Source organism: Mesoplodon mirus (assembly GCF_964341445.2).
Source record: "Mesoplodon mirus genome assembly, chromosome: 18".
In the NCBI taxonomy this organism is placed as follows: domain Eukaryota; kingdom Metazoa; phylum Chordata; class Mammalia; order Artiodactyla; family Ziphiidae; genus Mesoplodon; species Mesoplodon mirus.
In genome coordinates this window covers 36,685,074-36,747,749 of record NC_138994.1, presented here as the reverse complement: position 1 = coordinate 36,747,749, position 62,676 = coordinate 36,685,074, and the positions used below count along the sequence as shown (strand labels likewise).

At 41.4% G+C, this 62,676-nt stretch overlaps 1 protein-coding gene across 1 annotated transcript; it reads right to left on the bottom strand.

Moving 5' to 3' along the window:
* Positions 1-19,455: 19,455 nt before the first annotated feature.
* On the bottom strand, positions 19,456-57,256 carry LOC309793398 (RAD52 motif-containing protein 1-like; the record flags this gene model as incomplete). The annotated part of the gene is made up of 6 exons (XM_082603870.1): positions 19,456-19,710; positions 21,172-21,257; positions 22,908-23,006; positions 23,957-24,125; positions 24,502-24,624; positions 57,251-57,256. The coding sequence occupies 6 exons, from the start codon at positions 57,254-57,256 to the stop codon at positions 19,609-19,611; spliced, it is 585 nt and encodes a 194-aa protein (XP_082459996.1). The 3' UTR covers positions 19,456-19,608.
* Positions 57,257-62,676: the final 5,420 nt, after the last annotated feature.

The window sequence follows — 62,676 nt, the reverse complement described above, 5'->3', positions numbered from 1 at the left end:
CTCCTGAAGACGAAACAGCCTCTCGTGGAGGGGAATTTATGAGACTCCTCACGACAGAGAACGGAGGGCTTGCAAGCATCATTCTATCAAGTGAACTTTTCTTTCTGAACTTTCGACTCCCTTTTTTTTTTTTTTTTTTTTTTTGCGGTACACAGGCCTCTCACCGTTGTGGCCTCTCCCGTCGCGGAGCACAGGCTCCAGACGCGCAGGCTCAGCGGCCATGGCTCATGGGCCCAGCCGCTCCACGGCATGTGGGATCTTCCCGGACCAGGACACGAACCCGTGTCTCCTGCATCGGCAGGCAGACTCCCAACCACTGTGCCACCAGGGAAGCCCCTCGACTCCTTTTAACTTTGGGTTTTCTGTGGACCCGATGAGACCTAATTTTATGGAAGATGTATTTTTTTTCCAGAATGTGAGATTAATTCGAAGTCCTTAATATTTCTAACTCTTGCCTTTGCATCTTCGAAAACATGAATAGCGTTGGATAAGTCTTTTGATTGGCTTTTAACCTCAGATGGGGATTTTGGCGGGATGGAGGCACAAGGCCTGCCCTTGAAGTACGGTTTCAGGGAAGAGGAGCCTGCGGCCTTGTGTTCCTTTAGGAATGAAGACTCTGCATTGGAGGACTTTCCCACCAGCTTCCTGGGCCTCTGCACCACGAGAAGCTGTTTCAGCTTTCTAGGGGATGGCCTCCTGAGCTTTCGTTCTTTGGCAGTGCTCGCCACAGATGGCTGGGCATTCTGTTCCCTCCTGACGCTCTCATCTCCCACTGCTTTGAGGTGCATTTTCTGTATGCCCCTTGAGGACCTTGTTCACTCTCAGCAGCTTTTCCTCTGTACTCTCAATCTTTGCTAGGCTGTCTTTCTGTGGTTGGGCAGTTTCTAATTTCTTTTGAAAGATGTAGCGTGTAAACATGGCACTTAAAAGGTTGGAACGCATACACGTGGCAGGTTTTTCTTCCTTTTTAACCTCATCAATTTTTTCTTGAGTTTCTGCATCTAACAAATTTTCCACAAAATGGAGTTCCCTCAATTTGTTTTTATTAGTTGAATTGTTGGGTACAGGTTTAACAGAAAGGCTCCTTGTATTGTTTTTCAAAAGGCCCAGCGGCATATGTCCATCTCGTTTATTTGAAAAAAGAAGTTGAATGAATGGTAATAATGTTGATTCCACATCTCCTAGATTTCCCTCTGAGATATAAGGCAGTATGTAATTTAGTGTACTGATAATATCACTTTTATTATGAAAGTCCAGCTGCTCATTCATGAAGCCTGACAAGCTGACAGCACTGTTATGTGAGGACATCCTCTCTGACTCAATAGTCAGCTCGGTGCTGTTGTTCTTCTGCTGGGCTTGTAACACCTGCATCAACGATCCTCCTGCATTCTCTATAGATGTTTCTTCATCTGTCAAAAGAGAAGGGACTGTTTTTCATCACTGAAGACTGATGGGACAGCCTTTTGTCAGTCCACAGCCAAAGAAATGAGGAATCAGTCAAAGTTTGAGTGCCACTTAGGAGAAAAAGAAACCCACACTTAAGCCTATGACTGGCAACAACAAAATGTGAAAAAGGTCTCTCTTGAAAAAGGGGCTATCTACTCAGAAAATTCTGTAGCGTGAAACATAGGAACTATATTCAGGATTACTCCACTGGTTCCCAGGGGCCAGTACTCAAGAAAAGCCAAGGCTGGAAGACAAATATTCCCCTAATCAGCTGGACTCTCTGCAGACCTACTGTGACTCCTCACATTCATATACCCCATCCTGTCCTGCCTCAGAGGCACAGGAGTGTGAGGCTTCCTCTCTCCACCTCTTCAGTGTGCTTGTGTTCTTGCTGCTATCACAGATCTCCACGACAACCACCGCCGCTAACAGGTCGTCATCTGGACATGTCCTTCTCCAACTACCCACTGAGTCCTTTGTTTAGTCCCTGCTTCTATATATCCCAGTCCCCATAACAGAAGGCTCTATACAGAAAAAAAACACTATGTCCGCCCTGGCTCTTTGCTAAAATTTGGGCAGGGATCTCGGGTATAAGTTAAGAGATTTGCCAGATTGTATGCCCATGTGGAATGTTCAACAAATCAATGGAATAATACTTGAGGCCCTAAAATGTAGACGGGAAAAAGCAACTTCTGTCGGATGGCTACTTTGCTTTCAATTCATTTTACTTCTAATATTTCCAGCTCTACTTGGGGAACCATCCAAATCTTCTGACTGTGTGAAGGTAATGTGTACCATTGTGTAGCTGGGCTTGTCTTCCAAAAGGATTGAAAGTATTTTTGGTGAGGGTCAAAGGAGGAGGGAAGGGTCATGAGAAAGGAGGAGCAGAGGCTAGCTGAGAGCCCCAAACTGGGGACAGGAGATCGGGGCACTAGGGTCATAGCACTTAACACCTCTGATCTTGTTTTTCCTCACCGGTAAAAGGAGAGTAAAAATGCCTTTTCTGCCCACTTCTGGGGGAGAAGGGAGTAATATAATTAGTAAAAAAAAATGTTTGGGGGAGTTCCCAGGTGGTCTAGTGGTTAGGACCCGGCACTTTCCCTGCTGTGGCCCGGGTTCAATCCCTCGTGGGGGAACTAAGATCCCACCAGCTTTGTGGCCAAAGGAAAAAAAAAAAAACTGTGTTGAAAAATCAGCCATTTTGTCTTTATATAAGTGGCAAAGTGTTATTATTTATGATGTGCTCTAGATCACTGAAAGAGACCTGTATTCAAGCTACCTGGGCATGAAAGCACATTTTGGAAGTCATCAAGTTAGTGCCCATAAATCTAATATATAGAAAAATAGTTGAAAGCCCCTGAGTGTTTTGTGGATAGAAAAACTTGCGATTCAGAGCAAGTTCAGAGCTGGACAGTCAAAGAAATAACTAGCTCTCCCATGCATTAGAAGGGCTTGGTAGCAGCTTCTGCTTATGGAACCAGAAACTCTCAGGCTCCAGATAGGACCTAAAACAGCATCACTTGTACTCTTTATAAAATTGCAGAAACAAACAAAATAAACAAAACTATATTTACACCTGTCTTATAAGACAAAGGGTACTTGAGACCTAATGTATATAAAATCAGTTTACAAACTGTGATGTACTATGTGAATAAGTTCTCATTTGCACAGAGGGCAGCATAGGATATGTGGCCATTAATGTGAATTCCCTTCCCCCTTCCATTCCTTTCTCTGGTTCCTTTACATATGCAGATCAGTTACATTATGAAGCTAATAATGTAACTGAGCTATTCTTAGCTTAATAATGTAACCAAGAATCTGATTTTTAGCAAGGGGGTAATTCTTAGAAATTTAGGGAGCTGGAACTCTGAATGAATGTATTAAAATAATGTAATTACATCATTAGTTTTAAAATGTATCATCCTTGATTAAAAATAAAAAATTAAGTTAAAAATTAAAAATGTATTATCCCGCAATTGAGACTCACCACAACGTGTGACGTCCCTCAGGCGTTCACTGTCACAACGCAGCTTGACTGTCTCACAGACAACCTCAATAGTATTTTTAAATTGGCAGAGGCAGCAGGCCCTCCGGCTGGGTAAGATCCTATAAATGGAAACACAGGTCATTAAATTCGTGGTAAAAGAGTTACCTGAGTAGGTAGAAGAGGTAGGCCAAGGCCACCACAGACCAGTGCAAAAAGGAGTTCTTGGGGCATATGGACTATAGAACTGGATAGGGGCCGGTTGGCCAATTGCTGCCCTTGACTGTTGGAAATAAATATCGAGGAGGAGAGAGGTGCCCAACAGAAGGATTAGGATGGCAGTAGGTATGATATGCCTAGAAAAAAGGGAATAGGGATTAGAATTGGGTGACATTGAACTGCAGTTTAATTCAGAAGTATCTCCTTCCGACCCGAAAGCCTCACTTTGGGTTGAGAGTACACAGGAAGAAGGCAGACTTCTAAGAAGAGTATGAATAAGACCGCACATTCTGGAGTCACTTTCTCAGTTCCTATTTGTGAGGAGTAATATATTAGAAATTATTCTAGTAATAAAAAAGCATCATGTGGCTAAACAATAACAGAGATCGCATTGACCAAATCTGGACAAAAGGAACATTCCAAAGAATAACATTATCATTATAATAAGGTATAACACAGTTAATTGAAAAAAAAGCACATGAGTTCATAATGATACTCCAAATGAAAAGTGGGGGAGCTCTTCTTTATGGAATAATGTCAGCTAATAAATGCAAAAGGAAGGATAGAATTAGGAAAGTGTTATTTTGCAACTATCAATGTAATAACCGATTCAGACAAGGATTATCATTGATGCACAGTTGGGTGAAGAGTTGTTTGAAAGTAGGATCTTCACTGATCCCAAGGATCACCCCACATATTATTTATCAATTACCAAGGGGAAAAATAACTTTACAATGGAGAGATATGGAATAGACCACCTTAATCAAGTGATCAAACTTAGCACTGGGCCACCTCAAGGGATGAAGTATGAAGAATACATCACCTATATAGTATTCTTCCCCAAAATGTTTACTTTGAATCTAATGAGGAAACAGACAAATACAGATTGTGGGGCAATTTACAAGACAACTGGCTTAGACTCTTCAAAAAAGCCAATGTCATAAAAGACCAAAAAAAGATAGTAGGGAAAAATTCTAGGTTAACCGAAACACAGACATGACATGCAATGCCTCATCTTTAATTGGATCCTGTATCAAAACAAAACAGACTTAAAGAATGTTATTGGCTTCTGGCCAAGATGAAGTACAAGGGCCAACTTAACCTCCCAGCTGAAACAAGGAAAAAATCAGATGGAACCTATGAAACAACAGTCTTCAAGAAACGGAACCTCAGGCAATACATTTCAGTGATTCCCGAGGAGATGGGAAATAAATGAAGTGATCCCTATAATTGCCCTTACTTCTCTGAGAGAGTATCCACGTCATGGTACAGGGAAGAGAAGTCCAGACAGAGACTAGTGGGCTCCCTGACAGACGAAATGGAGAGAAGAGTCTGGGAAAACCAAGGTAACTAGAGTTCACAAAGCAGAGTATCAGAGAGAAAAGAAGTGCACAGACAAAGAACTCTGGAGATATGCAGAGGGAGCTCTTGAGAATTCAACAAAGTATGGGTCAGTACATTTGTGTGAGGAATAACTTGATGCCAGGAAAAGAACCACATGAAAGGATTAATAAGAAGAACAACTGGATATCACACAGGGTTGTAGGAATAGTACCTGTTCCTACAAGTCAGACTGGAAAACCTCATGATACGCAGAAAGGACTTGTCTCAGTAGTTGCAAATGATGAGCTCCAGACTAAAGGCTACTTGGACTCCTACCCAACGAACCTTAAAAGCTAGACCTAAAAGAATAAAAGTGTTTTGAGTAACCTAATTTCACCCAAAACAAAGCCCAGGCATTTTACAGGAATAAAAATATACATAACACACAATAAACTAAAACTCACAATATCTGGGATCATATGAAAAATTGCATGCAAGCATGCAAAGAAGTAGGAAAATATGACCCATACTGAGGAGAAAAGGCAATCAATCAACAATAACCCATAATCGATACAGATGTTAGAATGGGCAGGAAAGAACTTTTAAAAAGTTATTATACATGAAGAAAAGTTATTATAACTGTATTTCATATGTTAAAACACCCAGACTAAACCCTGAAAATGTTAAGTACAGGCATGCAAAATGTAAAACAGACCTAAATTGAGCTTCTAGAGATTAAAAACAATGTCTAAATGAAAAAGATATTGCAGGAGGTTAAAGGCTAATTAGACACGGCAGAAGGTCAGTGAACATTAAGGCATAGCAACAGAAACTATCCAAAATGAAACAAAAGGAGTAACAAAACAACAACAAAATGAATAGAGCCTCAGTGACTTGTGCAACAACTTCAAGTGGCCTAATACATGTGTACTTAGAGTCCATGAAGGAGAGGAGAAATATAAAAATTTGAAGAAATAATAGCCAAAGATTTTCCAACTTGGTAAACACTATAAACCCACAAAGTCAAGAAGATCAATGAACTTTAAGCAGAAGAAACATGGACAGAACTACACCAAGGCACAGAAAATAATCGAATTGCTCTAAACCAGCAATAAAGAGAAGAATTTAAAAGGAGCCAGAGGAAAAAATTATACACTACGTACAGAGGAACAAAGATAACAATGACAGCAGAATTCTTGCTTGAAAAATCATAAACGAGAACTCAGTGGAATAACATCTTTAAAGTAGTGAATTGAATTCTATCAAGCTAGAATTTTATACCCACATCTGTCAAAAGAAAAGCAAAATAAAGACTATCTCAGACATACAGAAGCTGAAAGAATTCATTGCTAGTAGACTTTCACAATAAGAAATGTTAAAAGAAGTATTTTTAAGCAGAAGGAAAATGACACCAGATTGGAATATGGATCTACATAAAAGATTAAGAATACTGGATACATACAACAATGAAAACCCAATTCAACCAAAAATAAATAAACAAATTAAGAAAAGAAGGGAAAAATCATATAATCACTGCAATGGATGCAGGAAAAGAATGAAAACATCTAACATACATTCCTGATTAAAAAAAAAAAAACAGCCCTCAGTAGACTAGGAATGGAAGGAGACTTCCTCAACTTGATAAATGACTTCTACAAAAAACCTAACATCATACTTAATGGTGAAGGACAAAGTACTTTCTCACCAGGATCAGGAACAAGGCAAGGATATCTGCTCTCATTGCTTCTATTTGACCTTGCACTGAAGGTTCTAGCCAGTGCAATAGGGCAACAAAAAGAAAAGAGATATTCAGAATGCAAAGGAAGAAGTAAAACTATCTTTATTTGCAGATAACATGATTATGTAGAAAACCTGATAGAAGCTACGAAAATGCTACTGGAACTAATAAATGAGTTTATCAAGTTTGCAGGGTACAAGATCCACATACAAAAAGATGAATTTGTCTCAACAAACAATCAGAGATCAAAGTTTTAAAATGCTACTTATAAAAGAATCAAACATATAAAATACTTAGAATAAGTCTGACAAAAGACTTGCACCCTGAAAACTGTAAAATATTGCCGGGGGAAATTAAGAAAGACCTAAATAAATGGAGAGATATAAAGTATCCATGGATCAGAAGATTCAATATTGTTGAGACATCAATTCTCCCCAAATCGATTTATACATCAAAACCCCAGTAGGCTTTTCTATAGACATTGACAAGCTAATTCTAAAATTCATATGGAAATAAAATTTAGAATCACTAAAACAACTTTGAGAAAGAACAAAGTTGAAGAACTAACAGTAACTGATTTCAAGGATTATGAAGCTACACCTTCAAGACATTGTGATAGTAGTGTAAAGAGAGACAAAAAGACCAAAGGAACAGAATACAAAGTTCTGAAGTAGAGAGAGGGGGAGAACTGACTGTCAGGTTCAAAGGCATTTCAGTGGAGAAATGATAGTCTTTTCAACAAATGATGCTGGAACAACTGAATATCCAGGTGCAAAAAGGAAAAAAAAAGGAACTTCCATCTAAACCATATACAGAAATGAACTCAAATTGGTTCAAAGATCTAAATGTAAAACATAAAACTATAAAACATCTAGAACAAAACAGGTGAAAAATTTTATGACCTTGAGTTCGGCAAGATTTCTTAGATACAACACCAAAAGCATAATGCATAAAAGAAAAAAACAGATAAATTAGACACCATCGAAATTCAGAATTTCTGCCCTGCAAAAGACACTCCTGAGAGAACGAAAAGATGAGTCACAGAATGGGAGAAAATACCTAGCAACTTACCTATTGGATAAAGGACTAATTTCCAGAATATATAAAGAACTCTCAGAACTCCAGAAAAATATAAATAAAAGATTCAAAGATATACAGATGGAAAATAAGCATATGAAAAGATGTTTGACATGATTAATCATTAGGGATGCTACAGTGAGATACAACTACACACCTATTAAACTATCTAAAATTAAAAATACTGAGCATAGCAAATGTTGGCCACAACGTGAAGAAAATGCAGCTCGCATACACTGCTGGTAGAGATGTAAAATGATCAAACCACTATGGAAAATAGGTATTTTTAAAAAACTTAAACATACACTTACCAATGATGCAGCCATTCTACAGGCAGGCATTTACCCAGGAGAAATGGAAGTAAACATCCATACAAGACTTGTACACAAATAGTCATAGCAACTTTATCTGTAATAGACAAAGACTCAAACAACTCAAATGTCCATCAATGGTCAATACATAAATGGTGGTACATCCATATAAAGGAATGCTATTCAGCAATAAACAGAAATGAATTACTGATATATACAACAATATGGATGAAGATTAAAATAATTATGCTGAGTTAGAAGCCAGTTAGAAAAAAGTATACACTGTATGATTCCATTTATATAAAATTCTAGAAAATGCAAACAGAAAGCAGATCAATGGTTGCATGGCGATTGGGAAGTGCAAGGAACGATGGGAAGGATTACAAAGAGACATTAAGAAACTTTCTGAGGTGATGGACATTTTGATTTTCGTGATGTCTTCATGGTGTGTATGTATGTGAGTGTGTGAACACAGATTACTGCATGTCAATTGTACCTCAAAAAGCTGTTAAAAGAAATGATATTATATAAGAGAGACAATGGGGGAAATTTGAATAGCAACACTTTATTAGGTAATATTATTGTGTAAGAATTTAATGTCTTCAATATTGTGTATTAACAGTATTGTCGTTAAACAGGGAAATAATTTTTAATATCCAGAGAGGAGGGCATGTAGCTGACAAGAGAGGGATCGCAATTGTGGCTGATGCTGTGGGACGCTGAGGAAGATGAGGCTAGAGCAGTGACCAATGCGTGACGGCACGGTGAAGACAGTCATTTGTCAGGTGACCTGACAAAGACGGTTGGAACAGACTGCTAAATGCAGGGCCGTTTCTGCATACTAATCTCACGCAATCCCCTCAACTAGCCTTGTGGTAACAGAATGTTTCTATTAGCTTGCCATATGGGAGGGGGGATGGCACAGTTTAAGGTGCAGTACGTTGTGTAATAAACTGTCACAATAGGGTCCTACAGAAATAGTTTTTTAAACTGCAAAAAAATAAAACTTGACCCTTCCCTCACAACGTATATGAAAATTAACTCAAAATGAATCATAGACCTAAATGGAGCTATACAACGTCTGGAAGAATACGTAGGAGAAAATCTTTGTGATTTGGGGTTAGACAGTGGGGTCTCAGAGAAAGATTTCTTAGATTAAGACACAAAAAAGCAAAAACCATCTAAGAAAAATTGCTAAGGGACTTCCGTGGTGGTTAAGACTCCAAGTTCCCAATGCTGGGGGCCCGGGTTCGATCCCTGGTCAGGGAACTAGGTCCCACATGCATGCCTCAACTATGAGTTCGCATGCCAGATCTAAGAAGCCCATGAGCCGCAACTAAGGGGCCCATCTGCCGCAACTAAGACCCAGCACAACCAAATAAATAAATTAAATAAATATGAAAAATTAAGAAAAATTGCTAAATTAGAGTTCATCAAAAATTTAACACTTCTAGTTTTCAGAGACACTTTAATATAATGAAGATAAGTCACAATCTGGGAGAAGATATTTACTAAACACATATCTGAGAGCAAGGACTATTTCCATTGCTTTTTATATAAAGCACTGTTAAATCTCAATGCAAATATCCAATTAAAAAATGGATTTGAACAGACACTTCATTTAAAAGGATATTTGCACATGAATAGACACTCAACATCATCAGCTATTACAGAAATGCAAAATGTGGCAAAAACCACGAGATTCAACTACACACCTACTAGAAAGGCTAAATTTTTTTAAAAACAAATATAAGGATCAGGTGAAGAGGTAGAGCATCTGCAACTCTCATAGACTGCTTGTGGGAAAGCAACATGGCACAGGCACTTTAGAAAACAGTTCAGCAGTTTCTTAAAAAGTTCAATAGGCACTTAGCATATGATGAAGCAATCCCACCCTGAGGTATTTTACCCCAAAGAAATGAAAACATATGCTCACACAAGACATATGTTCACACACACATGTGAGTGTTTTCAGAGGCTTTGTTCATAATAGCCAAAAAACAAGAAGAAACTCAAATGTGCATCAAACGATGACTGCGTATCCACACAACTAGAATACTGCTCAGCGCTCAAAAGGAATGAGCTACTGACAGGTGCAACAAAACAGATGAATCTCCAAAGAGACTGGCTAAGTGAAAGAAGCCAAAAACAAAAAGCTACATACCACATGATTTCATTTATCAAATATTCTGGAAAAGGCAACATTATACGGACAAAAATCAGATTGGTGGTTGCCAGGGGCTGGTAGTGACAGGAGGATGGATTGACTACAGAGGGACAGGAGGGGTCTCTTGGGAGTGCAGAAGTTTTCTTGACCTCAAATGTGGTGGTGGCTACAGAACTATACGTTTGTCAAAACACATCACACTGTATATTTAAAAAGAGTGAAGTTTGTTAAATGAAAATTATACATAAATAAACCTGACTTAAGAAGATAATCAAACAAACCTAAAAATACAATTGAGTGAAAATCAATGTAAGAAAAATCAACTTACAGTGTTTCCAATTCAAGGGTCATCATGAGGATGCTTTCAATTGCTGTAAGTGACACTTGTGCTGTTCCCATGTCTCTGAAGGAGAAGCCCAAACATGCATGATATAAAACCCAAAGACAAAATTTCTAAACTGAAAAAGATACGTAACATGGGATTACTTCCACTTTGGCTTCTTACTTGCCATAGATGATAATTCCAAAGAGCTCTTTTGGAAGAAATTTAAATTTGCATCATCAAATTAATGACCTTGGTGCTGAACAGTACAATCATTTTCTATTAGCCTCACTTCTCATTTTCAATTGCATCTACCTCTTTTGATCACTCTTTTTTAAAAAAATAATGTACCCCTTATTCCTTTTTGCTTTCTTGGATAAATACTATTCCTATATGCATCTTCATGTTCCATACCTATATGTGTTCTTCAACACTGTTCTCATCCTCTGCTGGCTCTCTTACCCATATATATTCTTTCTTAATCCTTTTCTTTGCCAATAACTCTTATTTTCAATAACCCAGTTAAAATCTAAATTATGACTGTTTAGCCAAAGTACTCAATTTTTGACGAAAGTCAAAAGGAGCAGAAATTATCTCATGAGCCATGAAACTGTTACAATACTTACAAATAGTTTAATGCTGGCACTGTAAAAAGACAAGAATCTTCCACTGTTGGCAAAGGATTACGATTGAGAATTCTGAAAAATGGAATGGAATTAAAATTATCTGCATTTTCAATTACTTCCATGAAAGTTTATAGTCATTTTTTTTGCGTATGGAACTTGAAGGTTAAAAAAAATCATTTTCTGTCTTTACCTATAAATCTCCCTTAGAATCTGTAAAACACTCTTTCACTGGGAACTACCCAGGTCTCTAGATGATAAAGTGGAGAAGAGAAACAAACAAACAAACAATAAAATAGAAAAAAAGTGGCTAGCAAAGAAAAAATATGCCAAAGTACTTTTCACGTTAAAAACCCTCGAAGTGACTATGCTGGTAGGAAGCCCTTGCTCTGTAAAAAAGTACTATTTCTAGTGTCCTCCATAATTCAAGGTGTTTTTCTTTCATCTCTACAAAGTTTGAAAAATTTCATGATTTAAACTACCCAGCTAAAGACAAAAATAAGGCTAATTCCTTGGTTCTGGAGCCAAAGAAGAGAGAAATCCAAGAGGAACTGGTGAAAGCCATACTCCCATCACATAGTCCCGTGTGTATTCTGGTGCCATAGCCTTTGTTACTGTGTATGTAATCAACTGTTTACTTGTCACTCTCCTAGACTGTCAGCAACTTGAGAGCAGGGACCACACTTTATTGTCATTATTATTCCTCTGCCTGACATAGTGCCTAATAGTTACTAGGCACTTAATAAATGTTTGCTGAATAAATAAATAACATTTTGTTTATATATCAATAAAATAAACAAATTAATTTTGAGGAACAAAATTTTACTCCAAAATGTTGGAATAGATTTTCTTCATAGTTCTTTCTTTCTTTCTTTCTTTTCCCCTTAGTTCTTTAAAACAAATAAGGGGGAAAAAAAAAACAAAAAGAAACAGGAAGAAAGAAGAGAATATCTGACTTTAGGTTAACTCTACTCAAGAATTATTAGTGTACTTTTGCAGAATATTATAAAGATAATTATCAAAACTAATATCTTTTGGGTTGCCATGCATATGTGATCAGCATTTAACATTTCATCCTCACAGTAACCTTATGTGATATATATATTACACAATTGTACAAATGAGGAAACTGAGGCACAGAGAAGTTACATAACTTGTCTTAACTCATCAAGCTCGTAAGAAGCAGAGCTGGAGTTGGTACTCAGTTCTGACTCTAAAGCCTGTGTTTAACCTGAATGAAAAAAAAGGGTTGTTTTTTTTTTTGAAACATCTGTTACTTTAACCTTAATTTTGACAGCACTAAATATAGAAATACCTTTTCAAACTTCATCTACCCATCTGGGAAAGCCTCTATGAGAACTATATTTTCTCTTTTTATTTATTTATTTATTTCTCTTTTTATTTATTTTTTCCTTAATCATCTCTCGTGATAAATATTTAATTAGCCTATGGCCATTGAGACTTTATAGATTTTTTTTTAATTGCAGGAAAATCAGTAAAAATGATGGAGGAAGGACATCTGAAAATTCATCCCCGCATGGAAGCAACAATAACAGCAACAACAAAACTGGCAAAAATGGTCAGAATCAACGTCTTCTGAACTCTGGGAATTTAACCAACACGCTGGCAGCAAATGGGGGAGCAATTTATTCAAGGAAAACAAATTAATTTCTGTAAGAACAACGAGATCTGTGTTGCTTTAACTTGCCCTTGACCCTTGGTCTCCATGCCAGTGGTAGCCTTGAAAAACAGCCCACATCCCTGGTACCAGAACGAGCAGCATGGACTGGGAGGTCCTTCAAAGCCTCATCCCCAAAGAACTGTCATTGTTGTACATGTCTGGTGGTCCCCTGGAAGACCTCACTTGAAAGGCTTGCCTTTGACCTGACTGAGGGCTGTCTAGTGAGAAAAGCCTCTGCTCAGGTGGCATTTCTGGAAAACATTTTCAAGCAAATATTTTAACATGGCGGTGGCATGAGGCAATGGATAACAGTTTGGGGCAAAAAACAACCCAACCGCAAAGCTTTAAAAGAAAAGCTGAGGAATGAGATGTCCACAGACACTTTGCAATATTCCAATGTATTCCTGGGAAACTGGAAGGCCACAAGACATATTCCTGGGCATCTAGGAGAATAACTGTTAGCATTAATAAATGACTTCAGCAAGGTTGTAGGATATAAGATCAATATTATTTCTACACACCAGCAATGAGTAATCAAAAAATGGAATTTAGAAAACAATTCCATGTGGAACAGCATCAAAACAAATATAATACTTAGGGGAAAATTTTACCAAGTAAGTGCAAGATTCACACTGAAAAGTACAAAACTGTTGAAAGAAATTGAAGAAGATCTAAATAAATATAAAGACATGCTGGATTCATGGACTGGAAGATAATCTTATTAAAATTTCACTACTTCCCAAATCGACCTATGGTTCCATTGCAATTCCTATCAAAATCCCAGCTGACTTCTTTCCAGAAATTGCCAAGCTCTTTCTAAAATTCCTATGGCAATTCAAGGAAACAGAATAACCAAAACAATGTCGGTAAAGAACAAAGTGGGAGGACTCACACATCCTGGTTTCAAAACTCAGTTCAAAGCTACTGCAATCACAGTGTGGTACTGGAATAAGAACAGACATGTAAATCAATGGAACAGAATTGACAATATAGAAATAAACCCTCATATTTATGGTCTATTGATTTTCAACAAGGGTGCCAAAACAATTCTATGTGGAAAGAACAGTCTTTTCAAGTGATGCTGGGACAACTGTACATCCACACACAAAATAATGAAGCTTCACACCGTATATGAAAATTAACTCCAAATGGATCAAATATCCAAATGTCAGAGCTAAGGCTATAAAACTCTTAGAAGAAAACACAGGAGTAAATCTTTATGACCTTGCTTTAGACAACAGTTTCTTAGATATGATACCAGAAGCACAAACAACCAAAGGAAAAATAGATGAATTGGATTTTATAAAAACTAAAAAGTTTGTGCTTCAAAGGACACTATCAAGAAAGTGAATAAACCTATGGAATGGGAGAAAATACTACAGGTGGGAAGAATAAGATGCAGTGGGGAGAAGAAAAGTATAGTAGTTGCTAGGTGTGACAATCTCAAAATTTTGAACTATTACAAATAAAACAGCCACCCTGAACCACCCCAAAGGGCAGACCCAAGTTATTTTTGCTTTTAGTGTTTATGCCTTTCTAAATCTGAGAAGCTGCCAGGATTCTAGTACATAGCAAAAAGTGAGGACAACACCCTCAAGTGTGTAAGCTTTTGTGTGTACATAGCTATGTAAAGGAAACCAATGCTAGCTGACTGGGGGAGCATTAGGGCGGCTCTGTGACCGCAGCTCAATTTGCTTTCATAGTGTGGACACACCTCCCGCACTGATATTCTCAACAATGGGGTAAATAATTCAATAGGGATAAGGCTTTGATTTTCCTCTTATTCTCTCTTCGTGCTTATGTTCTTGGTACAATATTGATGTACCACGGACAAGCCAGCATGTGAATGTGCTCTGTCTGCTTAAGTTATATAGCCTTTCTACATTGTAGAGTCCTTCAGTTTCTAAAATCATGGAGCTTGTATTGTTAGATCCAATGAAGTGACTAAAAGAATTTTTAAAAATAAGCCATCAGTCTGGACGTGCATAGGTGAATGAAGGAGAAACACTTTACAGTCAGAGAAAAAAAGCATACTTAACATTTAGGATTATCAACCACTGCCGGTTTTCCATAGTATATTTCATTCCTGATTTTATCTGAAAGAGATATGATTACTACCACCATTGAAAAAGTGGTACTTTATTAATAAGCTCTTGGCTCATCTTTGAGGTAGATTTCGGATTTAAAATAGACTACCACACTGCTAACTACTTCACCTGATATTTCTCAGTAACATAGAGGCTTCATTCAAGAAACCTACTGACTTATAATTACCTGACACCCGGTGATGAATCAAGGATTTGTGCGGCCTGAACCTCATCTACTTTGGGAAATCCTATCTAATAAAAACATGCAAAGTTATAAATAGAAAAATCGCTAGGACCCCTCTCAAGACCTTGGAAGGGACCTATGCAAGTGAGGAGCCCTGAAGCCTAAGGTTCATTGAATTCATGATAAGTCCACCTCAGCTGGGGCCCTTTTCCAAACTTATTTAATGCAGGCAACTTATAAACACCCCAGTAATATGTCATTATAGGTAGTAAAATGATTTAACTCGAGGGTGGCATCTTCCCTTGGTGGCTTGCCTTTGGTAAGAGATGCAATAAAGTTTATATCTCACCATGGCAAATGTATCCTGAAGCAAATTAGCTTTGTCTATTAGAAAGACTTAGTCCAAAACAAAGACTTACTATACTGTGACAATCTTTTGAAAGTAACTGTGAATGAGTTTTCGGAGTACAGTACTAATTTATTTACAACACCAGATAGTTCTGATTCTTTCACTACCTTTTTCTGTCATTTAAGAGGAGCACAAATTCCAAAGGAACATGTTGGTGCCTCTTCCATTACAAATCTTTTCTAACCTACCACCCGTTTTCTACTTCATCACACCCCTCCCTCACCTTGTTACCCTGCTGCATAGATGCTAGAATGGCTCTCATATATGTTTTCCCATCGACATCCATATTTCTCCTTCCAGTATGAAAGCTTCTTGGGGACAAACTCCCTGCCCTATGCGTCTTTGTATCCCCAGCACTTAGTACAGTGTTCACAGACAGTGGGCATGGCACTCAGTGAATGTTTTGGAATGAATTCGTTAATTTTTAAACTGTGATTTATTTATTTATTTCCACAATGTATTGTCCTGTGTTGCCTACATAACTCTAGTGAAACTCTGCTTCTTATAAGGAACTCTTGGTGTTCTAGGATGTTTAGGAAAGTGGTGAGTTTAAGACGTTGTACTGACGCTACTAAAACCTCCTGGTGAAGGGACCTCACGAGCCTGCTCTCCGGTGTGCTAACAAAAGAAAAACCGACCCTTGGTGCTCTCTCCCCAAGGTAGGCGTCAGCAAACTAACAAGGGAAAGGAAGGAGGCCGCTAGAGATAGGCATCTGCAGGAATTGTTAATCCAGCTCCAGACACAGCCTCAACACCTTCATTAACCCAAAATGTGGGAACTGTGTGAAACTGGATTTCTGAACCACAAGACAGGTAGGAGAGTCTTTTCCAAAGCCAGGTGTAGAAGAGCTCTTTACCTTGAGTCTAAAATCGCCTTCGGGCCATTGAACGTACCCACTATCATTTCCTTGTGTCATGAGAAATAAGAGAAATTTTGAGCTGAAGGGGTGTAAAACCCACACTTCTTATTGAAGAGTAGTCAGCAAAGAAAATATATTGAATTAGGCCACAGCAAAGTCTTTTCTTTATATTTTTCACACTACAGCTGAACACAAACAACGTCTTTTTCCATACCTCAAAGGTTCCTATTGGCCACAGATAATTCACTTCAGCAATATATGCTTTTTTGAAAAATAATGTTCTGGGTGGCTGGGGAGAGCCCCGTGGTGGGTGTTCAGGAATTCTTTCTGCTTTACCATTTAAAAGAGCTAATGATGGTTGGGGAAGCACCCACACCCACTGAACCACACCCTGCTAAACTTAGTTCTCTGCAGCTCTGTGTTGCATACATTTTGAGCAGTTAGGAACTTTGCACATGAAAAGGAATCAAAGTGAAATTCAAAAGTGGAAGTGCCTGGACCATTCACATATTGGAGAGGCATCCGTGGGATTCCATGACAATGCTAATCTGAGTGTTTCGGTTCGGGGCCTTTAATTGACCATGCCAAAGATCAGTACTATGGAAAGCAGAGCCTTTCATATATATGAGTTAAACAAGTCTCTTGGCCTCTTTGTACCTTAGTTTCCTCATTTGAAAAAAAAAATAAATGGCTCTCAAGACATACTTTCCAGAATTCATACTGGGCTTACTTACACCCAGCTAACCAATAACTGCATGATTGTTTTTACACACAGTTGTTTACATGTATTCATCTTCTATTTCACTTACAACTTGTGTAAAAACTGCATTCCATGCCAGGCCTGAAACGTTCCAAAGCTCAGTTCTGGGAGTAAATTGCAACCAAGATTTCTACAAAAAAAGACACAAGCAAAAGAATTAGAAAAGTAGATACTCTTTCAGAACATTTATCCTTTGGCAATAATTCTAATTTATATATGATGAAACATAACATCACTACTCCCTCCATACACTAAAGAAATCTCACTGTGGGAGATATTATGATTTATACTTTCATGATTATATATGTGGTGCAGTAGATACAAAATACTAAATGCTCATTAAATACTTGTGTTAAGTCATCTTTATTTCTCTAGCTAGGCAGCACTATTGACACTTTGGGCTGGATAATTCTTTGCTGTGGGAGGCTCTCCTGTACACTGTTGGATGTTTAGTAGCATCTCTGGTCTCTGTCCACTAGATGCCAGTAGCATATACAGTTCTGACAAGCAAAACTGTCGCCAGACACTACCAAATGTCACCTGTGTGCAAAATCACCCTGGTTGAGAACCACTGCTCTTGATACTGGGTGATGTTGGATGCTCAGCATGATCCTGCTCTGTGCTGGAACTGTCACCTCGGGATACAATGGAGACTGAGCTACAACTTCCTTACGGAGCTCTGGAGGCTGAGATGGGGTCTTCTGCTGGACTGGAGAAGGTTCAACCTCTTTAGTGACCTGTGGATTTATGGGAAGTGCCAGAGCCAGAGATTTAACAGTGACATTGTACAAGTGTGACTGCTGAGCTTCATTTACCCCATGATGAACACATGGTCAAACTACAACCTCCTTAAGTGTCTCCAAGGGCCGGGCGAGGGCCTCCTGAGGACTTGAAGTTTCTAGTTCCTCAGGGGCCTCTGAAGGCTGAGATGGAGCCTCCTGCGGAAGTGGAGGTGGTTCTACCTCTTCAGTGGGCTCTGCATGCTGAGCCTGGGCCTCTGCCTGGGGTGAAAAAGATTCAACGTCCTCAGGGGTCTGTGGATGCTGAGCAGGGGCCTCTTGATGAGGTAAAGATTCAGCCTCCTCAGTGAGCTCTGGATGACGAGTTTGGGCCTCCTGCTGGGATTCAGACATTTCAGCTTCCTCATGGGGCTCTGGAGGTTCATCTGGGCTCCCCAGAAAATCCCTAGGTATGCTCTCCTCAGGATAAAAGGCCTCCATACTTGGATGTAAATAATCACCCTGCAACTGTTGTTCTAGACACTGAGTGTTTTTTTTCAAATTGGCCTATAGTTCCAACAACAACTTTGGCAAGCCGTCGATGCTGAACTAGATCTTTCTTCAGGTTTGGGGGTGAAACAATAAAGCTCATTGGTTTTGAGCTCTTACTACCTAGAGGTGGAACAAGTATTTCAAATGATTGGTGACCTTCAGCCTGATCTAGACCTATGTGTTTAGTCTTACTTTTGTGTCGAGGAGGCAGAACCAAGGGCTGATTCTGATCCCACTCTAGCACTGGAACCGCCTCTGGGAGCTTTTGATGTTGGATTTGCTCGTTATTCAGATACTGATGTGGAACAGCAAACTGATCTGGCCCTATAGGCAGCTCTACAACGGAATCCGTGTCCGGGTATGGAGCCTCAGTCTCACTCAACTCCTGATGAGGCAGGGCCAACATCTGGACTGGAGACGAGGACGTCAAGTAATTAAAGCCCCCGGCTTCTTCCAGGGGTGTAAGGGCAAGGGGCAATTTGGGAGGGCTGTCTGAGGTGTATGAAGACCAAGTCTCGGTCAGGCGCGGGGGTTAGGGGGTCACCTGGACGCGGCTCAGGGCCCACTCTGGAGGCTGAACTGCCTGGACTAGAAGCCACAGTCGTTGCCATGTGAGGAGGAGCCGTGGGGCGCAGCAGCGACACAGAGGCACAGCCAGGACATAACATGTGGCGGCTCCCAGGCACAGCGACCCAGGCCAGCGAGAAGCCAGAGCCACATCCTCCTTCAGAGCCGAACTGAACCGTTATGCCAGCGCTGCGACGTGAGGGTTCACCGTTAGCAACCGTTAGCAACCGCACGCCCCTCCCCCACCTAACGTCCCACCCGTTATTTATGACATCTGTAGTTACTCCACCTTTATTAGGCTCCCGCGGAGATCCAATGCACGCCACCAGAGTGAGCCTTTTTCCCAGAGTCCCCAGGGCACAAGCCACCCTTCCCCTTGCAAAGGAGACAATTACCTCCTGCCGGGCCCCCTTCCCAACCCCGCCCTGCCCTCCCAGGCCCCAAACAATGAGGCGGGATTTGGGCTGCAGACCCCAGTGGCCCCAAACTCCAGCAGCCCAGGGGTGGAGGGGGGTTGGGAAGGATGCAGAGCTTCCCGAGGAAACCACAGGATGTGGCATTCTGGGAAATTCAAAAGTGCTAGTCCAGTTCTGACAATCTGAACTCTTCCTCCTCGAAGCTGAAGTCTGAGAGACATTCTTCCTCCCTTTGGCTACAGGGCTGACAAGAAAAGTAGCTGACCTGCAAAATGAGCACCAGTCAGGGTGGCGGGAGGGGAACACACCTTACAATTATTCTAAATTGTTGCCATTTCCTCCAAACTCTCAGTATTCACGTCTCATTATTAATTCACCACTCTGTCATCAGAGGTTACCACTGAATCAGTGATGACTCCAGAACTTCTGTAGGAGGGGTTTGGGGCAGGTGAGCAATTCATTCTGGGAAAGAGTGTCTAAAACCAAGCGAATGGCCCTTTATATTAGCATGGGAAAACTTCCCCCATCCCACCTTGTCTCAACAGAACCATTAATCTAGAAAAAACTACTGTGTCACTTTTCAGAGGTCTACCCTGTGTGCAGACATGGAGAAGACACTTAGAATGTTAAAGTCAGCATGTGAAGTAGTTTTCTCCAAATACTGTAACTAGCACCCAGTTTACTTTCTTCACAGTCCTTTTCATAATCTATTTAATTTTAGTCCTTTTTAATTGTCTGGTACACCTGTAACACCTAAACTCCAAGAGAGAAGGAGCTTCATCTTATTTCCAGTGCCTGGCACATAATGGTTTCTCAATGGAACTGATTCCAAGATTGGCCTCATTTAGGAATGGATCTGTTGTTACAATCAGTTTTCCGAAATCTTTACTATCAATACGGAGTCCTTTCCTCTCACATTTCACAGGAAGCTAGACTTCTTAATGTCCAAACATGGATACGTTTGAAGTTTCCTTGACTGATTTCAATTGAATTAAAATAATTATTTTGTACAGGAAAAACTTTCAAAATTTCTACATTTTTCAGAACATAACCACCTTTTCTTTCTCTACTTTCTTCCCTTCAAAACAAACTTTGCAACGTTGGGGTGAGTTAAATAATCAGAAAACTAGCCCCAAAATAAGCTCTCAATGACATGAAACACATTTTTTGCTCCTTTTTAATAAAAATCCTATATACAGTACATTAATGTTTTCTTTTAGAAGTTACGTTGACAACTTAATCCCTAATTCGAGGCATCCATATAATTGGTTTACAGAAAGGTGCTTCGGCAAAATATTTAACACAAGATATATATGAGATGCTGAGATCTGGGTAATATACCTTACTTGAAAGGCATGAATAGTTTTAAAACACTGTAGCATAATCACACTTAAGGCCATAGTTACTTTGTTCCCAAATCCCTGCAATTCTATTTGAGGGGAGTTCTAAAGGGCCTGTGTCTTCTCCTGTGTCCACAACTGTAGACGTACACTGATGGCCCTCAATCCTGCTCTCCAAACTTCAAATAACGGGCCAGAGACAAGGCTCGGGACTTGGAAAAGTCCTAGAAATTCCCTGCCTCAAAAGCAGTTTCAGAGTTTCACATTTTCCTAAGGAAGACAGAGCTGAGTAGACATGCCAAAGTCTTCCAAATCCTGCTGCTTGTTTTGAATTATGGCTACACTGGCTGTGTACCCCTTGAGTTTGTATCTCCACATACACATACTTGAATTAAATCCTGTAGTTCCTCTTTGGTTCTAGCATCTGTGACCTCTTCACAGAGTCTATATGCCACGGCTGTTTTACCAATTTCTGAAATAAAGTTAACAAGGATCAATGCAGAAGTTTTCTTGCTCTAAAACTTCCTGTATACAATGGTAGCACCCAATAATTAGACATTCTTTTGATTTCTAAAAGCAGAAAATAAGAGCATTTTCCTAGAAGTTCCCTCATCTGACACTCCAGTTTTTATCATAATTAGTTGTGAAAAAATATATAAGAAGTATCAACTTTGGTTCAAAAACCTTTATGATCTTAGAAATAAGAACTAAGGAATAATGACATAGAAATTAAAAGCTGTGGAAACAAAAATGTTCAATCACAATACAATGAAATAGGAAGGCATTAGGTGGGGGTCAAAATGAGTTCAAACCTGGAGAGATACCACTGGACTATAATAGATACTTCATATTAGAAGCAAGGCCAGGGCCTACTCCTTGGGACCAAACTTCTACCAGATACAATGAACAAAGCTTTGGAGACAGAGACAGAGAGAGACAGCATTTGAACACTCTACTGGCAGAAACTAGCCCATGTACCTTTTGGACAATACAGCTTTCCTCAAGGCAAGCTAGAGCCACCAGGCTTTTTGGTCTAAGGAGTTTGGAGTACATATAAGGAATACCTTGGCATATTAGGGACAAACAACCCAGACATTTAGTTTCGTTCTTAAAGGTTGTTACCCAGAGTTGACAGCTGATGGAGATTCTGCCTGATGACCAGGGAAGTCAAACTTCACTGGAAGGACTGCCCAGGCTGGAAGGCCAAGACCAATCCAGGGTCAACTCTTACAAGCAAATAAGGTCTCTGACAACTTTGCTCGGATTTTCTCTAAGCCTGCAGGGCTGTGAAGCAGGGGAGCAATTCTGTTCCGGGAATCTACTCATCATAAAGTTTCCTTTGGGCACAGCCTGTGACATTCTCACCACTGTATAACTCGATAGGGAACACAATCAACACTATTCAACAGCATGACCACTTTCAAGGCTCACAAAAACGTAGCCAATTATTATATAAGAATCATATTCACCCAATATATCAGAAATGAAAACTGAAATTAAACTGATTTCAAAAACATCATCTGATAAACTCTTCAACAAGAAAAAAACGATAATAATAATAGTCAATATATTTTCTCTGCTTACTATGTTTCAGGCATAGTTCTAAGCTTTTTACATTCATCATCTCATTTACTCTTACAATAGCCTCCATTAGGTGATAAGCTGTATTACTAGTCCTATTTGCAGATAAAGAAATTGCAGCTTAGAGATATTAAATACCTTCCAATGCCTCTGGCTAGAAAAGCCTAAAATTGCAACAACAACGACAACAACAAAATCTAAGAGACGAAGTTAGGACTCAAACGCAGGTGCCCAAGGCTTATCATCACTGCACTATTCTGGAAGATAAGCAAGCAATTGGGGAAGAACGGGATCAAACGCTTTCTGTAGGAACTGTGGCAAGTCACTCTACATCTAAACACTGGGGACAATAATATTTGCTGTCATTTTTCTCATAAATGCCACAAAGAACAAATTTAAGACTGCTGCTGTGAAAGCACCTGGTGAATGAAAGAATATGTAATGTTTTCGCTAACCATTATTTTCATCCAATTAACTTTTCAAGTAACTTTACTTGCTCACTGAAACTGAAGTACTTCAAGGACAATCAAAAAGGTCTTACCTAAAGCCACAATCAGCAGTTTCTGGAAGGCATCTGTCATAGCCTTCTGAATAGCAAGCTTCTGGGTTACCTTCCTTTCCATAAGGAATGATAATGACCCTAAATCCAACCAAAACAGATGAATGTAAAATGCCTGTCTGCATAACTGATTTCTAGGTTATGTGTGTAAAAGTAAAAATGCATCTGTGATTCTTAGATCATTATCTTAGTGATTAAGGGCAGGCACAACACTGGGGTACGGGTGAATGTCTCTGTTGTAGGTATAGCCTGGCATGGCACATTTTGACTGCTATTCTGGAAGTTCCTAAAACACTCGATGGGAAATGCAAACCAAGAACGTGCACAAATCTCATACTATTCACAGATTTCAAATGGACAAGCTGAGGCTGCACTGCTACAGACCCTGCTCTCCTATGCGTAAAGGGCTGGATTCATACAGTGACATAGATTTGGCAGTAGTGCAGATGATCTGGCCTCTCCTCAACCATCACCCACTCAGGTGGATGGTGGAGCCTCCTCCACTCCATTCACTAACAGCTCTGCCTCTGAGTTAAAACCCTAAGCCCAAGTGCCATGGATTCTAGGAAAAAACTCAGTACCAATTGGAATCCCCTTTCTAGGGATCTACATTAACTTTTTCTGCTCAGGCCCTTCTATAGGAGGCAAAGGACTGAATATTTACACAAGGGTTTATTTCAATCTTTAGACAATGATTTTCTTGGGATAACTGAAGGCCAGAAGACATCTGTATTTGAAGGAATATTTTAGCACATAACAAATTATTAACAACAACCACAACAAAAACTAACTAATTTTCCTTCCTCCTAAGCTTCTTGGCAGGCGGTCAGTTCTCAAATTCTAAAGTTTAAGGTGCTGTCAGGTATTGCCTAAGATAAAAACCTATATTGTCAGGCAGAAAAAATCTGCCCAGGGCTTTAGTGGCTTAGAAAAGCGATGATGTGTCTGAAAAGGTGAGTTTCAGAAAGAAAGGAAAAAAGAGAAATCCCACTCCCTCACCTCCCCACACACAAACATACTGGAAAACAGACCTTCCTCCAACTTATGCAAAGGTTCCTCAGCCATGACAACTCCGGGACTCCTGCACTCATGGGAGGGCAACACCACCTCTAAAGCACAGAAGAACTTCAGGCTTTGCTTCTGAATTCGTGTCACAATAGCTTCATTTTCCCTTTCTTCAAGGTTAGAAAGATCCTGAAGCTGTTAGGATTATGAATTAAAGGCTAGGCTTCAAAATATCCTGTTGTTAGAAATAAAAACGAAACTCCAGCAATCCCAGGTAATAGTTTAGGTATGCAATAGCTTCAAAATCAAGTTGGGACTTGCAAATGAATGACTAGATATGGACAACTATTTTTTATCATATACCATACAAATACTGGCGAAAATTATGGACACCGCCATCCAAGTCATTGAGATTATCACTAATTCTAGGTGGCAGGCCAATGCTCACATACTTCCATGTGGAAGGCTCTCACATCTCCTCCCCATAGCCCTGTTCTATTCTTCTCTCTAAAGTCTAGGAGTTCAATGTTGAAAGGAGTCTGGTTAGTCAAAGAAAATCTACAGACTTCACTTTGATGATCCTTTTTGACCACCCATTGAAACCAAAGTAGTGATTTGCCAATTCTTGGCATCTGGAGCTGTTTAGGGCCAGCGTATTATGTTGAACCGCCTTATGTCTGGTGCCAAGACGAACCTAAAGACATAAAAGTCCTAAAAATATCACAATCCTACATAGAGACTTGTTTTGGATATACCTGAGATTTATCAATACCAATTTCCTAGAGTGGTTGTGAAGATTAAGTAGGACATTTTAAGCAATGAGCTCACAGTCAGCCCTAAATAAATGTTATTTATTATTTTTAAGTCAGTACTTTTCTGCATCATTTCCAGGGCCCCTGATTAACCGGAAGGTTCCCTGACCTCTGGTGGTGAAAGTGATGATGAAAGCAACCAAGGAAGCCCAGCAGAAGCCTATCATGGGGCTGGGGGTAAGCAAAGGAAGTGAACTGTTTTACTCGTCTCATCCTGTAGCTCCTGCTTGACAATATGACCTGAAGAGGAGGTAAGATGGACCTGCCACTGAATCAGGACCTTAATCTGTAGCACCCCCTCCCCAAGTTACTAACCCCTGTTAGAAGAGGGAATACCTATACCTCTATAAATGTAAATAAAGCAACCAAAAGAAGTAGGGGTTCATCTGCATGAACAAGCTTCTTGGAGAGTGCAAATATCGCCAGTCTTAACTCTCTAAATAACTTACATATTACTGTGGATTTTTTACATCACTAGTTCTTTCTTAAATATCTATTTCCACTTTGAACAGGGTGTAGTATATAAATATAGTCATAAAAATTCAAATAATACAAAGAAAGTCAAAGCATTGTTAATTCTTTATTGATTGGTTTGTGCATCTTCCTCTGTCACTAGTTTATGAGCTCCTTAAGTGCTTGAAGGAACCATAACAAGGAACCATTCTTTCCTTGTTACCAGAAGCAAGCATAGATCTTGGCATATAATAGAGGAGTGATGGTCTGTTGACTGAGTGAATGAACGAGTACATAAGAAAATGAAGTTACTTTCTCCAACTGAAGCTGCCTGCTGGGAAGGAGAAATGAAGACTAATTTTTAAATGTTGAGTGTCGCATGAGAGGCTAGGCCCTGTACGGTGAGCCATAATGGAGCTGTCCTGGACAATTAGGAAGCTTCAGAAGGGCTCTGAGCCCCTGGTAGTAGAGACAGTTGACATCTGGGATAACCTTGCCACAGTTCTTGCTGGCAAACATTTCCCTTCGTGCTACTGAGAAAAACTCAGATACATTAGGCCTTTCCTTCATTTTATTTTAAGATGTTATTCACTTTTCTGTGTTTATAAAAATACAGGGGGAAAAAGATAAGAATTATGTATAAATGCCAATGAATAAAGGAACACATAATTGGAACTTCCCTGCTGGTGCAGTGGTTCAGACTCTGTGCTCCCAATGCAGGGAGCCCGGGTTCGATCCCTGGTCAGGGAACTAGGTCTCACATGCATGCTGCAACTAAGAGTTCACATGCCACAGTTAAGGAACCTGCGAGCCGCAACTAAAGGAGCCTGCCTGCTGCAACTGGGGAGCCCTTGAGCCGCAACTAAGGAGCCAACCTGCTGCAACTAAGACCCGGTGCAACCAAATAAATAAATAATTAAAATTTACAAAGAACACATAATTAAAGGAGGTAATAATATCGGGGGTGTGGGTAGTAAACTAAGGCTCTGCATTAACAAAAGAAATCTAGGGCTTCCCTGGTGGCACGGTGTTTGAGAGTCCGCCTGCCGATGCAGGGGACACGGGTTTGTGTCCCGGTTCAGGGAGATCCCACATGCCGCAGAGTGGCTGGGCCCATGAGCCATGGCTGCTGTGCCTGCGCGTCCGGAGTCTGTGCTGCGCAACGGGAGAGGCCACAACAGTGAGAGGCCCGCGTACCGCAAAAAAAAAAAAAAAAACCAGAAGGTGCAAAACTGTTTCCTATCCCAGGCTCCTATCTTCCGTCTTACAATACTGTAACTGACACTTCAGAGAATCAAAGTCCACACCGTGTAGGATTTTTCCCACCAGTACAAAACACTGGCTCAAGGGCAAGTTCGAACTGGCTATTAATTCAGTTCAGCAAACATTTCCTGAGGCCAGGCCCTGTGTTAGCAGCACTAAACGCAAAGAGGAAGCATGCCATCACTGCTTTCAAGAAACTCAGACTCTAGCAAGACAGGCAAAGCACAAATGAAAAATAGCAAGAAATACCTTCCATCTGCCGAAAGGCATGAGCTGCCCTCAAAAGAACACAAGTTCACTGTGCAGAGATGATAGGGAGAGCACAGGGGAGTTTATCAGAGAGAATGCACAAGAAGTCACCAAGACAAGAAAAAGCACATGATACACTCCAGGTGTGTCAGAGAAAGTGGGAAAGGAGCTAAGAATGCCCTCCAATGCCACAAGAAGTGAGGGCTTTATTCCATAGCAATGGAGCATGATGGGAGGTGTTTAAATAAAGGAGGAACCTATCGGGCAGTGCAGTGGTTGGGACTCCGCGCTTCCTCCACGGCGGAAAGGGGCGGGGAGAGGGTTTGATCCCTAGTCGGGGAACTAAGATCCCGCAGGCGGCATGGTGTGGTCAAAAAAAAAAAAAAAAAAAAAAAAAGAAGGAACCTATCATGTAGAAGTCCTGTGAACAACTGGTGATAAGCAGGCATTGCCATTAATAACAGACCACTAAGCAGTCCAAGTAATAGAGATTGAGAATTCAAGCGCAGCCTCTCCTGAGCTATACCACTCATAATGCAGGGAGCAGCAATCCTGGGCAAAGAAGACCTAAGATCCTCTGACCTGACAGTCACAACATTGCTCCGGCGGACCACGCTTGCAGACCTCCCACCACCATCTCTGTTGGTTCCGAGACTGCTCTTCTTGCCTCTTCCCACCCTCGCTCACTCTCCCCACTTTCTACCTCACCAAACGGCCCCAAGGTACAGGTCTCCTCCATCCTTCCAAAGCTCAATTTATGCCACTTCGCTTTTAAGAAAGACCCACGTTAGCGCCTGTTTTCCCAACCAAAAGAAATCCAAAGAGGTATCTATTTTCACAAAAAAGGGGGGAAAATGAGAACAGTGCCCGGCACGTGTTGTGCAGCAGCCCGTACAGAGGCAATTCGCACTGTGCGCTGCAAAAGCGGGTGCAAGGGGCACCACCCAGCTCCTTCCTGGGAACCACACTCAGCACCTCAGCATCAAGCCACCATAGCTTTGAACTGTCACTGAGCTTCCGTACTTTAGCTCAATTTATTCTGTGCATCCGTTAGCAAGATGTGTCCTATGGTCACTGCTTCTTCGCTTTACGCCACTTCGGCTTATGAAAGGTTTCATGGGAACGCTCTGCTTTCAGTCATTGGGGGAAACCCATACTTATTGTCCTCCCGCCTCCCTCCAGCCTACGCATCCACTCTCGGCCTGGCCTTTCCAGCTTTGAAAAGACAACCTGGCTCCGCCCTCTACCGCCTATATACTGCAGTGAAAGATGAGGGGAGAAGCTGACAGGCAGACAAAAGGCAGCAGCAGTGAGTGAGGCCTGACGACAGACAACGGAAGAGTTCCAGGCCCCTTCAACTTTTGAGATGTTTGGTATAATAAACAATGTAGAAACACCTAAGGGATGGGATGAGAAAGAGCTCAAAATGGACTTCAGTATTTGTTAGCATTTGTTAAATATGGGTGGTACATACACGGGGTACAATGTAAGATTCTCCACTTTTCTCAGTATGAAATTTTTAATTAAAAATATACCAAAACACGGTTTTAAAAATTACAGGATATTTAAAATGTTTATACATTTGACAAGTTAATACAACACAAAAAATGAAATCTAATTGTGTAATTCACAAGGTAATCCAACAGATATTTAGAGTATTGTATCCTCAGGCATTACATGGCCTCCCTTTAAACTTCCTCAGCTCTCCCTCAGTGGGCTATAATTCCCAGTTTACTTTAAGGGAACTTCAATATTTAAGTTATGGTTGCTGTTTATGTCCCTTATACAAACATGCATTCATTTGGGGAAATCAATTATCAAACAAACATCAAAAGTAATCATTTCTACATTACTAATGTGACTTTGCCCGTTAGAGATCAGAATGGCATTACAAGGTCATCAGTCACTTATTCTATAGGCCAGAGTTGATGCTATTGACATTTTGGGCTGAACAATTCTTTGTTGCGGAAGGCTGTCCTGTGCTTCATAAATGTTTCAGCAGCATCCTGGCCTCTGACCACTAGGTGCCAGGAGCACGTCTCCTGACTTACGACAACTAAAGATGTCTGTCTCCAGACATCAGCAAATGTCCCCTGGGGGGCAAAATCATTCCTGGTTGACACCTACTGATATAAACAAGCATAGCGTGTTTGCTTGCCAAATAACAGCAACAGAAGATGGATAAATCCATGGATTCCAAAGGTCCTAGAATTAGCAAATCTTCTCTGTAAAACTCCTAGCCCACATCTAGAAAATATTACAAAAAGAAGCAAAATGAAAAGAAAAACTAACAACACATGAGCTAAAATCTTTACTAGGGACAGAACACAGCATAGTGATCCAAAGCACAGACTTGGAGCCAGAGGACTTACATTCAGAACTCACCAGCTGTCACTCACCAACTGTGTCACTCACCAGCTGTGTGACCTGGAGCAAATGACTTAGCCTCAAGTATCTCAACTTGCTCACCTCTAAAATGGCAAGGAGACAACTAATACCTACCTCCTATGGTTATTTATTTTCTCTTAAGAATTAAGCGAAATAATACGTGTAAAGTGCTTAAAAGAATGCCTGGCATACAGTGAGTGCTCAGTAAGTGTTAGCTATTGTTATTTCACTAAAATTCCATATTTTCAATTTATACAAAGTGGAAATCACTTTACAGATTTCAACATACAACACTCTAGTTTTAGAAAATAAAATATCATGCTATGTAACTACTTTATCTACTTGACAGAGGAATTATTTTCACCCATTTTCACCATCTCGGTAAAATAATAATGGTTATGATTATGCAATCATAAGAATGATTATGCTCTCCAATAGCCATTGGAGAAACAAGTGTACTTGTACATCACTGACAAACACAAGCTAACCCCTAAAACTGGCTCTGAGGGGAGATCACAAAGCCTACCATCAACATTAATCACCAAACATATTAGCCAGGGATATCTCAATAAAAGTAACACAGAAGTAGAGATTAGGGACAGAATTACTAACTCCGGGAGCTATGGGGGGAACTGACTTAATTTCAAGAGTTAATGTCTCTGATATGTAGGCTCAGGTGCCCACCTCAGCACTGGATATGAAGATGCCTACCACAATTAATCAGGTCCCAACAGTTCATTTCTAACTGCAGTCTCCCTGAACCTCACTGCGGGTACTTCTGTAGCGTAGCTCTCCATACAAGGCAGGTCTCTGGTAACTGCCTTCTCTGGTTCTTCAGAAAACAGCATGACCTGGCTACACATACTCCTGAAGAAGTTCAAGCGTCTTCTTGAAAAACATAAAATAGAAACTGCCAGCCGAAGTCAAAGTGAGACAATGTCTCAAGCCACACTAAAATGGACTATAAAAAATACAGAGATCTAGAAACTACCTCTAAACGACGCCAGCACCAGACACACCTCACCATGTAGCCAACACTCTTGGCCGGGATACACGGATACACCCGTGTCTACAGCATGCAACCCTGCCATGTAGCGGACAGACACTGACCAAGCTGGGTCTTGTACAGCCTCTGCCACGGGGACAGAAAGGCCCGGAGAAGGGCGCTGAGTCGCTTAAACCCACCAGTGTGGGAAGAAGCACCACGTCCACCCATTGAGAAGGCCACCCCTATTTGCCTTGACTCTTTCTCTTCCTGTTAAACATTATCCGACTTTCACCAAAAGAATACACAACACTAACTTTCTGCAAACTCCTGCCCCTGTGGGGAACGGCATTCCTGGAGACAAAAAAGCTGGAATCAGTAACCAAGGTTCTAATTCAAATCCGGTCTAATTCAAATCCATTAACCCCTGTGATCCGTTGCCGATCTACAAAAAGAGCCTAACAGCACATTAGTCGTTTGACCAGCCAGCGTCCAGCCCTTTTTCTGGTAATAAAAGCCCACAAAGTCCCTCAGAGTAGGTACCTCTCCCCGCCTCTCAGTCAGCGTGGCTCCGGTGGGCTCGACTCCGCCAAAGAGCCACGGGTGACACGTGACCAGAACTGGCCAATCCCAGTCTCACAGCCTCAAACAGAGATTGGCTCCAGGTCAGACATGTGACCCCATAAGAGCCAATGAGACATCATGAGACTTTTGCTGAGGCTTCTGGGAAAGAGACAGGCGCTCTTTCCGGCTGAATCTAAACGCTGACAGGCTACAGGGGGTGAATATGCTACAGCCAAGTTTCTAACATACAGTTCCGACAACTGAAGTCCATACAGGAAAAGGCAGAGTTGACTCGTGGGGAGAACCTGAGTCCTGATGACTTTACTTGAGCCCTGAATCCAGCTAGCTGTGCCTGACTTTGCAGTTAGGTGAGCCTAACTCAAATTTCTTTCCAGCTTAAGCCAATTTAGGTTGATATTTCAGGCAGCTGAAGCGAACTGATGTATACGTGTATATCTGATTAGTACCTCACAGGATGTGAAAAATGGAATGAACTGATAGCTGGCTTGTAAAACAGTGTATATATACATGATTATTAAAAACACTGGTCACAGGTATTGATTAATAATAACAAGTGCAAAGAGAAAAAAGTGGGCATGGGAGAGAAATGACTTAGTGTGATATGTGGTTATTCTGACTCTTGAAAATATTCCAAAACATTTGTTTAAACAATTTTATCATAAAGCTATTTCAGCAATAATAATAAGAATAATAACAAGAGCCATTTGCTGAATGCTTCCTGCGGGCCAGAGGCCGTTGAAATGACTATATTATGTAATCTGCTTGAGTCCTCATAATGACCTTACAAGGTGGATGTTATTATTATCATTCCCACTAACAGATAAGGAAACTGAAGCACAGACAAGTTAAGTTACTCACCCACAGTTACACTGTAAATAAAAGGCAGGATTCAAATGCAGACATTCTGATGCAGCTCGTGCTTTTAGCCATGACACTGAATCTGAACCTACACTCAGAGTTCTAATGCTGTTCCAGTGAAGCAGAAACTCAAACTCAGGCACTCCCCAAAGCATCAAATGGGAATGTAATATACCACTCTTTTAACCCTGGAAGAGTCTTAAGGACTAATTCCTACATAGTTCTGCATTATGAAAGTATACATATTTAACCACATTAGTGATCATCATTTTTTTAAAAAGTGTGAAAACCCTCACAAACCTCAACCAATTGCATCCTTTGGTTAAACAAAAGTCCTAGATGTTCCCAAGACTAAGAGGTATATTAATTAGTACTACCTTTCCAGAAAATAACATTTGCACCTTCCACAAAGTCAATTTTATGAGGACATTCCCATCACTAAGTTACTTTTCACCACTTTTATAGAACAGAAACTTATTTTAAAATCTACCCATCTTAGTATAATATAAAAAAGAAAACAATTTATGACTGGACTTTCTCAAAATTAAACCTTTTTCCTCTTTGGAAGACACTATTATGTTAGAAGGATACGAAGCCAAGCTAAAGACTGAGAAAAAACCAACGGCAAATCACATACCTGAAAAAGGATTTGCATCCAAATATATAAAGAATTCTCAAAACTCAACAGTAAAAAAACAACCCAATTAAAAGCTAGGCAAAAGATTTCAATGGCACTCCACCAAGAGGATCTAATGATGGCAAATAAGCACATGAAAAGATGTCCAATGGCATTAGTCATCAGAGAAATGCAAATTAAAACCATGATAAGATACTACCACATACCTATTAGAATGGCTAAATTAAAATCACTGATAGTGTCAGTGATGTGGAATAGGTGGAATTCTCGTACATTGCTAGTGGGAGAGTATAAAATGGTACAGACACTCTGGAAAAAGGGTTGACAGTTTCTTATAAAGTTAAAAATATACTCACTATACCATCCAGCAATCCCCTCTCCCCAGAGACAGCTACCCTAGAGATAGAGAAATGAAAACTATGTTTGCACAAAAGTCTGTACACAAATGTTTACAGCAGCTCTATTCCTAAATGTTAAAAATTGGAAACAACGCAAATGTCCTTTAATGAGTGACAATGGAAAACTACTGAGTAATAAAAAGGAATAAACTTTCAATACATGCAATAACTTAGATGAATCTCAAAGACAGAGTAAAAGAACCCAGTCTCAAAAGCTTACATGTATGATTCCATGTATAGGGCATTCTCAAAAAGGCAAAACTATAGGGATGGAGAAAAGGTCAGTGGTTGCAGAGGTTATAGGATGGGGACAGTTAACTATAAAAGGATAGCATCAGGGAATTCTGGGGGGTGATAATATTATTCTGTATTCTGATTGTAGTGATGGTTGCACAAACTACACGTGTTAAATTAACAGGATAAAAGAAAAAAGTTAGTTTTACTGTATGATAATTTTAAGAATAAAATTTTAAAATTATGTTTAAATATGAATCTCAATGTCACAATGGACACGGTTTTTAAAAACTGGAAAGAAATAAAGAAGGATAAGTTTGTTAATAAAAGGTAAACCTGGGCTTCCCTGGTGGCGCAGTGGTTGAGAGTCTGCCTGCCGATGGGGGGGACACGGGTTCGAGACCTGGAATGGGAGGATCCCACATGCCACGGGGCAACTGGGCCCGTGAGCCACAACTACTGAGCATGCGCATCTAGAGCCTGTGCTCCGCAACGAGAGGGGCCACGGCAGTGAGAGGCCCACGCACCATGATGAGGAGTGGCCCCCGCTCGCCACAACTAGAGAAGGCCCTTGCACAGAAACGAAGACCCAACACAGACAAAAATAAATAAAAAATAAATAAAAATAAATACATTTAAAAGGAGAACCTATACATTTCCCTTTCTGCAAATGTAGGTTTTCGAGGCAAGAGTAGAGCCTCAGAAAGAATGTCTGCAAACAGAACAATCACTAGTTCACTAAGTACAAAATGTAGGATACTTTTGAAGAATCCCATCACAGCTAGATAATTGGTCCAGGACCAAAAGTAAATACTGGAAGAAAAATGAAATCAACAGTGTTCCACAGAGGTGGTAGGCAGACTGGCCTGGACTAAGACATCTTCAGTAATAGATAATAAGGGTGTTGATTTGTAAGCATCATTCTCGTCCCACTGTGGACTTCCTTCTGCGACAGTATAAGGATACCACCAGATCATCTTGAAATCAAGTCATGAAATGTACTTTTATGTTTTTAAAAATCCATTCTTGTCCTTAAATTAACTTTTCTTATTAGTTTAGTCATGGTCCTCTATTACTTCTAAAACATTAAATCTTATTTGATTAGAGACAGACTTCAAAAAATAAAAATAAACTGTGATCAAATAGCAGGAACAAAGAGTAGTAACTAAAATTTCTTCAATCTAAACTGAAGATGATTTCTGTATCTCTGTCTTTTACATTTGTCTCCATTAAGGGAAAAAAATGATGTACCTCATAATTAACTTGGCTGGAATGAATCAGACTGCATTTGCAAAGGTTTCAGAAGACCAATGAGCTGTGCTAAACAGTACCACTATCCACCTGAGCAGAAATTACTATCCATAAGTTTCTTTACATAACTAACGAAACAAAAATTTAAACAAAAGAAGAACTACTAGAAAAATATTAGAGATTCATTTTTTAAGTCAATAATTTGCCTCACACATTATTATTTTCCCTGTGGAAACCCAATTATTACCCTGAAAACAAGACCACGTTAGAAAGTAAATGCATTGTGACAAAAGAAAGAAAAGGCAGATTGATACATTATTAAAATAACTCACACGCCATACCCTGAGGAGTAAGGAAGCCATGGCAGAGCAGGCCCCCTTCTCCTCAAAGGACAGCACAGCTGTGGGGAAGACACTGCAGCTAGCACAAGCCTGTCACACTTCCTCAGGGAGGAAGCAAGTTACACACCACTCTAGAGAGGGCGCCCATAAACTGACGGCCACGCTCATTACCCAACGTCCAGGCCACCCACAGGCTGACTGCAACCCAACTTTCCCACCATTCCCACACAGGCCCCAGGAACCGTCAGGCCTCTGAGGCTCTGCCAATGCCCTTCCCTCTACCCAAATATCCTTTCCCTCCTCTCTCCGGACCTCAATCCTGCCCAGCTCTAAATGAACACTTCAAGGCCTATTTCCCTAAGAATGCCTCTCTCAAAACCAAAATTACTTCCTAGACAATGATCTGCCTCTTACTCATCCATTATCTTGGATTAAATACATCATGTAAGATGCCTTATCTGACCAACACAACTATTTTATAAATAGGAGTCATGTTTTATATCATCTATGACATGACATGACAACCAATCAGCTCACTAAAACCATTCAATAAATACTCTAATTGAATTTCCCAAAGAGTTGACCTAAAATAACCTAAATGCTAAGCATTTCAAGAACTGTCCTGAACCAAATTCACTTCTCATTTGAATGCCAATGTCATAGACAGGGATGTTGTATTGTCTTTAAATGTACTTGCCTTTATCCAAAACTAGAATCTCTGATGAATCTATGGGACACACATGTAAAATATTCTGCAAAGGAAAAAAGCTTTATTTAGTGTACTGTGCTTAATATTCAGCCAGACTTGCATTTTTCTCTAAAACTTATACAATTACTGAGTATGCAAGAAGCATTAGAAGAGAGACTAAGTCTATTGAGAAGAAAACTGGAAGCCAAGGTCAGCAATCATTTTCTACTTTGAATCATCTCTTTCATAAAGAGGTAAATTCTCCTAAATTCCAGAATGAATGGAATTCAATACAGCAAAGTAAAATGCTTTAAATACATAAAATAAATATCTTGATGGACCTTCCACCATCTGTTTTAGTAACTTAAATTATAAAAAAGAACCCTAACTTTAAGAAAAGTTATATCAAGAGCTAAAATTGAGATTGTTTTTCCATCTATTACTTTGATTTTCCTGACCCATTTTTGAGAACTGTCAGCATTCTGGATCAATAATTCCAAATTATTTCTTGAAGAGAGTGAGATTCCTCCCAAGTCATTTAATATGCTTACTAATCAATAAAGATATGAAAAAACAAAAAATCCATATTTATGAGGCAAGCAAATTATATTAAAAGACTGACTTTGAGAAAAGGTTGCTGCTTGCCAAGAAAATTTTATTATTATAAAATATTTTCTGTCATTTGTATTTCTTCATTTTCCCTTCCAGATTATCTGTGTAGCCTTGTAAACACATCATAATCCAAAGCAGTGGAGCTTTACCAATAAAATGTAAATCAACACAAGAGAGCCAACTGCATAATTAAAACAAAAGCGTACCGGGCTTCCCTGGTGGCGCAGTGGTTGAGAGTCTGCCTGCCGACGCAGGGGACACGGGTTCGTGCCCCAGTCCGGGAAGATCCCACATGCCGTGGAGCGGCTGGGCCCGTGAGCCATGGCCATTGAGCCTGCGCGTCCGGCGCCTGTGCTCCACAACAGGAGAGGCGACAACAGTGAGAGGCCCGCGTACCGCAAAAAAATAAAAAATGGGCTTCCCTGGTGGCGCAGTGGTTGAGAGTCCGCCTGCCGATGCAGGGGACACGGGTTTGTGTCCCGGTTCAGGAAGATACCACATGCCGCAGAGTGGCTGGGCCCATGAGCCATGGCTGCTGTGCCTGCGCGTCCGGAGTCTGTGCTGCGCAACGGGAGAGGCCACAACAGTGAGAGGCCCGCGTACCGCAAAAAAAAAAAAAAAAAAAAAAAAACCAGAAGGTGCAAAACTGTTTCCTATCCCAGGCTCCTATCTTCCGTCTTATAATACTGTAACTGACACTTCAGAGAATCAAAGTCCACACCGTGTAGGATTTTTCCCACCAGTACAAAACACTGGCTCAAGGGCAAGTTCGAACTGGCTATTAATTCAGTTCAGCAAACATTTCCTGAGGCCAGGCCCTGTGTTAGCAGCACTAAACGCAAAGAGGAAGCATGCCATCACTGCTTTCAAGAAACTCAGACTCTAGCAAGACAGGCAAAGCACAAATGAAAAATAGCAAGAAATACCTTCCATCTGCCGAAAGGCATGAGCTGCCCTCAAAAGAAGAACACAAGTTCACTGTGCAGAGATGATAGGGAGAGCACAGGGGAGTTTATCAGAGAGAATGCACAAGAAGTCACCAAGACAAGAAAAAGCACATGATACACTCCAGGTGTGTCAGAGAAAGAGGGAAAGGAGCTAAGAATGCCCTCCAGTGCCACAGGAAGTGAGGGCTTTATTCCATAGCAATGGAGCATGATGGGAGGTGTTTAAATAAAGGAGGAACCTATCGGGCAGTGCAGTGGTTGGGACTCCGCGCTTCCTCCACGGCGGAAAGGGGCGGGGAGAGGGTTTGATCCCTAGTCGGGGAACTAAGATCCCGCAGGCGGCATGGTGTGGTCAAAAAAAAAGGAACCTATCATGTAGAAGTCCTGTGAACAACTGGTGATAAGCAGGCATTGCCATTAATAACAGACCACTAAGCAGTCCAAGTAATAGAGATTGAGAATTCAAGCGCAGCCTCTCCTGAGCTATACCACTCATAATGCAGGGAGCAGCAATCCTGGGCAAAGAAGACCTAAGATCCTCTGACCTGACAGTCACAACATTGCTCCGGCGGACCACGCTTGCAGACCTCCCACCACCATCTCTGTTGGTTCCGAGACTGCTCTTCTTGCCTCTTCCCACCCTCGCTCACTCTCCCCACTTTCTACCTCACCAAACGGCCCCAAGGTACAGGTCTCCTCCATCCTTCCAAAGCTCAATTTATGCCACTTCGCTTTTAAGAAAGACCCACGTTAGCGCCTGTTTTCCCAACCAAAAGAAATCCAAAGAGGTATCTATTTTCACAAAAAAGGGGGGAAAATGAGAACAGTGCCCGGCACGTGTTGTGCAGCAGCCCGTACAGAGGCAATTCGCACTGTGCGCTGCAAAAGCGGGTGCAAGGGGCACCACCCAGCTCCTTCCTGGGAACCACACTCAGCACCTCAGCATCAAGCCACCATAGCTTTGAACTGTCACTGAGCTTCCGTACTTTAGCTCAATTTATTTTGTGCATCCGTTAGCAAGATGTGTCCTATGGTCACTGCTTCTTCGCTTTACGCCACTTCGGCTTATGAAAGGTTTCATGGGAACGCTCCGCTTTCAGTCATTGGGGGAAACCCATACTTATTGTCCTCCCGCCTCCCTCCAGCCTACGCATCCACTCTCGGCCTGGCCTTTCCAGCTTTGAAAAGACAACCTGGCTCCGCCCTCTACCGCCTATATACTGCAGTGAAAGATGAGGGGAGAAGCTGACAGGCAGACAAAAGGCAGCAGCAGTGAGTGAGGCCTGACGACAGACAACGGAAGAGTTCCAGGCCCCTTCAACTTTTGAGATGTTTGGTATAATAAACAATGTAGAAACACCTAAGGGATGGGATGAGAAAGAGCTCAAAATGGACTTCAGTATTTGTTAGCATTTGTTAAATATGGGTGGTACATACACGGGGTACAATGTAAGATTCTCCACTTTTCTCAGTATGAAATTTTTAATTAAAAATATACCAAAACACGGTTTTAAAAATTACAGGATATTTAAAATGTTTATACATTTGACAAGTTAATACAACACAAAAAATGAAATCTAATTGTGTAATTCACAAGGTAATCCAACAAATATTTAGAGTATTGTATCCTCAGGCATTACATGGCCTCCCTTTAAACTTCCTCAGCTCTCCCTCAGTGGGCTATAATTCCCAGTTTACTTTAAGGGAACTTCAATATTTAAGTTATGGTTGCTGTTTATGTCCCTTATACAAACATGCATTCATTTGGGGAAATCAATTATCAAACAAACATCAAAAGTAATCATTTCTACATTACTAATGTGACTTTGCCCGTTAGAGATCAGAATGGCATTACAAGGTCATCAGTCACTTATTCTATAGGCCAGAGTTGATGCTATTGACATTTTGGGCTGAACAATTCTTTGTTGCGGAAGGCTATCCTGTGCTTCATAAATGTTTCAGCAGCATCCTGGCCTCTGACCACTAGGTGCCAGGAGCAGGTCTCCTGACTTACGGCAACTAAAGATGTCTGTCTCCAGACATCAGCAAATGTCCCCTGGGGGGCAAAATCATTCCTGGTTGACACCTACTGATCTAAACAAGCATAGAGTGTTTGCTTGCCAAATAACAGCAACAGAAGATGGATAAATCCATGGATTCCAAAGGTCCTAGAATTAGCAAATCTTCTCTATAAAACTCCTAGCCCACATCTAGAAAATATTACAAAAAGAAGCAAAATGAAAAGAAAAACTAACAACACATGAGCTAAAATCTTTACTAGGGACAGAACACAGCATAGTGATCCAAAGCACAGGCTTGGAGCCAGAGGACTTACATTCAGAACTCACCAGCTGTCACTCACCAACTGTGTCACTCACCAGCTGTGTGACCTGGAGCAAATGACTTAGCCTCAAGTATCTCAACTTGCTCACCTCTAAAATGGCAAGGAGACAACTAATACCTACCTCCTATGGTTATTTATTTTCACTTAAGAATTAAGCGAAATAATACGTGTAAAGTGCTTAAAAGAATGCCTGGCATACAGTGAGTGCTCAGTAAGTGTTAGCTATTGTTATTTCACTAAAATTCCATATTTTCAATTTATACAAAGTGGAAATCACTTTACAGATTTCAACATACAACACTCTATTTTTAGAAAATAAAATATCATGCTATGTAACTACTTTATCTACTTGACAGAGGAATTATTTTCACCCATTTTCACCATCTCGGTAAAATAATAATGGTTATGATTATGCAATCATAAGAATGATTATGCTCTCCAATAGCCATTGGAGAAACAAGTGTACTTGTACATCACTGACAAACACAAGCTAACCCCTAAAACTGGCTCTGAGGGGAGATCACAAAGCCTACCATCAACATTAATCACCAAACATATTAGCCAGGGATATCTCAATAAAAGTAACACAGAAGTAGAGATTAGGGACAGAATTACTAACTCCGGGAGCTATGGGGGGAAGTGACTTAATTTCAAGAGTTAATGTCTCTGATATGTAGGCTCAGGTGCCCACCTCAGCTCTGGATATGAAGATGCCTACCACAATTAATCAGGTCCCAACAGTTCATTTCTAACTGCGGTCTCCCTGAACCTCACTGCGGGTACTTCTGTAGCGTAGCTCTCCATACAAGGCAGGTCTCTGGTAACTGCCTTCTCTGGTTCTTCAGAAAACAGCATGACCTGGCTACACATACTCCTGAAGAAGTTCAAGCGTCTTCTGGAAAAACATAAAATAGAAACTGCCAGCCGAAGTCAAAGTGAGACAATGTCTCAAGCCACACTAAAATGGACTATAAAAAATACAGAGATCTAGAAACTACCTCTAAACGACGCCAGCACCAGACACACCTCACCATGTAGCCAACACTCTTGGCCGGGATACACGGATACACCCGTGTCTACAGCATGCAACCCTGCCATGTAGCGGACAGACACTGACCAAGCTGGGTCTTGTACAGCCTCTGCCACGGGGACAGAAAGGCCCGGAGAAGGGCGCTGAGTCGCTTAAACCCACCAGTGTGGGAAGAAGCACCACGTCCACCCATTGAGAAGGCCACCCCTATTTGCCTTGACTCTTTCTCTTCCTGTTAAACATTATCCGACTTTCACCAAAAGAATACACAACACTAACTTTCTGCAAACTCCTGCCCCTGTGGGGAACGGCATTCCTGGAGACAAAAAAGCTGGAATCAGTAACCAAGGTTCTAATTCAAATCCGGTCTAATTCAAATCCATTAACCCCTGTGATCCGTTGCCGATCTACAAAAAGAGCCTAACAGCACATTAGTCGTTTGACCAGCCAGCGTCCAGCCCTTTTTCTGGTAATAAAAGCCCACAAATTCCCTCAGAGTAGGTACCTCTCCCCGCCTCTCAGTCAGCGTGGCTCCGGTGGGCTCGACTCCGCCAAAGAGCCACGGGTGACACGTGACCAGAACTGGCCAATCCCAGTCTCACAGCCTCAAACAGCGATTGGCTCCAGGTCAGACATGTGACCCCATAAGAGCCAATGAGACATCATGAGACTTTTGCTGAGGCTTCTGGGAAAGAGACAGGCGCTCTTTCTGGCTGAATCTAAACGCTGACAGGCTACAGGGGGTGAATATGCTACAGCCAAGTTTCTAACATACAGTTCCGACAACTGAAGTCCATACAGGAAAAGGCAGAGTTGACTCGTGGGGAGAACCTGAGTCCTGATGACTTTACTTGAGCCCTGAATCCAGCTAGCTGTGCCTGACTTTGCAGTTAGGTGAGCCTAACTCAAATTTCTTTCCAGCTTAAGCCAATTTAGGTTGATATTTCAGGCAGCTGAAGCGAACTGATGTATATGTGTATATCTGATTAGTACCTCACAGGATGTGAAAAATGGAATGAACTGATAGCTGGCTTGTAAAACAGTGTATATATATACATGATTATTAAAAACACTGGTCACAGGTATTGATTAATAATAACAAGTGCAAAGAGAAAAAAGTGGGCATGGGAGAGAAATGACTTAGTGTGATATGTGGTTATTCTGACTCTTGAAAATATTCCAAAACATTTGTTTAAACAATTTTATCATAAAGCTATTTCAGCAATAATAATAAGAATAATAACAAGAGCCATTTGCTGAATGCTTCCTGTGGGCCAGAGGCCGTTGAAATGACTATATTATGTAATCTGCTTGAGTCCTCATAATGACCTTACAAGGTGGATGTTATTATTATCATTCCCACTAACAGATAAGGAAACTGAAGCACAGACAAGTTAAGTTACTCACCCACAGTTACACTGTAAATAAAAGGCAGGATTCAAATGCAGACATTCTGATGCAGCTCGTGCTTTTAGCCATGACACTGAATCTGAACCTACGCTCAGAGTTCTAATGCTGTTCCAGTGAAGCAGAAACTCAAACTCAGGCACTCCCCAAAGCATCAAATGGGAATGTAATATACCACTATTTTAACCCTGGAAGAGTCTTAAGGACTAATTCCTACATAGTTCTGCATTATGAAAGTATACATATTTAACCACATTAGTGATCATCATTTTTTTAAAAAGTGTGAAAACCCTCACAAACCTCAACCAATTGCATCTTTTGGTTAAACAAAAGTCCTAGATGTTCCCAAGACTAAGAGGTATATTAATTAGTACTACCTTTCCAGAAAATAACATTTGCACCTTCCACAAAGTCAACTTTATGAGGACATTCCCATCACTAAGTTACTTTTCACCACTTTTATAGAACAGAAACTTATTTTAAAATCTACCCATCTTAGTATAATATAAAAAAGAAAACAATTTATGACTGGACTTTCTCAAAATTAAACCTTTTTCCTCTTTGAAAGACACTATTATGTTAGAAGGATACGAAGCCAAGCTAAAGACTGAGAAAAAACCAACGGCAAATCACATACCTGAAAAAGGATTTGCATCCAAATATATAAAGAATTCTCAAAACTCAACAGTAAGAAAACAACCCAATTAAAAGCTAGGCAAAAGATTTCAATGGCACTCCACCAAGAGGATCTAATGATGGCAAATAAGCACATGAAAAGATGTCCAATGGCATTAGTCATCAGAGAAATGCAAATTAAAACCATGATAAGATACTACCACATACCTATTAGAATGGCTAAATTAAAATCACTGATAGTGTCAGTGATGTGGAATAGGTGGAATTCTCGTACATTGCTAGTGGGAGAGTATAAAATGGTACAGACACTCTGGAAAAAGGGTTGACAGTTTCTTATAAAGTTAAAAATATACTCACTATACCATCCAGCAATCCCCTCTCCCCAGAGACAGCTACCCTAGAGATAGAGAAATGAAAACTATGTTTGCACAAAAGTCTGTACACAAATGTTTACAGCAGCTCTATTCCTAAATGTTAAAAATTGGAAACAACGCAAATGTCCTTTAATGAGTGACAATGGAAAACTACTGAGTAATAAAAAGGAATAAACTTTCAATACATGCAATAACTTAGATGAATCTCAAAGACAGAGTAAAAGAACCCAGTCTCAAAAGCTTACATGTATGATTCCATGTATAGGACATTCTCAAAAAGACAAAACTATAGGGATGGAGAAAAGGTCAGTGGTTGCAGAGGTTATAGGATGGGGACAGTTAACTATAAAAGGATAGCATCAGGGAATTCTGGGGGGTGATAATATTATTCTGTATTCTGATTGTAGTGATGGTTGCACAAACTACACGTGTTAAATTAACAGGATAAAAGAAAAAAGTTAGTTTTACTGTATGATAATTTTAAGAATAAAATTTTAAAATTATGTTTAAATATGAATCTCAATGTCACAATGGACACGGTTTTTAAAAACTGGAAAGAAATAAAGAAGGATAAGTTTGTTAATAAAAGGTAAACCTGGGCTTCCCTGGTGGCGCAGTGGTTGAGAGTCTGCCTGCCGATGGGGGGGGGACACGGGTTCGAGACCTGGAATGGGAGGATCCCACATGCCACGGGGCAACTGGGCCCGTGAGCCACAACTACTGAGCATGCGCATCTAGAGCCTGTGCTCCGCAACGAGAGGGGCCACGGCAGTGAGAGGCCCACGCACCATGATGAGGAGTGGCCCCCGCTCGCCACAACTAGAGAAGGCCCTTGCACAGAAACGAAGACCCAACACAGACAAAAATAAATAAAAAATAAATAAAAATAAATACATTGAAAAGGAAAACCTATACATTTCCCTTTCTGCAAATGTAGGTTTTCGAGGCAAGAGTAGAGCCTCAGAAAGAATGTCTGCAAACAGAACAATCACTAGTTCACTAAGTACAAAATGTAGGATACTTTTGAAGAATCCCATCACAGCTAGATAATTGGTCCAGGACCAAAAGTAAATACTGGAAGAAAAATGAAATCAACAGTGTTCCACAGAGGTGGTAGGCAGACTGGCCTGGACTAAGACATGTTCAGTAATAGATAATAAGGGTGCTGATTTGTAAGCATCATTCTCGTCCCACTGTGGACTTCCTTCTGCGACAGTATAAGGATACCACCAGATCATCTTGAAATCAAGTCATGAAATGTACTTTTATGTTTTTAAAAATCCATTCTTGTCCTTAAATTAACTTTTCTTATTAGTTTAGTCATGGTCCTCTATTACTTCTAAAACATTAAATCTTATTTGATTAGAGACAGACTTCAAAAAATAAAAATAAACTGTGATCAAATAGCAGGAACAAAGAGTAGTAACTAAAATTTCTTCAATCTAAACGGAAGATGATTTCTGTATCTCTGTCTTTTACATTTGTCTCCATTAAGGGAAAAAATGATGTACCTCATAATTAACTTGGCTGGAATGAATCAGACTGCATTTGTAAAGGTTTCAGAAGACCAATGAGCTGTGCTAAACAGTACCACTATCCACCTGAGCAGAAATTACTATCCATAAGTTTCTTTACATAACTAACGAAACAAAAATTTAAACAAAAGAAGAACTACTAGAAAAATATTAGAGATTCATTTTTTAAGTCAATAATTTGCCTCACACATTATTATTTTCCCTGTGGAAACCCAATTATTACCCTGAAAACAAGACCACGTTAGAAAGTAAATGCATTTTGACAAAAGAAAGAAAAGGCAGATTGATACGTTATTAAAATAACTCACACGCCATACCCTGAGGAGTAAGGAAGCCATGGCAGAGCAGGCCCCTTTCTCCTCAATGGACAGCACAGCTGTGGGGAAGACACTGCAGCTAGCACAAGCGTGTCACACTTCTTCAGGGAGGAAGCAAGTTACACACCACTCTAGAGAGGGCGCCCATAAATTCACGGCCACGCTCATTACCCAACGTCCAGGCCACCCACAGGCTGACTGCAACCCAACTTTCCCACCATTCCCACACAGGCCCCAGGAACCGTCAGGCCTCTGAGGCTCTGCCAATGCCCTTCCCTCTACCCAAATATCCTTTCCCTCCTCTCTCCGGACCTCAATCCTGCCCAGCTCTAAATGAACACTTCAAGGCCTATTTCCCTAAGAATGCCTCTCTCAAAACCAAAATTACTTCCTAGACAATGATCTGCCTCTTACTCATCCATTATCTTGGATTAAATACATCATGTAAGATGCCTTATCTGACCAACACAACTATTTTATAAATAGGAGTCATGTTTTATATCATCTATGACATGACATGACAACCAATCAGCTCACTAAAACCATTCAATAAATACTCTAATTGAATTTCCCAAAGAGTTGACCTAAAATAACCTAAATGCTAAGCAGTTCAAGAACTGTCCTGAACCAAATTCACTTCTCATTTGAATGCCAATGTCATAGATAGGGATGTTGTATTGTCTTTAAATGTACTTGCCTTTATCCAAAACTAGAATCTCTGATGAATCTATGGGACACACATGTAAAATATTCTGCAAAGGAAAAAAGCTTTATTTAGTGTACTGTGCTTAATATTCAGCCAGACTTGCATTTTTCTCTAAAACTTATACAATTACTGAGTATGCAAGAAGCATTAGAAGAGAGACTAAGTCTATTGAGAAGAAAACTGGAAGCGAAGGTCATCAATCATTTTCTACTTTGAATCATCTCTTTCATAAAGAGGTAAATTCTCCTAAATTCCAGAATGAATGGAATTCAATACAGCAAAGTAAAATGCTTTAAATACATAAAATAAATATCTTGATGGACCTTCCACCATCTGTTTTAGTAACTTAAATTATAAAAAAGAACCCTAACTTTAAGAAAAGTTATATCAAGAGCTAAAATTGAGATTGTTTTTCCATCTATTACTTTGATTTTCCTGACCCATTTTTGAGAACTGTCAGCATTCTGGATCAATAATTCCAAATTATTTCTTGAAGAGAGTGAGATTCCTCCCAAGTCATTTAATATGCTTACTAATCAATAAAGATATGAAAAAACAAAAAATCCATATTTATGAGGCAAGCAAATTATATTAAAAGACTGACTTTGAGAAAAGGTTGCTGCTTGCCAAGAAAATTTTATTATTATAAAATATTTTCTGTCATTTGTATTTCTTCATTTTCCCTTCCAGATTATCTGTGTAGCCTTGTAAACACATCATAATCCAAAGCAGTGGAGCTTTATAAATAAAATGTAAATCAACGCAAGAGAGCCAACTGCATAATTAAAACAAAAGTGTACCGGGCTTCCCTGGTGGCGCAGTGGTTGAGAGTCCGCCTGCCGATGCAGGGGACACGGGTTCGTGCCCCAGTCCGGGAGGATCCCACATGCCGTGGAGCGGCTGGGCCCGTGAGCCATGGCCGTTGAGCCTGCGCGTCCGGCGCCTGTGCTCCACAACAGGAGAGGCGACAACAGTGAGAGGCCCGCGTACCGTAAAAAAATAAAAAATGGGCATCCCTGGTGGCGCAGTGGTTGAGAGTCCGCCTGCCGATGCAGGGGACACGGGTTCGTGCCCCGGTCCGGGAAGATCCCACATGCCGCGGAGCGGCCAGGCCTGTGAGCCGTGGCCACTGAACCTGCGCGTCCGGAGCCTGTGCTCCGCAACGGGAGAGGCCACAACAGTGAGAGGCCGCGTACTGAAAAAAAAAAAAAAAGCATACCACCATCATCCCAACCAGATTACAATAGCAAGCAGATTATAAAATAATAGTCTACAAGCATGCTTTTTAAAATATATATCTATATGCTCTGAATATCTTATATAAAAATCCAAGAGAGAGAGATGAAACAAAATATTAAAAGTAAACATCTCCTTCCCCAAAACCCTAACTCCATTCCAGTCATGAGGAGAACATCACACAAACCCAAGTTGAGGGACAGTCTATGAAATACATGAACCAGGACTCTTCAAAATTGTCATTAAAAAAAGGAACGTCTGGGACTTTCCTGGTGGTGCAGTGGTTAAGAATCCATCTCCCAATGCAGGGGACACGGGTTCCAGCCCTGGTCCGAGAAGATCCCACATACCGCAGAGCAACTAAGCCCGTACGTCACAACTACTGAGCCTGCGCTCTAGAGCCTGCGAGCCACAACTACTGAGGCCACACGCCGCAACTACTGAAGCCCACGCACTCTAGGGCCTGTGTGCTGCAACTACTGAGCCTGGGTGCTGCAATTACTGAAGCCCGCGCACTTAGAGCCCGTGCTCCGCAACAAGAGAAGCCACCACAATGAGAATTCCGCGCACCACAATAAAGAGTAGCCCCCACTTGCCACAACTAGAGAAAGCCCGCGCGCAGCAACAAAGACCCAACACAGCCAAAAATAAACAATAATAAAAATAAATAAATAAAGGCATCATCACATAAAAACAAATGAGGAAATAATTTTTTTATAAAAGAAGAACTGGTGGGGCAGTGGTAAAGAATCCGCCTGCCAGTGCAGGGGACACGGGTTTGAGCCCTGGTCCGGGAAGATCCCACATGCTGCAGAGCAAGTAAGCCCGTGCGCCACAACTGCTGAAGCCCACACGCCTAGAGCCCGTGCTCCACAACAAGGGAAGCCAACACAGTGAGAAGTGCGTGCACTGCAATGAAGAGTAGCCCCTGCTCGCCGCAACTAGAGAAAGCCCACACACAGCAACGAAGACCCAACGCAGCCAAAAATAAATACATTAAATAAATTAATTTAAAAAAAAGAAACTAAAGAGTCAAAAACAAACTAAAGAAATAAAATATATTTTGGGAAGAAATAGGAAAAATTATACATGGACTTGATATCTGATAGTATAACTATTAGTATTACTGAATTATCTTCTTAGGTGTGATAATGGTATTATGTTTATGAAGAAATATGTCCTCATTCTTAGGAGACACATGATGAAGTATGAATGAAATGCCATGTAAGATGTCTGCCACTTACTTTCAGCTGGCTCAGGAAAAAAAAAATTCTATCTATTTGACAGAGAAAGGGAGACAAGGCAAATTATGACATAACGCTAACAATTGGGTATTGATTATACTATTCTTACAACTTTGCTGTAGGCGTAAAGATTTTCATAATATAAATTAAACTAACAGTTTTCTTTAACTTAAAAATGATTCAAAACCCAAACTAATCCAGAAGTTATAATCTTCTCGTAAATATAAAATATATTTTATTTTATGCTGCTTAACTTATCTCCTCCAAATTAAAAAAAAAAATTGAAAAGGGGTGACTTATTTTCCATAGTAAGGAATTATAGCTAACATCCAGGAGTAATATTTAGGTTTCCTTCAAATTGATATTGAATAGAGTCTTTTTAATCATCTGAGCAGTTTATACTGATCTTGGGCTCATTAATTGCTAACTTACCTAGTTTTTTTAAATAAAAATGTTTATTTGAATACAATTACCTTATCCCTTAATGAAGCTGGAAAGAAGATTAAATAACCCAGAAGACACAGTTGGAAACTGTAAAGAAGTATAAGAAAGAGAGTCACTGGCAGAAGAGAAGAGCAGATCTCTGGCAAAGCTGCATTCCATGTACCCTGCCTGGGTCAGACATAGTTCATCTTGAGCCGAAGATCCAGTAGAGACCCATCTGCCCAAAATGCCTTTCTCCAACTGAGAAAGAAGTGAAAATGCTAAGACATATGAGAACATTTGTTGCTGTCTACAGCTAATTGAACCAGAAATCTTTAATACCATTTCCAGTCCTGAAATTCTATTATTCTACATAAAACACCTTTAAAAACAAGTATATATTATCATTTCACACCCATTAGGATGGCCACTATCCAAAAAATAGAAAATAACTCTTTGTGAGGATGTGGAGAAATTGGAACCCTTTTACATTTCTGGTGGACATCAAACGGTGCTACTGCTATGGAATACAATATGGGGATTCCTCAAAAAATTAAACACAGAATTACCATATGATCTAACAATTCTTCTGGGTATTTCCTGAAAGAACTGAAAGTAGGGACCTGAACAGATATGTATACACCCAAGTTCACAGCAACATTATTCACAACAGCCAAAACGTGGAAGCAACCTGAGTGTCTATCAAAAACTGGACGGATTTAAAAAAATGTGGTATTTACATACAATGGCATAGTATTTAGCCTTAAAAAGGAAGAAAATGCTGCCACATGCTACAATATGGATGAACCTTGAAGACAGGCTAAGTGAAATTAGCCAGTCACAAAAAGACAAATATTGTATCAGTGCACTTACATGAGGTACCTATGGTATGAATGGACCCTATTCAAATTCTGAGAAACAGAAAGTAGAATGATGTTTGCCAGGTGCTTGAGGGAGAGGGGGATGGAGGGTTAGTGTTTAATGAGTACAGACTTCAATTTGGGAAGATGAAGTTCTGGAGATGGATGGTGGTGATGGTTGTACAACAATGTGAATGCACTTAATGACACTGAATTGTATGCTAAAATGATTAAAATGGTAAATTTTATGTTATGTATATTTTAACAATATTCAAAAAAAACCCCACAGGTATGCAAGCCATAATACCCTCCTAACCCTCCTTAAAAGGAGTGAGGCCCATGTCCTAATCCTGATGCAAACTTAAGGAATGCTCACTGCCCATTTCCCCATCTTCCCTGCCCAGGAAGAAGAACCACGAGCTGGCAAGGCAGAGCCAGAGCCAGAGGCGGGAAATTGGTCCTGACGTTAGTCCCGCTGAAGAAACTCAGAAGAGCCACAACAGAGGGTAAGGCCCAAGAAGACGGACAGAGGCAGGCTAGGGAAGAGAAGGCAAAAGCAGAAGGAAGGAAATCCCTGAGAACATGGGCAGCTGATGACACTGGGAAGGGACACCACAGCTGTGAGGAAAAGGAGGATCAGACAACAGGGGAAATCAGAGAAGGGAACTGCCCCAAGGTAAGGAAAGAGAGGAGTAGGAGAAAAAAGAAGAATTGTAAGCAAGAAGGAGATTCATTCAAGAAGAGACTCTTCCCAAGTACCAGCAGGAAAATGACTTCGTTCCACTGAGGTGGCCATTTGTATCTAAAGAATCCAAGAAAGTTGCTGAAGCCTATAAAAAGTTAGGAAGAAACATTCTTTTCTGTGTAAGAATACTAATATACCCCCATCCACAGAGAACTGTGTACTGCCATTTTTTTCATTTGGTTTTGTCTTTTTTTCTCCCTCAAGAAGAGAACACTTACTTGTTTAGGAATAATTTCAATCAGGGCCTACCTTTTGTATTTGTACCAAACACTAGTACGCCATGAATGAGCTAAAGCGTTTTAATGGCACAGGGGTAAGAGTACAGGCTTGAAGCCAGCTCTGCCTGAATCTGAATCCTGGCATTGTGACCTGAGGCAATCTGCTTAAAAATCTGCTTTGATTTCCAAATCTGCAAAATGGGAATAATAACAGGGCTACACTTCAAGGCATTACTGCAAGAATTAAATAGGGTAAAATATGAAAGCACTTAGAACAGTGTCTGGCCCACACTAATCACTATGAAGGTAGTAGCTTCCTATTATACTCCAGACCTAGAACATGAGTTCCAGGAGAGCTGAGATTTTGTCTGTTTTGTTCCCTGTTGAAGCCTCAGGTACCTCACATCATTCTTTGTTGAATAATAAAAATGTATTGAATGCCAGCAACACAGAAGCCCAAAGGAATAGCACTACCTTTCTGTTATTACCAACAACTAAAATCTGCATAACACTTCAGGCTCACAGTTCACAGAGGGTTTTCTACACCTTATCTCAGGTGATTCTGTGACGCTGCCATTATTACCTCCGTCTCACAGACAAACGAAGGCTCAGAAGACGTAAGTGACTTGCCCAGGAATTCTGGCAATTAATGCTACTTCTGTTCACTCTAGACCCCCACCCAGAAAGCTCAGAACATACCCTACTGAACTGTTCAATTCTCCTTAACTACAGATACGCAGAGTTCAAGTTCACCAAAACACTTTATCCGATTTGCTTCAATAGAATTGATGGAGAGGGAGGAAACAGAGGAAACAATATCACTAACTATTAAAGTTGAACAATGGGTACAGTGGGATTGATTATACCCTTTCCACTTCTATACATCTGAAATTTTCCATAATAAAAAAATGTAATTAAAAAATAAACTCTTCACTCCCAACATAAGCTCTGCCACTTCCAACTTCCTATTGAGCACACCTGGGTGCGAGGAAAACACCACAGCAGAGAAGTTTCTCAGTCTGAGGCACTGAAGAGAGTGCTGCACTGGGAATCAGGAAGCTTCAGTCTTCACTCTGCTTTATCTAACTGTGAGACCTCACTGGTCCCTCTAGCTCCTCTGGGCCCTGAACTTCCTCATCTGTTCCTTCCAGGGTTAAGATTCTGATTTCACCTTTCTACTAGTTCCTTAAACTCAACACACAAAACCAAAATCATCTTTTCTCTATTCTAAACCCCTAAGACCTGCTCTTCCTCCTGACCTCTGTATTCCTGCTGTCCCATTCTGCCAGCCATCCAACCACAAATACCTCAGCATCATCTCTGACTTAAGACACAGAACTGACTGTTCCTTCCCCTCCTACCTAATCAGTCACCACATCTCTCTGTTCAACCTCCAAAGTACCTCTTGACTCCACCACCTCCTTTCATTCCCAAGCACACTAACTCAGGCACTCATCATCCCTCACCTGGAGTAGTGCCATGAACTCGACTGAAAACCCTGTCTCTAGTTTCTCCTCACTCACAATCCATCATATGCATTCTCCAAAACCCAGTCATGACCTCTCAACAGCCTCACTGTCCACTATGTTCTTTCATGTAACCCAGGGTCCGGGTAATTTGGATACTCAGTTTCCGGACATCCACCTCATTTCCAACACCACCCCTCAGCCTTTGCTCGAGCTACCCTTCCCTCCAGAATGCCCTCTTCTTGCCCTGGGGCAAGTGGTGCAATTTAATGGTGCAATTTAAATGCCACCTCCTCAGTTGAAGTGTTCCCTTACATCCGCAAGGGGGCAGTATCACTCCCTCCACTGAACCCCTAAGCACCTTGTCTGAACCCCTCTTACAGCACCCTTCAAATTCCTATTAGTCCTTTCTTGTTTTGGTGCCCCTACTCTCTCTACTAGATGATTCGCTCCTTGTCAGAGGAAATGATGCTTTATTCGTCTTTGTATCCTTCAGAACAGAGCTTCTCAAAGACTGTGCCGTGGCACTGTGGTATGCCCTGAATGAGCTAAAGAGGTTCTAGTCAGTCATCCCCTCAGCCCTCCACAAAGAGACTTCAGCAGCCAAAGTCCCACAAGTCAAGCCTCAAGCAGCCTCAAGCAGCCTCCTCCTTCAGCCAAGTATACGCCACGATGACTTGAGAAGCACTAAGAGGATGCAACACGTGGTACACAATGGATGCGCACTAAACATGTGCTGAGCTGAACCTTGGAATAACTCACCCGTTCCCCTTCAACCACTATGTTCTCAAGAAAACTTACCATCCAGACTAGACTCTCTCTGAACATTCTCCCCGAACAGGTTCTGATCATCTTTTTAATAATCACCTGTTTATTAGCTGGTTATACTTGCCTTACCATCCAAAGCCCACATCGATAGTTTACTGATTAAAATAGCAAAGGATATGAACAAACAATTCACCATGAAGAGACTCAAAGAGAAAAATTCAACATTATAGAACAAAGAAGTACAAAGGCCAATTTACACTATTAAATAAGCAAAAACTTTTAAGGAAAAAATGTATTTATATCCAGTTATGGCGAAACAGGTACATCTGTATATCTCTTAGTAGTACAAACTGGTATAACATTCTTGAAAAACAGGATGGCGATATATATATCAAAAACCATAAAAACATTCATACCATTTAACACAATAATGCATTCAAAAATTTATCCTAGAGATCTAATGAGCCCGAAGAAAAGTACAATAATATCTACAATAATGTACATTAAAGTATTAACTGAAAACGAGCCAGCAACATAAATAACTAACATAAAAAGAGTTAAGTAAATTATTGACGGCATGACTTGATGAAATATTTTGCAGCCTCTCAAAGTGTAATCATGTCAATTAAAATTGTGACAACTATAACATGGAAATGTTTCATAATCTAATAAGTAGGAAAAATTCAAATTATATACATTATAATTAAAAAGGAGTACAATAATCTATGTGTGTGTGTATGTATATATAGATAGATATAGAGAGATATATATCTCTCTATATATATTTTTAACAGAATGCCAAAAATAAAATCAACTGTTTTAGGGGTAGTAACCCAAATATTTAACAATTTACTTAATAACAATTCTTAAATTATTTTATAATTTAAGAGAGAAAGTTCTACCATACTGAGCAAACTTAGGGGTCCCAGGATGCAAACTCGATATAGTCTCAGGAAGAGGTCCACACCTCTCTTTTATTGCTCACTTTGGCCTTAACTGAGAACGCTCATGTACTTCTGATCACAATGACCTATGACAACCCAGACCCCAGCTTTCCAAGGACCAAGAAACCAGCTCAGCTAGCCTTCTGATCATCCCCATGAACCTGTGGGGGATGAATCGTGCAAACTACCCTAACTCAAGAAACAAAGAACCCCTACAACAATGTTTTACTTTAGCAATAAGTAGCCAAGCCTAAGTTTAATTATAAACCCTAAAAGTATATAGCATTGTCTCATTAAAGTCTCTGGGACTAGCATTAAAAATACATCAAAAAATAATTTTAGCACTGATGCCCCACAAGGACAATATTAGAACAGTCTTCTAATTGTTTTTCTGTAGTATTACCATTTTCTTAGTTTAATACTGAATGGCCAAGATACTATAATGGACCAAGAAGATTAATTACTGTGAAATAATAAATACTCAAGACTAAAATGTCATTCTTAGGGCATTTCAGCAATAAACAAATAATTTGAAGGACTAATACAACCATTAGGGAAAAAGTTTAACCTTCTGTTTCCATTGGTATGTTCCTGGTATCCAGATCCTCAGAAATGCAGATATATAGTCATTCATGACAATACACACATAGTAGATAACAGGAAAAACAGACAATGTAACACTTAACCCGTTCATCAGAGCACTGGGTGGTCAACACTCAAGAATGTTGACACAAAAACTGAAGGACCTCTGAAGAGCCAATCATATGCAGATAGGTTGAATCCCTGTGCAGTTACTCATTCAAAACAGAAGTGGAAGATTAACCTACCCTCACTTCTCTTCAAACAAACTGACAAAGCATCAGGCAGTCTGTTTGGAGTAGGTTCACCATCATCCAGTCGGCCCCAGAAGTAGCCAATTCAGTCAGGTCACCGCTGCTGCACCAGGGCCCTACTTCCTCCACCTTGTCCCAGCTCATCTTGCTGACCAGACACCCTCCTCTAGATTAAGTCCCTTTGGTCTTTTCCTCAGGCATTACCAAGTCCTTGCTTTGTAAATAAGGCTCTCCCAGACCTTACTCACCTGCAGTTCACTGCACTGGGTATCACCCAAAGAGCCCATCAGAGCTCTTTATAATTTCTGAAAGAGAGAGAAGGAACCTTTGAATACATACTAGAAAACACCACTGCTGATGTATCAGTTCTGAAGCATTTGTATCCAGTGGTCACAGCATATGGTCCTTTGGTCCACAGTACTTCAGTAAAATGTAGCATAACCAGCCAGGACCAAGAGTCCTGAGATAAAAGTTTGGTTTAATGTTACTACTAATCAGCTGTATGACCTTGGGAAAGTCACTTGACTTCTCCAGGCCTCAATTTCCTCATCTGGAAAATAAGACAGACTAGATAGAAGCAGCAGAGCATACTGCAGTGGAAAGAGAACGCCCTTTCCAAGGCACAGCGCCAGCACCACCACTTACTGGTCTTGCGACGTTATGTTCGTTAATTCACATTTAACCTAAATCTCCTCTGCAAAGCAGAAATAACAGCTATCTTGGAGTTGTTCTGAAAACTAAAGGAAACATAATGAGTTATAAAAAGCCTAGAGTAAGTATACTGTGCATCTCATCATAAAATTCCACAGATGATAATTACCAACATTACTCCCAGCCCTAAGGTTACGTGAATTCAATTTCCAAACATTTATTTCCTTACAAGATCAACAAATCAAAACTTTACCAACCTGACAATGCAATTAACTGTTTGAGTGTTTCACTAACAATTCAATTACAGTTATCTTAAACTAATGGAAGTTTAAGATGATCAATATTAATTAACATCACAGGAAATAAGGGTGGAATACCTGCCTAACACCTAAACGGGTTCCGTGGCCATGCCTTCCATGACTTCTCCCTCTGCTTTCACTACTGCCCGCGCACCGAGTCAAGAGAGGTCTTCCAAACACCAAGTAACACCAACTGCTTTCTACGGTCAGATTAGGGGGACATGGCTAACGATGGAGGAAGGAGAGCAGAGGCTTTTTATCTTTTTTCCTATATACACTTAGCACTGCTTGGATTTGTTGACCATAGCATGCATCAGTTTTACATAAAAATAAATAAGTTTTTAAACTATATTAGTTACACATATTGCCTACTGAAAGGAAGCTCGCCTCACAGGATTATTTTCACCACTAGGAGAATATCGACAGAAGAAAGCAAAAAGGCAAATTCAGATGTTCCGAGAACACCTAAAATATGGCACAGAAATAACAAAAATCACAAACATTCACACGTCACAATGGTTTACTCAAAAAAATGTGCCTGCATTCTTTGAAGAACCTAATGATGAATCAGGGTTTCTGGGGGTCAAAACAAGTTGAACACACAAATTCTGGCTTTAGGGGCTTCTCTGGTGGCGCAGTGGTTGAGAGTCCGCCTGCTGATGCAGGGGACACGGGTTCGTACCCCGGTCCGGGAAGATCCCACATGCCGCGGAGCGGCTGGGCCCGTGAGCCATGGCCGCTGAGCCTGCGCGTCCGGAGCCTGTGCTCCACAACGGGAGAGGCCACAGCAGTGAGAGGCCTGCCTACCGCAAAAAAAACAAAACAAAAAAAACAAATTCTGGCTTTACCAGACAACTTCCTGCCCTTGGAGAAACTGACCCAGTACAATTTACACCAGTAAACAAGTTGGTATGACTCTTTAGTAGTATGCTGAAAAACGTTCAATTTGCTTTAGACAATTGGTAGCTTTTAAAATAAAGATAGATACATATATAAATATATATGTACACACATATATATACATATAAATTAAAAATCTTCATGTTATATCTACTATTTATTTTTGAAAGAGGAATATTAACCTTATTAAATTCAGGATAGCTCAAAAGTATAATCTCAGCCACCGGTGAAGTGACAGACCACTAAGTTTTATGTGGCTCCTAGCCAGTGCTACCGAAGTCATCCTGACTACACCCAGCAATTTAAATGAACTACAAGCTGCTGCGGCCACACTCTCCACACATATCATACTTCTCTCCTAGAAAACAATTCAAACTATTATTTAGAAATCAAATTATATTTGCATGTATACTTATCTAAGTTTATGGAAATAAACAGCCATAACACTCTGTTTATAATTTTTAAGTAGCTCCTCCCCATCTCTTGTTTATCGACAAGTTGATAAACTTGGCCCCAAGTCTACTAGGCATTTCAAACTGTTAAGCATTTAAAACAACAGGCAAAGGACCTTACTTCTTGTGCTGGGCCTGTATTTAGAATCTTAAATAGAGTCTGACAGATAATTATAGACTAATTTGCATTTAATATCAATACCATGCCTACTTCTTAAACAGAGGACAAAAGTGCATGTGTAAGATCTGGTCTACTTAGTTGTAGGTCCCTCTGCAATATTCTTAGCCTTTCATGAATATGCTCTATAGTTTTAAACTACACAAGGTCCTTTGCAAGTAGAAATGATTTCCCCTGTTATTTTGGCATCACTCCCTGCTCCAGTAAAACACTGGACTGTCCATAAATGTATACAGACTTTAAAACAATGTAGATTGAATACTTATGGTATTAGAAATGAAACTTCTTGCTAACAACTGCAAAAATCAAGCACACCAGCTGATAGAGAGGCACTTACTGACTCCCCAAAACTCCCGCCTTACCTAAAAATAGTGTCCCAGCTTCCCAGCCAAAAGGACAGACTAAAAAAGCGATGTGTTCAAAGACACAGACCCTCGCTTCACCACAAACTTCAGTACTATGGCATTTCCCATTTTAGAATGCTTCGTGTGACAACCTGTTCGGTGGCCAACCACCAACTTCACTTTGAAGTGAATACTAACACTTCACATGGTAATATGTATTCAAAGTAATATGTATTAAAAAAGGTCCAGAGGCCCGCAGACCGGTCCCCTCCTCCCCCGTACTGGTTGCCTTTAAAACCGCCCCCCCCCCACGCCATGTTTAAAAACGTGGCTTTGGGTCTTTCCCGTCGCTCCTGCCCCGGCCTCCCTTCCCCCCACCCTTCGCCTCCACGCCGGTTCCCTCTACCCCGCCGCCCTCCTGTCCTGGAAGACACCCCGCGTCTGCATTTAATCAGCCCGAGGTTTCCCTGCTGCTGGCAGCAAAGAGCCGCTCATTGGTTTATTTATGCGTCTGTTATTGCTCTAGATCTTCGGTGCCCGGAGGCGGGCTTCTGCTTCCCGCCCCCGGGCAGACGGGGGTCGCCCTCGGGGCCCCGGAGCCCGGCAGCCCTGCAGGCCAAGCGGCGCTCTGACTGCAGCATCCGCGTATGGAAAGATACCTCTGTCCTGCCAAACCGTTCCGGGGCGGACACTGTGTCCCCGAGCCTACCGGCATCGCAGCGCGTAAGGGAGGGGGAGGGGGAGTAGTAAGCGAAAAGCAACTTTTACCTCTGTTGACTCTCCCTTCCGCTGTCTCCTCCCCTCGGCCGGTAATGCGATCTGCGACCCTCTAGATGGGGACCCCACCCCTCCCCTAGAAATGTGGTTTTGGGCTCTGCCGAATCCACCCTTTTACAGTCCCGGCTGCTTGCGAACTGGGACTTCCCGAGGCAGGTAACTCGGGGGCGCAGATGGCGAGCTCTGGCCGGGGAGCAGAGGCGCGCCAGGGCTCGAGGGAGGGGCCGGGGCCGGAAGGAGGGTGCGCCCGCCGCAGTCCACCTGCCGGGTCCCAGCCGGGCGGCGAGCGCCGGCGGCCGGGCGAGCGGAGGACTGCGGGCAGCACTCCGGCCCAAGGCTGGTTGGGGGACGCTCAGGTCGCCTGGCTGCGACGGGGCGCGCTGGAAGTAGGGGCGCCGAGATGCCAGCCGGAGAACCAGGCGAGCGTCCCCGCAGCCCACGCCCGCCGCCTGGGCCTCTGCTCCTGCCCGAGGGCTCGCTGCAGGGGAGCTGAGCGCTCTCGCGATACTCGCCGCCCGCTTTCGGTTGCGCGGGCGAGTAGAGCTTCGGCCCGCGCCCTCGCGCGGTGGTCCCCTTGCCCCGGGGCCCGTTGGTCAGTCCGCCGCACTCTCACCTCCCATTGCCACTGGTCTCTGCTTTGCAGACTTTGGGGGCCTACTCTGGTTGCTTTTTTGTTTTCCCCTAGCAAATTTTGACCAAGAGGTGTCCAAGGGAAAATTCCTCCAGGACACCAAGACTTGCGAAATTGTATTCGGTATAAAATGCTGTTGAAAGGCTCTGAAATTAGAAGAATGCACAGGCATTAAAGCCCTCCTTCGGTGCACGGGGAGGGCCTGGGGCCTTCGGGTCCACCCAAAGGTTTTACGCTCCACCAGCCCCTAGGAGAAGCCTCTCTCGAGGAACCTGGACGGTTGCTGACAAAAGCCCTGCCCCCGGGGAGCTAAAAACTCCACCAGGCAATTGTCCCGGCCAAGTGAGAAGAGTGGGGTGTAGACTCCTTAAGGGATTGGCCCGGGGTCAGCGGTGAGGGAGGGAGCGAGGTGGTGAGTCACTGCAGGCCGGCTGAGAACGCGGCGTGTCGGGAGGGCCCTCGCCTTTGTCACCGCTTCTCTGAGCTCCGAGTGAGTTGGGAAACTGGAGCCCGGAGCCAAGTTCTTGGACAATCCAGGCCCCGCCGCCACGCGGGGCCGTGGGCTGGGAGCGGGGAGGCAGCGCTGCTCTCGACCCTCTGCCGCTGCCCGCTGGAAAATGAGCCGCCCCGCCCGTCTGGAGAAGGCTCCGAAGTCTCCCCTTTACGCGGTAGCCAGTTACTGTTTCCAGTCCCCCTTCTGCACCTAGTCAGCCTCTCCTATGCACTGACTTACTGGTTGCTTTGTGTTTACCCGGCACCTTAATATGTGTGGTCTTAGTTTCCTGTAATTCAGCATTCAGTAAGCTGAGGGCAAGGACTGTACCTCGCTCATGTTTCTTTAGGAGGTGCTTTTCTTGGCCTTGCATAGGCCTGGACCCAGAGAAGAGCTTGATATATGTATGACTGCCTGACCCACCCGTTCGTTCAAGACAACGTGCATCCTGGCCCATCCTAGTGCAAGATGCCACCTGTGGCCTCAGCTCGAAAACCCTCCTAACTCCTTTCGCTGCCTCCACTCTGGCCCCTACTGTCTGCTCTCCATCTGACCAACCCAGTGAGGTCTGTGAAATGTTGTCACGTGAGTCCTCTGCTTAAACCCACGGGAGGTGTCCTCATCACACTTAGAATAAAACCGAATTCCTAACCATAGCCTCCAAGGTCCCATGTGAGGGGGCTCCTCACCATGATCAGCACACTGGCCTTCAACATTCCCCTGCAGCACTGCAAGCCTCCCTCCAGCCAGATCCTTGACCCCCAGATCTGATGGCCATCATCCTTTTAGCGCTCAGGTCTCAGCTCGGATGTCCCCTCCTGGAAGAGAATTTTCATGATCCCCTGCACCAAAGCAGGGCATTTTCTATTCTTTTACCCTGGATTAGGAATGTTCTTGTTTGTCTATTTGTTGCTTGTTTATTTTCTGCCCCAGCCCCCTTATGGAGTATAAGCTCCAGAAGGGCACAGGCCTTGTCTAGCTTGTTCACTCAGGGCCTGGCACATATATAGGCATTCAGCAAAGATTTGTTGAATGAATGACCAAACCTTTATGAGAGCGAGGGGTGGTGGTGAAAGAGTGCAGAAGCATGGAATGAGCAGCTGACGGCCCTGCCCATCATCAGACCACTGGGATTGTACACAGCTAGAGGCAGGCAGGTAGGAGTGGAGTTGGGGGGAAACAGACCCCTTGGTCACCATTAATGGTGCTCCATTCTGATTCTGATCTGATGAACCACAGCCCCAAATAATTCCCCACTCACGCCCGCTTCCTTCCCTCACTTTTTTTCTCCCCATCCCCAGCAATGGCCACATCTTATTCTGTCCAGACCTAAGGCTCAGTCCTTGGGTCTCTCTTTTTCAACTACACTGCCTGCCCTTCTCTTTCGGTCTCAAGGCTTTGAGTAGCGTCTTTACCCTGAGAAAGGACTCTAAACCTGTAGCTCAAGCCCAGGGCTTTCTCCTGAGCTTCAGACCCTAGTCCAGCAGCTTCTTGGCGTCTCCACATGAAACTCTCATGGACGTCGCAAGCTCAACATGTCTAGAGGTGAGTTCTTGAGTTCCCCCCACAAACGTGCTCCACCATGGTCTTCCCTAGCTCCATCTCTTAATTGCTCAGGCCACAGTCACTCCTGTCTTTCTCTCAAACTCCATCTTCAATCCATCTACAAATCCTGCTTTGCCTTCAAATTGTATCTAGCAATCTACATCTCTCATCACCTCCATTGTTGCCACTCTGGTCCCATGCACTTTTATCTCCTTCCCTTTGCCCCCATTCAGTGTATTCCCAACGTAGCCACCACACTGGTCTCGATAAAGTGCAGATCAAATCCTAGCTCTCCTCTGCTCACACCCATCTGATTCTTCTCGTCTCATTCAGAGGATAAATCTAGAGTCCCACACGATTTGCCTCTGATTTGTTTGAGCTCATCTCCTGCCTCTCTCCGCTGGCTCTGTTTCAGCCATAATGGGCTCCTTTTTGAGTGTTTCCTCTTCCAGTCACACCGTCTCCCCTATATTCACATGGCTCACGCCTCTGCTTCCTTCAAGCTTTGCTCAGCCCAGTGAGTCCGTCTCTCACCAGTCTATTTAAATTTTCAATACTCCCCCCCCTCCCAGACACTCTATTTCTTTCCTGCATTTTTCCCATAGCATTTATCACCTCCGAAAGTAATAAATAATTTGTTATTCAGTTTCTTGTCTGTATCTTTCCATGTGAAGAATCAGTTTGCTGATCACCAAAGACTTGTGTTTGTTACTGGGAACTACATTTCCCAGCCATGCCCTTGCCTTTGGGGCCATGTGACTAGTTCTTGCCAATAGACGTGAAGCAGAAGTGTGACTCTGAATGAGCAGGGCAGATCTGCATGACCAAAAATACATGCAAGGACTCTCAGCTGAGCAGACAACAGACCTTTATTATGTTAACCTGCTGAGAAGTTGTGATCTGTTTGTTACAGCATTTAGCACCTCAATCACTGTACCTTGGGTACAGTGGCCCACTAGAACAGAAGTTCAGTGAGGGCAAGGGCTTGTGTAGGTTTTGTTCATTTGTTTCTCCTCAGTGCCCAGAACAGAGCTTGGCATATAGTGGGTACCTAATAAATGTTTGTTGAGTGAATGAATTAGTTTCCTTTTTCCACGACCAGTCATGAAAATAAGTGAATGGTTGGCAAGGAAAGGACAATGTGAAAGGAATTTTTTGTTTGTTTGCTTGTTAAGCAGGTAGTAACTCTGGATTTCTACAGAAGCGCTGGCTACAGGTCTTGGTAAAACTAAATGGAGCTTCCTTTAATTCTGTTCTCCCCGCTTCATCTTTCTCTTTTCTTTTTCCCGCTTTTCTGCCTTCTCCATCTCTATCCCTCTAGGTCCTCCTTCTCTCTCCCTTTCTTCTTCCACTCCTTTTTCTTCCATGGATTTTCTTCTCTTTTTATTCCCACTTAATCTAAAAAAAAAATTCACTGCCTGTTAATGTGAGCTACTGCGAGTACTCAGCCAGGATATCTACTCCAGGTTACTTAAAATATAGACGTGGGAAATAACATGGGTTAAAAAATAAAGAAATATTAAATCCATGGACTCCTACTCTCCTTCTACCTTTAAGGCCCACTTCATTTCTTCTTGAAATACAGAAAAGAAGTGATGGTGGTCCAGATAATTCAGACTAACCCCCCCCCCCCCACTAAGGACTACTAAAACAAAATAGACAATGTATTCCTCAAAACATCTGCTTGGAAACATCTGGTAGGTTAATAAGAGTGAAAACTATCAGGGGTAGACAGAACAGGGAGGTGATTCTAAGATTTGGGGTCCTTGTGCCCTAAGGTCCTTTGCTTTTGACAGCAACTTAAGTCCAGAGTAAGTATCACCTCGCACACATTTAGACAACTGTTATCAAAACCAAAACAAAAAACAGAAAATAACAAGCGTTGGCAAAGATGTAGTGAAATTAAAATACTTGTCCATTGCTGGTAGGAATGTAAAATGGTGTGACCACTATGGAAAACATTATGGCAGTTTCTCAAAAAATTAAACAATGACCATATAACCCAGCACTTCCACTTCTGGGTATATAACCAAAAGAATTGAAAGCAAGGACTCAAACAGATATTAAACACTCATGTTCATAGCAGCATTATTCACAATCACAAAAAGGTGGGAGGAACCCAAGCGTCCATCAACAGATGAATAGTTTTTTTTTTATTGTGGTATATACACACCATGGAATATTACTCAGCCTTCAAAAGGGAGGAAATGCTACACATGCTACAACATGGATGAACCTTGACAACATTGTGCTATGTGGAATAAACCAGCAGCAAGAAACAAATCACTGTCTGATTGTATTTGTATGAGGGCATCTAGAGTAGACAAATTCTTCGAGAGTAGGAAGGGTGATTGCCAAGCAGGGGGTAGGAAGGAAGGATGGGGAATTGTTAACTGGATACACATATAGCGTCTTCAGTGTGGTAAGATGAAAAGACCTCTGGAGATTAATTGCAGAACAATGTAAATGTACTTTACTGTACACTTTAAAATGACTAAAATGGTAAACTTCATGTTAACAGAGTTTTTACCACAATTTTTAAAAAGTTTAATGGTTAAGACAGTAAATTGTGCATTGTACCACAATTTTTGAAAGAAGAACAAAAATTTAAAAAGACAAACCATGCAAAAACTACCAAAAGAAGGTAGGCATTATGGCAAAAAAGCATGACTGGAAGTAAAGAGGGATG